The following is a 60,948-nucleotide window of genomic DNA, read 5'->3' as shown; positions in this document are numbered from 1 at the left end:
TGTGAAAAATAAAACTGTCCCATGTCCCTGTGTCTCATGTCCCATTGTAACAGAGGACGGTGTTGTCCACCTTAGTCACTCCCAAACTGATCATTTTATCGATAGAGCAGCAGGCACCTTAGGAACAACTCTGGACTCTACTGGTCACTAAAACAGAAAACTATGAATCTCTCCCACTTTAGCTTCTCTCCTTCCTGTAGGATCTAGAATCCACTTCAAAATCCTTCTGCTGACTCATCAGGCTCTCAATGATGAAGTTCCATCCTCTCTGAAAGAACTCATTAGTCCCTCCTGTCCTACCAGAGCACTCAGAATGCAGGTCTGTTCGTGATTCCCAGTATCTCTAAAACAGACTGGGAGGTAGAGCCTTCAGGTACCGGCTCCTCTACTGTGGAACCAGCATCTCTCCATGGGTCAGAGAGGCAGACACTCTGACTACTTTTAAGTCCAGGCTTAAGACTTTCCTCTATGACAGAGCCTTCAGTCAGGGCTGGTTCAGGTAGCTCTGAACCATTGATAGCTATGCTGCTACAGGCTTAGACTGCTGGGGGACACATCAGGTTACATGGAGCCCTTCCCTCCTCTCCTCTCCTCTCCTCTCACCCCTCTCTCCTCTCCTCTCCTCTCCTCCTCTCTTTTAACTCTCATTATCATTACCTGTTGCACTTCGTAGTTTGTCCTTGGTGTCTCTCAGTCTCTCTGTTTCCACAGACACACCAGAGCTCCATCTGTCTGCACCAACCGCCGCCTGCATCGCCCCCCCCCCCTTTTTCCCTACTGTTACACCGGCCTGCGTTCCCCTTCCATGAACCAGTCTGCCATCCAGTCCCCCATCAAGCTGGCTTGCTCTCCCTGCCTCCCCTTCCTACCAAAAGTCTACATTCTGTGTTATAAACTGTTTTCTTGTCTGTAACAACATCTGCTGCACATCTGTCCCTCCTGGGTGAGGGATCCTCCTCTGCTGCTCACCCTGAGGTTTCTCAGATTTTTCCCAGTTAAAGGTTATTATCAGGCCAGGTTAGGTTGTTATGATGCCATGTGAAGCCCTTGGAGACAAACTGTTGGTGAAAATGGGCTGCACAAAAAAATTTGCCTTGTCTTGCCATTGGACAATCAGCAAGCTGGATACCATTTTTCTTGAACTATTCTTGGATGGGTGAGCCTGGGACCTTTACTACAGCAGTGCATACTTGAGGGGTTTCCACTGCTTTGATCTGAAGTCTTTGCTTTGTGTGCCACACATTTTCTAGTGATATTCTCACAATGTTGCGCTGTGTCTTGTACAGCAGCAGTGGATCCAAAGACATGTATCTGCAGTCTCTTGTCTCACCACTGGTAATCTTAACACTTTCACCACAGCCTCATGAATGACGTTTCTCTGGCTGCCTCCATCCAACAGACAGTGCACAGTTTTTCTTCCTGCTGGGCCCTCTGTCCATACTGTGACTGTCTGGAGCAGTACTGCGCGTTGGACATTAGCTTTCAGTTTCACTGTGCTGGACACAGCAGATACCACAGTGCCTGCCACTGCCACTGTCCACGTCTGGCTTTGCTTCACTTTGTTCACAAACTGACTGGTGATGCCTGCGGCTACACGGGGCACATGAAACACTCTTAAGTCTGCAGAATTTGGCTCTGTGTTTTGGGCCTAAGCACATGTAGCATCTTCCCCTTTTTCTCAGTTTCTCTTTATGAGCAGCCACAGAGTTGTCTGGACAGTGTTCTGGTTTGTGGTTAGCACTGTCTCAATATACATATGTCTGAGGGCCAGTACTCACTGTGTGCAATGCAGCTGCTGTGGGCACAGTCCTTTTTTAGGTCTGCTTTCACTGAAGATTGCTGGCTTGCGGAATGACCTATTATTTGGCAGAATGTCCCTTTGAATATTACCTGGTCTGGTAAGCTGAAGTGCTCTCTATCTCTGCTTTGGACTTCATTTTGTAGGAACTAGACGAGTTCAAGCACCTTCCATTCATCCTTGGGGTCTGACTTACGAGTGTAGGCTAATGTAATGTCGTCGTTTGAGCTGCAGTAGTACTGTGCATAGCAGGCAGCCATATGTGTCACTGTGAACCCCTGAGGATTCCAGACTGCGGATCTGTATTTCAGGTGCCAAAGAGCCTTGATATCTGCAGGTCTTTTCACAGGTGTCAGGTTCAGTAGTTTGGACATGGGTGCACTAACTACAATGTCTTTTCTTCTAAAGTGGTGTTAAAGCAACTCCATGGCTGCATAATAGTTGCTCTCTGTCTTGGTAAATCCTGCTACAGCTCTTGCTGCTGCTCCAGTCACACAGAATTTCAGGTAAGTGAATTTCTCCTTCTTGCACTTCTTCCTTTCATTGTTAGGAATAGCCATTTCATATTGAGACCAAAATTCTTGCAGCTGGCTAATCTCTCCACCATATTTCTCTATCACTAACCTTGGCAGCTTAACAGTCTGTTGATTTGGTGATCTGACTGACTGCATACTTGCAGTGCTCACTCGCAAGCTCAATGACTCCTGCACCTTCTGAATCTGTCTGGTGGCACAAGATTTCCATGTGAGAATGCATTCTGATGTTCCTGTGCTGCTGCAATCTCCTCCAATGGCGTTTCATCCTTAATGCAAATTGTCCAAATCTATTAATATTTTGTCCTTTCTTGATAATAATGGAAGTATTTCACGGAGTTTCTCACAGTCTGGTGGATCTTTTCTCACCTCCTCTTCAAGGCGAGTTAACAGCTTTGTTGTTGCGGCACGTATTGCCCCCCACTTACAATTTAACTGTTCATCTTGTTTGGCAATTGCTTTTGTTAGAATTTGCGATAATTAGCTTCCAACTTTATCACATTCAAGATGTCTTTAGCTTGACCGTTTGACCTCCTGGCTTTCAGCACCAAAATGTTGTGTAGTGGAAGCTTCTTTTCAATTACAAGAACAGGAGTCTTTTAAATGCAACGTTTAATTCCTCAACACATGTAACAACCTCCAAAAAGAGAGTAAGTATCAGTGGAGCTTGACTCAACAAAGATCAAGCAAGCGACAGGCTCGTGACAAAACACACCCGACAACTTCCTTGAGACCTCAAAATAAAAGCATTACTTTTATAAGCGTAAATCATGGGTTTTCAGTATAATCTCTATTAGTCAAAGGATTATGTTTGACCACTGTCAAGTGGGGCTGTGTCCACCAAACATGCTTTTTGAACTCACAATATGGATTCTACGAGTCACCCAGCACCCCTTTTGGCAAAAATGCTCCCAGTGGTGACTATGTTCTGTTGCTGTGTAAGGAATGGAACCAGGGTAAAATAACTGCCCTTTCAGTGTGTTGGTCTGTTGTGATTCTTTGTTTTTCTCAATGTTTTACCTTTTTGATTTGGAAGGTTTGAAAAAGAGACCATGGTCTGAGGCGGTGCAATATTCCAGCCCACCAACAGGGGCGCTGTGTTGATACACAGATGATAAACAAAATTGGGTAAATATGGATAAAAGGGACTTTTGCTGAAAATTGGTATTTGGGGTTTCTAAGCCAATAGAAACACTTGCACTTTTAGAATTAGGTGGACACTGGCCCTGTCTTGTTAATCCAAAATGTCTCCCTAGTGCCGTGTTTATTCTGGTCAAATGTCCACTTAATACACAAACACACACATGCACACACACACACACACACACACAGACACACACACAGAGTAGTGAAAAACCAATCCCAGTGGAGGACAGAACACAGACGAAAAAGGGGGGCGAGGGTAATACCAGCACCACCAGCACCACCAGCGACCCTCAGTGACTGAAAAAGGGAGGGGGATAAAACAGTTGGTGCAGTCACACCAAGTGAAGCAGGACAATGAAAATAAATAAGGAGAATCAGAAATTAATAAACAAATCAATTCAAAAGAACAGAACTAGGTAAATGAAACCAAGTAAAACAACTTGAAAACACAACAAAATGAAACAGAGACAAATAACTAAAAATTGGAGATCAGGGGCCTCATGTATCAACGAGGTTTACGCAAGAGAAACTTGCGTACGCCAGGATCGACGCTCACATTCAGATGTATCAACGTGAAGAGTTCGTTGATTCTTGCGTTGTTTCACGCCATTTCTGGAGTTGCCATAAAAGTTGGAGGAGAGCCGATTCTTGCGTTAACTGCACTTTGGTCCGTTGGCGACACCCTGTGGCGAAGTTTAGTAACTGACATTATTTGATAACCGCACATACATCGGGTCCAAAAAGCCTTCCAGCGGGAGATGGCGGACCGTTCCGGGGTGAGTCAGTTGACCCTCAGCCGGGCCAGGTCCTGGGTGGTGGACCTGATCATTGAACAGGCCAAAATTAATTTGCAGCAACAGCCGGATTCTCAACTGTCTAATTCTCTAATGACTGCACTCATGTTGCCATACACTCTAAAAAGTGTTACATGGAGCTGTTTATTCAAACTAATAACTAGGAATAAAAACGGCCGAAAGTTATTGATTTTATTGAGGAAAACATTTATTTTGAATTTACAGACATGAAGTTTGATTTGTACTGAACTAAATTTACGTCAAAAGAACCCAAATCAAAAATTTTGATTTAGTTCAAATTATTATTATTTTCTTCATATCCTGTAAGTAACATATTTGTTTTGAGTCGTTTAGGACTTGCGCATGCGCATTGTGAACTACAAGGTCACTACATGCCGCCATTTCACATCGTGGACATCATAGACTTCACATACGGTGGACATCGTCTACAAAGGAAGTAAGTAAAGCAGTCGCTACGAATTAAAGTTTTAGTGGTCTGCGTTGTTAAAATTGCAAAGAAGAGCATGTGTCTAGTTTTCCAGCCCAGCTATAAATGGGACAATAGCCGTCATGAATTTAGTTAGCAGTGGCTAGAATTTACCAGTAATGTTATGCCCAATACTGTTTATAACGTTTTTATGAGTATCGGCAACGTAAGCCGGTCAAAAGCCATTGCTAGCCACATTATTACTATCCAAGCATTTCGATAGTAATAATAAAAGTTAGTCTGGATTTTTTTTCTTGGCAGTTTTTAAATGTTCTCTCGGCCCCTAGGCCCCTGGCCTTTAAAGCGGCAATTGTTAGAACCGGAAAGGAAATACATTCCATTTGAAGCGCCGTGGGCCAATATCAACCTCATTTATAGTCTATGATATCAACGACAGCCTCCTGTGCTTTGCTGTAAGTTACCGAACAGAAAAACCTGTGAGCAGGGGAGCGGGGGTTAGTGGTTAGCATCATGGTTAGCATCCGCGGCTAGCGTAAGCGCCGCTAATGCTAGCCACAGTTAGCATGGAGGTGGCTCTCTATTACAGCTCGCAAACTTGTTACCACTCGATGCTTTAGTGTCCGCCCGCAGCTCCAGCGCTTCACTGTGACTTTTTTCGGTTCCTTTGCGGTGATACTTAGAGAGAGAAAGATAAGTGAGGACGCACTTCCACTGGCTAACATCTGAGACAGCTAGTGAGGCCTATACTGGCCTACATCGCAAAAAACAGTTAACCAGTGCAGAACTGACAGACAAAGAAAAAAAAAATCTCTAATCCAGCAAGAGTAGGTGTAGGTAGATTATTGGACATGTGGCTGGTTTACTTCTTTATTTAATTTGATATTTTATACATATTTTGCAGCGACTATATTATCTTAATTTCTGTATTATGTGATCTTCAGAAAGTAGTAATTGCGTATTTCATTCTGTTTTCTTTCAGAACCACAAAATCTTTATGTTCCTTCAGTTGGCTGTAGCCTGTGTCCATCTATCATCCAACCCAAAAAGGTAATATTCTGCATTGACACTGCACATGACTTCTTTAACCATTTCATCACCCTGTATACTAGACCCTCACTCATTTATACTTTTTAATAGCAGCAGATGGGCTACTTAAAAAATTAAAAAAATATTATTTTAATTTTTTTAGTTCTGTTAATTGAATCATCTGCAAACAATTTTCAATTGTTTCCCTTGTTTTCACAGTTATCGAATGTGGAAATGCAAAGACTGTACTCTGTCATTTTCAGAACAATCCGAGCTACTAAAACATTATCGCATTGACCACCGATTTCATAGTAGGCGCCACCCTTATCCATGCATCCATGCTAATTGCCCCTGTTCATCCACGGCATGGAATGGTCTACAAAAACAACAAATCATAACTAAAACACAGCTAAATGGGAAATCATTGTTTCATAATTGTTATAGACCATACACTCTAATGGGACCTAGCTTGTGACATACATCAACTAGTGATGCAACCTGGACACATCATCAGTGATGTTTCCTGGGCTCAATGAGTGTTTCGGGTCTCACAACATCATACACTCTCACCCAGGTGACCCAGCCGGGGATGATCAATCCCCCAACTTGTGTCCAGGTAGCGCTACCCTACCCACGGATCTCCTCTCCTGATCCACAGCCAACGTGAGGCAACCTCTGCTGCCTCCGTGGCCTCCCTGATGGCCCTTCGCTTACTGGCCCCCGTAATGCCCAGCATGTTGTAAACCCTGCAGAGGGACTGGCCTGCAAACCCTCTGCATCCCACCTCAATGGGCTCACATCTCGCTCGCCACCCATTGCGCCGACACTCCTCCACCAGCTCCTGGTACTTAGCCCTCTTTCGCTCGTTGGCCTCCTCGATGCGGTCTTCCCAAGGGACCGTGAGTTCCAGGAGCACGACCTGCTTGGAGGTTGCTGAGGTCAGCACCACGTCTGGCCTTAGCGATGTTGTGGCCACGATCTCTGGGAAATTTAATTGCTTCCCCAGATCAACTCTCAGCTCCCAGTCTTGTGCCATTGCCAGCAGGCCAGAGGAACAGGTCTTGGCCGGTCCTGTTGGTTCTTCCCCAGCTCTGATAAAGGCGATGGTCTTCTTCACTGGGCGGAGGCGCTTGCGGTGTGCAATTCCACTGCAGATGGAGTTCGCTATTGCCGTCAAGACCTGGTCATGGCGCCAGCGATAGCGCCCCTCACTCAGGCCTCTCGGGCAGCAGCTCAAGATGTGCTCCAGGGTCCCTCTCTTCTGGCACAGAGCGCAAGTTGGAGAGTCCACCTTCCCCCAACAGAACAGGTTAGATGGGCTTGGCAGTACATCATAGACGGCCTGGATCAGAAACTTTATACGCTGGGGCTCGGCTTTCCACAGCTCAGTCCACGTGACTTTACGCTCTGCTGCCTGCTCCCAATGCATCCAGGCTCCCTGCTGCCGCATCCCAACCATCCTGCTGGCTCGCTCTTCTTCCACTGCTGCTCGCAAATGACTTTTAGGGGTATTAATAGTGTTTTAAGAATTCTAACTTTTGATATTGTTCTTTTGAATGCTTGTGCCAAGTTTGTCTTGTCAATTAAAAAAATGCTTCCTCACTTACAGATCAATGCAGAGTTTCTGCGGGTTACTGCAGTTCCCTTGCTAGCGAGATTCATGGCCCAGCTGGACAAGCACTCCACGCAGCTACTGCAGATTATCAGAAAGAAGGGAGGATCAACCAAAGCAAAAACGGCCACCATCCTGGAGTTTCTTGATCAGGTATGATGTACAGAATTAACTACTGACAAGTTTTTATAGCCCTTGTCTGATGCAGATAGGTCTCCTTACCGTACTTGGCAAATGCTGTGTCATTTTAACCTCTTAATAACAAATTTTTCAGCCTCCTGTTGAAAAATGGTATACCCTAAATAAATGGGGTATATCTTCACAATTACAAGGGTTGTATGAATAGCTTGTTACCTGTGACAAATATACGTGAGTTTGCTACAAGTGTCAGAATCCATGTGTTAGTGTTTCAGAGAAAATGAATCTGAAATGCAGCAGAAAATATGAATTTCAGTTCTAACCTAGAAAAAAATTAAGTGTAAATAATCCTTAAATCATGGTTAGGGATGAGACAATTACAGATTTTGATGGTGTGATTATTTTACGATTAATTAATCGCAACGTTTTTAATTGTGATTAATCGCAAGTACGATTAATCGTCTCATCCCTAATCATGATAGAGTAGCCTAAATTAAAAAGAAATTGTTCATGTAAAATCAGTTCAGTGTAAAAGTAGATGGTTAAAATGTGAAGCTGAGCATTTTTAAAAACAAGTACAGCTATGCCTAAGCCAACTAAATGTGCCATTTTGGCATATTTTTGTACATACCAGTGGTACCGGGTACCAGTGCGAAAAATTAATTGTGTTTTATTGAGAGAGATATATATAGATATAGATATATCTATAGATAGATATAGATATATCTATAGATAGATATAGATATATCTATAGATAGATATAGATATATCTATAGATATATCTATAGATAGATATAGATATATCTATAGATATATCTATAGATAGATATAGATATATCTATAGATATATAGATCTATAGATAGATATCTATAGATATATAGATCTATAGATAGATATAGATATATATCTATTGATATATATCTATAGATATCTATAGATTATATATCTATAGATATCTATAGATTATATATCTATAGATATCTATAGATTATATATCTATAGATATCTATAGATTATATATCTATAGATATCTATAGATTATATATCTATAGATATCTATAGATTATATATCTATAGATATCTATAGATTATATATCTATAGATATCTATAGATTATATATCTATAGATATCTATAGATTATATATCTATAGATATCTATAGATTATATATCTATAGATATCTATAGATTATATATCTATAGATATCTATAGATTATATATCTATAGATATCTATAGATTATATATCTATAGATATCTATAGATTATATATCTATAGATATCTATAGATTATATATCTATAGATATCTATAGATTATATATCTATAGATATCTATAGATTATATATCTATAGATATCTATAGATTATATATCTATAGATATCTATAGATTATATATCTATAGATATCTATAGATTATATATCTATAGATATCTATAGATTATATATCTATAGATATCTATAGATCTATAGGTATCTATAGATCTATAGGTATCTATAGATATATATCTATAGATCTATAGATATCTATAGATAGATATCTATAGATCTATAGGTATGTATAGATATATATCTATAGATATCTAGATATCTATAGATATCTAGATATCTAGATATATATAGATATCTATAGATATCTAGATATCTATAGATATCTAGATATATCTATAGATATCTATAGATATCTAGATATATCTATAGATATCTATAGATATCTACCTATAGATAGATAGATATCTATAGATATCTATCTATAGATAGATAGATATCTATCTATAGATAGATATCTATAGATAGATAGATAGCAAAAAAATTAAGGTTGGTTCAAATAAAGAATTATTGTTTACATCAACATAAAATAATCGGGTCAGTGGAAGTCTTAAAGTTTAGTTTCTGTGAAGTCAAATAATTTAGATGTGATATTTGGACATCATTCTTTTTATTTTAAGGGGGGGTTATACTTTTTTCAGTGTAAAAGCGCCGTCCCATGAGGAACACGCTTACGTTCATCGTAAGGGTTTCCACTCTATCAATGTGCCCATCATCAACGCGCAGAGGCTGGAGGGATGGACGCTGATCCCTGCCGGGCAGCAGTCATTGCACGCCAGAATTTCATTTCCACAATGTGAATGAGTAAGAAGCTACTACAAGATTCATGAAGCCAGATTAATTTATTTTGTCCATTAAACGTTTCAGAACATTTATCAGGCGGTCAAACCGCTCACTGATCCCCGTTATTCCCCTTATAATGTCCTCCTGACTGCAGGACCACCTGTGTGAGGACCCTCCCTCTGGATCCATGTGGGCCAGAGGATGCGCCGCTGGGTCCAGGTGGGCAAGAGGACCGTCCGCCACTTGTCGGCATGGTGCTTGTGCTGGGGCCGGGGGACGGGCTGGCCCCAATGCCGCTGGTCCTGGCGGATGACTCTGAGCCGGCGGACGGGCTGGAGCCGGCGGGGGTGCTGCACGTCGGCGGCATGACTGACGGATCAATTTCTATTAAACATGTTGGTTTATTTAATGTCTGATTCTGTGTATTTGTTGCCTTCACGTCTGTGGTAAAGCAGGTGGAAATGTTGTGTAAGAGAGTTATTACTGACCCTCCAGGCTCTCGGAGTCAGCGTGGGTGGTGGCGACAATCCCCCCCCACAGAGGTGCTGCCAGTGACTGCTGCCACCCGCTGCTCAAACTCCGTCAGGTGCCCCTCTCCCTGACCCCCACCTGTCTGGCCGGCACTCCTCTGGAGGGCAGCTGTACGCCGCTTGACCTCCACCTTGAGGTCCTGTTAGTGCCATTTTCCATGTTGTTATTTAAATTTAGATTGAAGCCAGTTGATGGTTGCAGTTGTTCATCTAGTGATTGTGCAGTGTTGAACTTGAGCCAATAACAGGTCCCACCACTGTTTTCATCTCGTGGGGGTGCGTTGCTCTGAACCCACCTCGTTCACCTTCTCACTTTTTATCCACTCTCAACGTTCATTGTTCATCCTGACACCACTGGACAGGCTGACCAACAGAATCTGCTGTCTCTCCTCCACCTCTCCTACCAGCACCTCCAGCTCCACGCCGTGAACCTCTTTTTCTTTGACATTATTTTGCAATCGCCGACAGCGGAGACCCTATTTAAATAAATTTGAGTATTTATAGGTGGGCGTAACGGGGGCGGGCCAAGTCACTCCGACATCTGCGCTCAATTCCACGTTGGTTTTTTTGCATACGCAACTCTCTCTATTCTTGCGACCGCAAGTTTTTAGTATGAGATCCACACAAGTATTGATACATGAGGCCCCTGGTCCGCTCACTGGACAACAAGGTGGACTTGCTTCGTCTGTGGCTGAGTGTTTCTGTAGATATGGGGAACTGTACTGCTCTCCGCCTCACGGAAACTTGGCTCAACAGAAACATGGCGGACTCAGTCTTCCAGATCGACGGGCTACAGCTCTTGTACGTGAATGAATGTTGGTGTACAAACTGTGGACTGGTAAAAAGCCACTGCTCTGAGGCGATAGAACTAATGACTTTGAAATGTCGGCCATACTGTCTGCCACGAGAGTTCACCGCGGGGTTCGTCACCATTGTTTACATCCCGCTGGGTGCTAATTCTAACTAAGCATTGAGAGAGCTTCATGACACCATCAACTCGCTTCGAGCAAAACATCTGGAGGCGTTCTACGTTGTTGCCTGAGATGGTGGATGGTGGATAGTCTTTGGTCGTCGAGAAATTTACCTTTTCCCAACCAGGAAATGTGACGTGGAAGTGACACTGCCCTTTAAAGTTACTGAGGTATATGTTGCAGGACCGCTATATGTCAAGTCTAGTGGTCAGTCTAAGGCATATATTGCACTATGTGGACCTGCAAAATCTACCCCAGCTAAGGTGCCGGAAGAGGATCCTGGGGAAAGCTTCCCTAACCCTTAAGGAGTTGACAACCACGCTCGCTGGAGTAGAGGCTTTGTTCAACTCAAGGCCTCTCATGTGGACAGTGATGACACAGAGCCCCAGTCACTTACACCTCACATGTCCTGGTTGGGACAAAACAAATTTCTCTACCACCAAAGACGATGCTTCCACCATCTCTGGCAACCAATTTGAGTCGAGAGGACACGGGTTGGAGATGGAGGCACTGGCAGAGACTGTTAACCAGCTTCTTGAACAGCTGGAGAAAGGACTATCCAATGGACTTGAGATCAGCTCATGAGTGTGAGTCAGCTGTACCCACAGTGACATGGGTGTAGAATTAGGCAGGGACGCTAGGGACATGTCCCTACCAATATTCAGCTGCAAGCGTGTAGTAACTATCAATACAACCGCTGTCCATAGTGTTTAGTCAATGATTATGGCACACAAAGAGTTAAATGTTTAAAGAGTCTCTCCTAGAAGTCCCGCCTCCTCCCTGATCGGCTGCCAGTTTCTTGCTAACTTACATGAGATTGGCTGTTGCCGCTGTCACTCCGTCTGCTCAGAAAAGCTACGCGCAACCTGCTGGTTGGATCGGATGAGAGGCCGCGCTTGTTATTATGTTGTCAACATGTTTGGCACACAGTAAAAATGAGGGAGTAATTTTTTCAGAGTGACCATCGATTTTCCTCTATAAGAGTAATTTTTACTCATTTCGGATTCTAATTACCTCCAGTAGCCACCAGAGTCGGAGGAAAAAAAATAGAGTAAACCCGAGTACATCCTATTGGAGTAATATCAAGAACACGCCCACTTTGCTTCCAGTTTTTAAGTTTCGTTTCGGCCGCCATTTTCTCTTCCCGCATTGCAAGGTCGAGGTGAACGGCAACGGCAGACGGCGGTAAGCCAGGTAAGTCAGCAAAATACAAAAACCGATTTTATTAAAAGCTCAACGGAATTTTTGTTGGCTTACTTAAACGATAATGCCTACAGCTGGAATTTGTGGGTCACACGGCATAACTGCTAATGTCGATGCTAACGTTAGCTTCAGCTCAAACTGTGATGACGGATGTAAATTCTAAACTGAGCCTCATTCTTATAGACGGGTTTCTTGTGTACAAACAATACGAGGCGCGCGCGCAGCCCGCGGGCAAAAGACCGTACTGGAGTGAACCGTTATCATATTATTATTATTATTATTATTATTATTATTATTATTATTATTATTATCGAATTTTTATAGACCATTCTGTTATGTATGGTCTGTTTTCTCTGCCGTTCGGCTAGCGAGCACCTGTGTTCCACTCTGAGTGGAGCCACTTTCACTATAGCCGCATCGCTGCAGCTCTTCCGCTCAGAAAGAATCAGACATCGTCGAGTTCCCGGTAATTTCGGAATTAGTATATTGTTGCTAAATTTACATGGTGGTTTATTCCTAAGGAAACTGATCCACCTGGAGAGAGCAGCAGTAATCGGGAGGATATTCTGGACAAGCCCAACCAGCCTGACCCAAGTAACACTCCACCTCAAACCTTCTATGGAGTTTCTCCTCAGTCCATGTGAGGCTCTGAGGGCAGAGGATGTTGTTATGATGCCATGTGAAGCCCTGGAGACAAAACTGTTAGTGAAAACCGGCTACAAATAAAACTGCCTTACCTCAACAGCTATCAAACAGGATCCTCCATTTCCAAGCTAGTTGGGACAAGCAGTATCCATGGCTGCACTATAGTGCCTCCAAGTGTATTCTGTGTTTTCACTGTGTTTAAACATACACCATAAAGAAAAGGCAGACCCTGCCTTTTCATCAGAGGGATTCAGTAATTGGAAGAATGCACTTGCCAGTTTTCAGCTGCGTCAAAATAGCGAATCCCACCATCATGCCATGACAGTTAGTGCTCAAGACAGAGGCCCAATGGATACACAACTCTCAAGTGCATGGGCACAACAACAAGAGGATGCTAAGCACTGCCTGCAAAATATTGTGGGATCAATACAGTACGTTGCCAGGCAGAGCATAGAACTGAGAGGCCATGAGACACAAGATAGCATCTATTTCAGCTTTTGAAATTCAAAGCCAAGGATGATGCACGTCTCCGTGCTTGGCTAGCTCGCTGTCATGGCTATACCTCTCCTCAGGTGCAAAGTAAGATTTTGCAAATACTAGGAAACTGTGTTGTCAGGAGTATTGCACAGTCCATCCAGTTGCTACCAGTTTTGCAGTACTCACTCATATTAATGGCACACCAGATGTCACAGGAACAGAGCAAGAGCCTATTTGTGTAAGATATGTGGACCATGACCTGGCACCACTTGAGGTTTTTATCTGTTTGTATGAGGTCCCTGGTACCACTGGAGTTGAGATTGCAAAAATGGCTGAGAATGTCTACTTGAGGCTCAATATTCCCATTTCTGGTTTAAGAGCCCAGACATATGACGGTGCTGTGAATATGTCAGGCAGATATTCTGGAGCACAAGCAGAACTGAAGAGACAGCAACCATTGGCATTCTTTGGACATTGTGGGGCACACTGTCTTAACTTGACCACACAGTCTGCGTGCAGAGCCAGTCCTTTGATAAATGAGTCCTTGCAGCGGGTGCATGAGCGAGGGACATTAAAAGATCTGGAAATTCAAGAACATATTTTCTGCAGCACTGAGTTCAGAAGGACCAGTAAAGTCACTCAGACCATTTTGTCTAACACAGGCATGAGAGCAATTGGTGTGCGAGAGAGGTCGGAGAAAGGGAAAACTGTACTTGGACTTTGTTAAGCATTAGAAGTGACGGAGGAGCTGGAGTGTCTGAGCACATCCCTGCAAAAAAGGACTGAAACTTTTGCAGGGATGAGAAGTACCATAGAGTGTGTCAGATCTACTGTACATGGGAAAAGAAGTGAGGAGAGCTTTTGTGAGGTTTTTGAGAAAGCAATGGCAATGGTCAACTCCCTTGGGATTGAACCCATCCAGATTCCTCACCAAAGAAAGCCACCAAAACTATACACCAGTGAGGTGAGCCAGCACACTCAGCTGAGGAGCGTGAAAGAACAGAGTTCTATAACATATTACATACATATTCAGTTTGAGGAGAGGTTCAACCAGATCTAGATGTCTTGCAGAAGCTGGACACTCTCCTTACTGGAGAAGTAAAGGACACTGTGGATCAATACCCAGAGCTGAACAGGGACAGATTAAAAGGTCCAACTAGTCATGTTTAGGTCCAAATACACTTTCAAATCTAGTGTTGAAGTGGCTGACAGGTCAGACAGTTGGTCTGACAGTTGAAGTGAGAGACTCCGGCCACTGACCTCCCCCAAAAGTCGCGCCCTGCTTGACCGGAAGTTTGCACACAGCGCTGCCATTGACCTAGAGCCAGTACGTCCCACAGGAAGTGACATCACTGGCCTGACCAGATAAAATGCCTAGTCAAGACAAATCTGACCTCTTTGGTGCTCTTTGCACCTTGGCCTGGCAGCACAGTGACGGCGAGAACTCTGCAAGCAGACACCTCTCCCCACCCTGTCCGTTCATCCATACAAGACACCGTTGAGCCACAGTACCCGCATGAACCGGTACCCTGGTGAAGCTCGGCCAAGCTTGTTCACCCCTCCACCAGTCGACTTCAGCAGATCCTGCAGGCTGCCCGCCACTGTTTCTGCTAACCTCCGAACCCAGCCGGACCCGCGACCCAGACCAGCAGAGATTGAATTCCTTACCGACCAAGTAAGGATTCCCCTAACTAGGCATTTTCGGGACAGAGAAATAGCTTAGTTGTGTTTATATAGTGTCTATGAATGCACTGTCTTTGTGACGGAAGTCCTGCAAACAGCAGATGCTATTATACAGCATTACGCTGTATCTCCTAATGTTGGTTGTTAATTACTAACATTTCAAGAAGGTGCTACATGTTATTGATTCTGCACAATCCTGCACAAGTGTGTTAACACTTTCTCTCGGCTTACTAACTGACCGCTCCATGTTTTATACCTCCACAGTGCTAACTAGCAGCTAGTTAGCCTCAGCTGTTAGCCTCCGTTGCTGACGCTAACTGGTTGCTAGGCAACCAGGTTCCACCCTCCCCTCCTCCTTCTATCTTTCACACACACACGTTATCACTTCGTATCTTTTGGTTAGATAAACCGTCATACCAACGTGTTGCTGATCGATTGATGCATTGTGTTTAATAAATACCTTTATTTATAGGAGAGAAGTCGAAGTGTCTTTTGTGTACAAAACTGTGGTCACGTGTCCAAGTGATAGCCAGCGCTCGGATCTCACCCTTCTAAGATCAGAGTCATCCCTATTTAGTTGATATGACTGAATATTGACTGTTTAGTGGATAAACTCTGTTTGAGACGGATAACTTTTCCCAAACTTGGTCAACATTTTAGTTTCCCTGAACTCATCAGGGTGGTGCCCCAAATAATTAATATTTAATTATAATTAGTAATTTTATTTAACAACCAATAATTATATTCCTAATTATTGATCATTATCATTTTGACCAAATTGCTCCTCAATGCACAACACAGGCGTAAGTATGTGTTTGGCTCTTTCACATAGGAACAACCAGTGGACACGGATCTGCTTGTATTTGAGTATTAGTGGCAAAAACATTTGCATTTAAATTATGTTTATTTACAATGTTGTATTGTTTTTATATATTTCCAGTTTTGTTGATGGACAGTATGTTAATTGACAGTATGATGCACAGTTGCACTACAGCCCTGCACTACAGAGTAAAGATGACAACTCTTTGAAGTTGCCTCCTTGTCTTTCATTAGTTGCTTTAACCTGTAACATCTGCATGACATGAAATTATGATTGCTAATCCAAAACACTTCAACTTTCAGAGTGCTGCCTTGGAGCGCTTTTGTGTCCCCACCAATCTTAAAATCAAACCTACTGCCTTGCACTGTGCTGAAGGTTTGAGATGTAGTCCTGATTGGAGAGGACAACATACCCAGGACCTGGAAAATAGGCAGGATAGTAGAGTTGTTTCCAGGGAGAGATGGACTCATTCGTTCCCATGCTGTTCGTACCATGATGAGCAGTGTGTTGGAGAGACCTGTGCAATTAATGTATCCTTTAGACTTTAGATGAACAGATGGACTGAGTAGTGATGAACAGCTGTTCATTGGGCGGGACTGTTGTGAATTGTTTAACATGTTTATGTGATTAAAGTAGGGGCGGCCCGGTGGAGTAGTGGACCTCACTGTGGCCCCCAGCAAGAAGGTTGTGGGCTGGAGCAGGTCTTTCTGGGTGAGTCTCCATGTTCTCCCTGCTCCTGCGTGGGTTCTCTCTGGTACTCCAGCTTCCTCCACAGTCCAAAGACATCAAGAGGGACCAGGTTAATCCATACTCTAAATTGACCGTAGGCGTGGCTGGGAGAGCCAATGGTTGTCTGTCTCTATGTGTTGGCCCTGCCATGGACTGGTGACCTGTCCAGGGGGAAGGCTGCTGGGATAGGCTCCACCCCCGTGACCCTTTACATGAAAAGCAGTAGAAGATGGATGGATGGAATTCTTTCACTTCCCCAGGATAGGCTCCACCCCCACCAGGATAAGCAGAAGAAAATAGATGGAATATGTTTTAGATTTGTTTGTTTTTTTAAATAAGTGCACTGCAAACACTGTTGTGTATGATATTCTCTCATTTGTTGAAAACTTTTGTGGGCAAGCACTTGGTGGCTGGGGCTTCACCAATGGTGTCCGGCCGGGCCCAGCACAAAAGGTTACATGGACTCCTCCCCCTATGGGCCCACCACCCGCAGGTGGAACCAGAAGGGTCCGATGCAATGTGGTTTGGGCAGCAGACATTAGAATTCTTATCCCCAGACACAGAAGCTCACTTTTGGGATATGGAATGTCACCTCTCTGGCGGGGAAGGAGCCAGTGGATTGCTTCCCTGCGCCTTCGGGTTGGGGAACTGTGCTTATGTGCCGAACAACAGTTCAGAACAACCACCATATTTGGATTGCCTGGGAAGGTGCTGGATCGTGCCCTGACTGGGGACTCCATTGACCTACTGGGGGAATTCAACGCTCATGTAGGCAATGACAGCCTGACCTGGAGGGGTGTGATTGAGAGGAACAGAAGGCCCGACCTGAACCTGAGTGGTGTTCAGTTATTGGACTTCTGTGCAATCGCAGTTTGTCCATAACTAACACCATGTTTGAACATAAGAATGTCTATCAGTGCATTGGCACCAGGACATCCGATGTTGCGGGTCTATGAGCGATTTTATAGTCGTATCATCTGATCTGTGACCATATGTTCTGGACACTCGGGTGAAGAGAGGAGTTGCACTGTCAATTCATCACCAGGTGGTGATCAGTTGGATTAGATGACAGGGGAAGATGCCATGGAGACCTGGTTGGCCCAAATGAGTAGTGAGTGTTTGCTGGGAACGCCTGGCTGAAGAACCTGCCAAGATGATTTTTAACTCCAGACTCTGGCAAATGGTGACACTGAGTTAGAATGGACCATATTCTGCTCTGCCATTGTCAAAGCGGCTGATGTGAGCTGCGGCCGCAACACTGCTGGAAGCCGCTGGGGAACACCAGAGGTAAGGAGAGCCGCCAGGCTGGAGAAGGAGGCCTTCAGGGCATGGCTGGTCTGTGGCTCTCCAGAGGCAGCCGACTGGCACTGGTAGTGGTGCGCAGCCATGGTGGTTGCTGAGGCAAAAACTCGGGCATGGTATGAGTTCGGTGAGGCTATAGGGAATGACTATCAGTTGGCTCCAAAAAGGTTCTGGTAAACCATCTGTCGAAAGAGGCAACTTGCCCACACTGTTTACAGTGGGGACGGGAGGCTGCTGACATCAACTGGGGAGATAATTGGACGGTTGAAGGAATATTTTGAGGAACTCCTCAATCCCACCATCACGTATTCCGTGGAGGAAACAGAGTGGGGGGGGGGGGGTCCGCCCTGGGTATCTCAAGGCTCTGGATGCTCTGGGGCTGTCTTGGTTGACATGTCTCTGCAGCATCGCAAGGACATTGGGGGCGGTGCCTTTGGCGTGGTAGACTGGGGTGGTGGTCCCCATCTTGAAGAAAGGGGACCAGAGGGTTTGTTCCAAATATCGAGGGATCACACTCCTCATCCTGCCTGGAAAGGTCTATGCCAGGGCACTGGAGAGAAGGGTCAGGTCGATAGTTGAACCTCAGATTGAGGAGGAGCAGTGTGGTTTTCGTTCCAGCTGTGGAACTGTGGATCAGCTCTTTACCCTTGCAAGGGTGCTGGAGGGGGCATGAGAGTTTGCCCAACCAGTTCACATGCGTTTTGTGGATTTGGAGAAGGCTTATGATCGTGTTGCCGGGGTTACCCTGTGGGGGGTACTCTGGGATGATGGGGTGGATGGCCCCTTACAAAGGGGTGAATGTGCCCATGAAGTAGTCTGTTTTAGAATGCCAGAGGTTAAAATTGAACAGCTTACTGAGCAGAGAAGATTCAGCATATGTGGCTCTGATAATTAATAATGAAATCTGCATTGCACTTCAGTCTTGTAGGAAACTGAAACTCCGTGTCAACATCCATCCCCATCTGTAAAGTGTCCATGTGATCAGATCTGAGGACATGAATGAGAGCTTTTTTGTTCCCTGTACACACAAACAACGGTTCTATAGAGAATGGGTTCATAGGTGACAGAGAAAGAGCAACCCTATTTCACAGCAACTGTGGCACGAGTCTCCCTCCAGGTATTGTACCAGTCAACGCTGAATACGCTGCACTTGGAGCTCCAGCGGTGCCCCGGGGCCAAACACAGACAGATATCAGGCTGACAGAGGTGAGAAGCGACGACTGATCAGACGACTGAGGAGGGAACAGACATGGAGAGCAAAGTGGAAAAGAGGCAACACTGGAGCAAGAAGAGGGAGTATATTCTGGCAGCAGCAGGCAATGTGGTGGGCCTGGGGAACGTGTGGAGGTTCCCCTACCTGTGCTATAAGAACGGAGGAGGTGAGCTGCAGCACACACGGAACTCACTAATGAGACGATTTCATGAAAACCCACATGAGCTGACTACAGGTAAAATTTACCTTATGTTGTTAGTTTCTCTGTTACATCTTTAACGTTTAGGGACCCAAGCTGATTTTGGGGTAATTTTACATCCTTTGTTTTTGGACAACTGTCTTGGTCATTATGAGGTCAGTCTGTATACAGTATGTAATATCTTGTTTTTTTCAGCACAGTCTACACCATCCAGATGTGCCATCTGTTTACTGACTACTACTTACATATATTTTATTAAAAAAAAATTAAACAAAAAAAATTGGATTACAATTGTTTTGGGTTTTCTATATTACTCCTCATAGGTTTCCAGCACACATATCTTTGCATATTGAGGTCAGCTGCAGTTTATTTCTTTGGTAGTATTTTTTCCTGACAGTGTAGACTGCCTTACTAAGTGCGTCTTTTCAGAGCCTGACACTGACCTGTAGTGACCTAAACCTAAACTGGTCTGTACATGCGCATGTCCAATAGCCCTCGTCCACAAAATGTGTGTACCTGTGCTCTTTTGTTTACTTGGACAAAGTTTGGAGTAGGATTTGAGAAGCAAAACTTTAGTATCATTCAGAAAAAAAAATGCAATGTCGTGCTTTTACTGGACACTGTAGGAATTTGCAGTTTATCAAAACTGGATTATGGACATAGTCATAGAGGGAAAACATGATAACCCAGGAATCAGTGCGATATGTTGTTCTTCTCTATAATGCGATTGACAAGTTTGAGTGAAATACTAAAGTAAACAAATAAGGCAACTTATTATTTTGCAGTCTTATCAATCTAGTTGTAAAAACATAAATTCGATGTGCATGTATGTGCCTTATATTATTGCAAAGTTCCATTTCTTTTGTTTCATGTAATATGCGTGCCGTATCTGTCCAGTGACGGGTTCGTGAGTTATTTCGATGAGAGTAAAAAGAGTGCACATCAACGCACACATTTTTGCAAACCATACTCATGATTACATTCAGCCAAATTCAAAAATTATTTTCTAACAAATACTTAAAAGCAAAAATAACTGATCAGTATCATTGTCAAGGAGCAGCTATGTAGTTTCACGGAATATGAGTGTGATCAAGCTCAGATGAACCATTCCAGAAATATCCGAATGGAAAGAATGCGCATCTAAAGTCACGCACTTTGCATGAATGGATTCCTAATGGTTAATAAGCAGTTTTACATTCATTAGAAGGGAAGGATTTGACCCCTGCAGCAGTTGGAGTGTGTTCATGGTCAACATGGTGCCCATGTGTACTCAGTATATACAGGAGATGGGCTTCATGTCTGCAGCAGCGTCTCTGGCTAAATCCTGGATTCATCAAGTCTCACATGTCCTTAGCAGCACTTTGATGTGTTCCATCATTCACTCGCTGATGGGGGACGCTGCCATGCTAGTGGCCAACCAGCTCACCAGGAGCAGCCTGGAGTTCAGAGTCTTCCTCACCATACTGGGACTCTGTCTCTGGAACCAGTAACATCACCATTACTGGATCATCACTCTGTTCAAATAGTGGATGCTAACACCCTCACTGTTCTATCCCGATGGCTACTGGAGACCTCACATGTTCTGTTTATTGATTGAGATATTGATTAATCTTAAAAGTAAACAGCTTTAGGAAATATTCTATGATCGCATTTAATTCTGAGCCAGTTAAGTATCAATGTCAATATGTACTTAGAATTTAAATGCTATTTGTGAAAGCAAATTATGCAAAAATGGATGGATGGATATTTGTTTCAAACGATTACCAAGTTATTCCTGGCTTTTGCACTGAATGGGAAGACAGTGATGAGTTGGTCTGTTCAGGTAGCTTGTTCTGTTCTGACAGTTGTGGTCCCGTTTATCTTCCGAAGCTGTGGGTTGGCCCAGATTGTTTCCCACCACCGAGTTCCCTGCGCTGCTGCTGCTGTCTCACTTCTTCAGGTCCTCTGCTTCCCTGGATCCACCTGCCCCACCACAAACCATACATCCATTATTGATCCATCAGTAATGCACATTTTTAAGCGATCACTTCACCGAGGGCCACAATGATCCTGGACCAGGTGACCTCACTGAGAGTCATCCTTTAACCTGGGAGCAGGACACCACTCTCACCCACAACTACCAGGAAAACAAACAGAACAACTATCGCCATTTTTACATCATTGGTATTTAGTGCTAATTACTGTAACAAATGGTAACATTGTACATGAGGGGAAACGTATTTACCTCATCACTCTGTACTCTGTGACAATATCAAAAATTGTTGTCAATCTTCGTCCTCCTGTTAATCTGGTTGGTCCAGGTCAGGGGGCAGCAGCCTCAGCAAGGAAACCCAGACTGTCCTCTCCCAGCCACGTCCACCAGCTCTCCCAGGGGAATCCTGAGGCGTTCCTAGGCCAGCCGAGAGATGTCATCCCTCCAGTGTGTCCTGGGTCGGCCTCGGGGCCTCCTCACGGTTTGACATTTCTGGAAAACCTCCTGAGGGAGGCGTCCTCACCAGATGCCCGAACCACCTCCACTGACTCATGGAGGAGCAGCAGCTCTACTCTGAGTCCCTCCTGAGTGACTGAGCTTCTCGACCTGTCTCTAAGGGAGAGCCCAGCCTCCCTGAGGAGGAAACTCATTTCAGCCGCTTCTATTCAGGATCTTGTTCTTTCAGTCATTACCCAAAGCTCATGACCACAGGTGAGGGTTGGAAGGTAGATTGACCAGTAAATCGAGAGCCTCACCTTCTGGCTAAGCTCCCTCTTCACCACAGATTGGTTTAGCACCCGCATCACTGCGGATGCCACCCCAATCCGCCTGTCAATCTCCTGCTCCATCTTACCCTCACTCGTAAACAAGATCCCGAGATTCTTAAACTCCTCCACCTGAGGTAGGACATCCCCCCCCTGACCTGGAGTAGGCAGGCCACCCTTTTCCGGCTGAAGACCATGGCCTGATTCTCATCCCAGCTGCTTCACATTCGGCTTCAAACTGTCCCAGCAAGAGCTGGAGGTTGTGGCCTGATGGAGCTAAGAGGACCACATCATCTGAAAAAGCAGAGACGACACCCTCCCGTCACCAAACTCGACCCACTCCACCAACCGGCTGCAACTTGAAATTCTGTCCATAAAGGTTATGACCAGAACATGTGACAAAGGGATGCCTTGGCGGAGTCCAACCCTCACTGGGAACAAGTCCGACTTCCTGCCGGCAACACGGACCAGACTCTCACTCCTCCGGTAGAAAGACTGAACGGCCCTTTGTAAGGGGCCATCCACCTCATACTCCAGGAGTACCCCCACAGGGTGCTCCTGGGAACATGGTCGTGAGCCTTCTCCAGATCCACAAAACACACATGGACTGGTTGGGCAAACTCCCATGCCCCCTCCAGCACCCTAGAGAGGGTGAAGAGCTGATCCATGGCTCCACGGCTGGGACAAAAACCACACTGCTCGTCCTCAATCTGAGGTTTGACTATCGCCCTGACCCTCCTCTCCAGTACCCTGGTGTAGACCTGTTCAGGGAGGATGTTCAAAAATTTTATTATTTTTTAACAAAAGTATGACTACTTCAACTGTCATGAAGTGTTTGCATGCCATGTCTGTGCAGCAGTACTCAGTTGTGTGTTTGTGTGTGCAGGTGTCTTCCTGTTGCCTTACTGTTTCTTTGCTGTGCTGTGCGGTGTGCCAATGTTCCTGTTAGAGACTGTGATTGGTCAGCACACTCAGGAGGGCCCCATCACCTGCTGGAGGAAGCTCTGCCCTCTGGCGCAAGGTAACCCCTGGTGAAGATGACCGTATACTGTCTGTTTTTGTACCGTTCCAACTGAAGACACACTGAAGATGAGTCCAGTGCCACTAACCTCTGCTTCCAGTTTTAGACAAAAGCCTTTTGAAAACCTCCACGTCTTCTCCTGCACAGTGCTGGTTCTTTGTAGTTTTATCAGATAATCTATGACAGAGCCTCTGATATCACATCCATCCATCCATTCATCAACAAACATCTGTCTATAAAACTCTTTCTCAGAAAGAAAATGTATCAGTTTTGTGATACAAAAGATGTAATAAATAACACAAGATATGTTATACATGTATTTAAAAATTCTATTGCTACAGTTTGGATTAACCTTGACGAATCGCATTGTGTCTTCATGCAGTACTGGTCGTATCATCTAAGCTTTACATGTCATAAGTTAATCTGAGGTATTTTGAACCTTTTCTACCTCTAGGGGTTGGTTACTCCATGTTGATAACGCAGCTGTATGGAAGATCCTACATCATTATCCTGGCCTGGTCCCTCCTCTATCTTATTCACTGTTTCAGGGACCCTCTGCCCTGGGCCACCTGCAACAACCCCTGGAACACAGGTTAGTGTGACCACAGGTGGATGGATGGACAGTACATTCATCAGGATACAATGTAGAATGTTCATGTGAGACAAGGACAAAGTGTCAGGCAAGAAGGTTAAAGTTCTTTCTCATCTTTGCAATATTTTGACTTCATAACTTGCTCTTTGTGCAGTGTCCCTTCTTTGTTCTACAGTCTTAAGCAAAGAGCTCATGTTGTCAGAGAGCAGAGAATGGTGGAGATTTGAAACATCTGAAGTCTGCAATGCAACAGACACCAGCAGACCGTAGCAGAGCCTGCTGGGGGGGGGGGGGGGGGGGGGGGAGCCTTCCAGCCAGTGAGCAACATAGTGATTAATCTTGTTACCAACAGAAAGCTGTGTGGAGCTCACCTCTGCTAACTGGACTGCTCAACACAGCCTGACAGTCAACTGGACATCTGGAAATCTCACCGCGTCTTCTGTCTCTGAGTTCTGGGAGTAAGTCAGTGTTGTGTGAAGCTACTGATGTTTCAGCCAGACAGAAATGGCTCCATGCATGAAGTAAATTCTGTTGATCATCCGTCTGTCAGAGAAGCAGTACGCCAAATCTACCAGGCTAATTTGGATGACAGTTGGTGGGTGGGGTGGAGCAGGACCAGGAACCTTTATTTTTGTTGGTGAAGGTTCTCTGTCATCAAGGTCATGGTATCCCTTGGTGTTATGTTATGTCATCTGGACTGTTTCAATTTTTTTGAGGAGGATTCTTATCTCATTCAAGAAGCTTCTTTCGTTCTCAGTTTCAGGTGGGGCATTACAGACTTCAAACTCCATGTGGGTGTGACGCTCTACTGAGTTGGCAGGGCACATGTGAAGATTTTGCTGTATCTTGATGTCAATGACTTCTTCAATGGGGCAGCACAGTGGAGCAGTGGTCCTCACTGTGGCCCCTAGCAAGAAGGTTGTGGGTGGAGCCCCGGCTGGAGCACGGGGTCTTTCTGGGTGAGTCTCCATGTTCTCCCTGTTCCTGCTGGGTTCTCTCTGGTACTCCAGCTTCCTCCCACAGTCCAAAGACATCAAGAGGGGACCAGGTTAATCCAGACTCTAAATTGACCGTAGGCGTGGCTGGGAGAGCCAATGGTTGTTTGTCTCTATGTGTTGGCCCTGCCATGGACTGGTGACCTGTCCAGGGGGAAGGCTGCTGGGAAAGGCTCCAACCCCATGACCCATAACATGAAAAGCAGCAGAAGATGGATGGATGGATAGAAGGAATTCTTTAACTTCCCTTTCATACCATCTGTCTTCTCTGGTCAAGATGTGTACCTCGCTGTCCTCAAAGGAATATCCCATCATCAAAAAAAAAAAAAACACAGCCCAGTTCAATGGCAGGAGCCTCAGAGTGTTACTGGGAGGATGTTTTCATTTTGGGACGGAACAGATGGGAGTGAAAGGGCTGCACGGTACTCCAGTGGTTAGCACTGTGGCCTCACAGCAAGAAGGTTCTGGGTTCGAGTCCCGGCTTGGTCACAGGATCTTTCTGTGTGGAGTCTGCATGTTCTCCCCGTACCTGCCTGGGTTCTCTCCGGGTACTCTGGCTTCTTCCCACCGTCCAAAGACATGCAATTGGGGACTAGGCTGATTGATACTCTAAATTGACCGTAGGTATGAATATGAGTGTCAATGGTTGTTTGTGTCTATGTGTAGTCCCTGCAATGGACTGGCGACCTGTCCAAGGTGAACCCCGCCTCTCGCCCGTAGACGTCCACCCTGAGGACAAAGGCCCAGACACAAGCAAAGCAACATAGTTTGTACAGTCCAGTGCAGATCTACACATGTGAAAACAAATCAACCACGACACAACTGGAGCCCCCGTGAATAAAGATGGGATCAATATCCCCCAAACTACACCACAAATACCAGCCGGCCAATGACTCTCATATGACCTCAGTTACTCCGAAACTCAAGTCAAGTCAATTTTATTTGTATAGCGCCAAATCACAACAAAAGTTATCTCATGACACTTTACAGGTAGAGCAGGTCTGGTACCACACTCCTTCAATGAATCTACACCCAACAATTCTCCATCAGCAAGCACATCCTGCAACAGTGGTGACGAAAACCTTCCTTTTACCAGGCAGGAACGTTTAGCAGATCAAGGCTCAATGGAGACGGCCTTCTGCTTTGACCAGTTGGGGGGAAGAGAGCAGGAGAGTGGGGCAGAGACAAAGACAGATAATGAAGGTAGATATGCAGAAGGAAAGAGTGGGACAGAGATAAAGAGAGAGAGAAAGGAGGAGGGACTGATGGACAGACGGGGACGTGAGCAGGTGGAGCTACGGGTGGCAGCTGGAGCCTCTTAAGGTCTGGAGCCTTCTCCAGGGATGAGGGGAGAAGAAGAGGAGTTAGTAATATGTATGAGTATGATTCATGTATGACAAATATAGGAGGACAGAGAGGAATCGAGAGAAGCCCAGTGCACAATGGGAGATCCCCAGCAGTCTAAGCCTATAGCAGCAGATCGAAAGGGCCAGCCTAAGCAGCCCAACTGTAAGCCTGGTCAAAAAGGAAGGTCTTAAGTCTGCTCTTAAAGGTTGAGAGGGTGTCTGCATCTCGGACCGAAACTGGGAGACGGTTCCACAGGAGGGGAGCCTGATAGCTGAAAGCTCTGGCTCCCATTCTACTGTTAGAACTCTCGTAACCAGCAGGAACCCTGCTTCCTGGGAGCGAAGGGTTCAAGCTGGATCATAGAGGACTAGGAGCTCTGTCAGGGATGAAGGAGCCTGATGGTTGAGGACTTTGTATGTTAGAAGGAGAATTTTGAATTGTATTCTAAATTTGACAGGGAGCCATGCAGAGAAGCCAGTCCAGGAGAGACCTGGTCTCTGCTACCAGTTCAAGTCAACACGCGGCAGCAGCGTTCTGGACCAGCTGGAGAGTCTGTAGGGACTTATTCGTCCAGCCTGGGAGGAGGGAGGTCCAGTAATCCAGCCTGGAAGTGACAAAGGCATGGACTAGTTTTTTTGCATCCTTTTGAGACAGGATGTGTCTGATCTTAACGATGTTACGTAGATCGAAGAAAGCAGTCCTAGAAATTTGCTTAATGTGGGCATTAAAGGACAGATCCTGATCAAAGAGAACTCCTAGGTTCCTTATGGTCGTGCTGGGGACCAGGGTGGTGCCTTCCAGGGTACCTGTCTCATTAGATAGGGTGTCTCTAAGATGTTTTGGGCCCAGGACAATGACTTCAGTTTTATCTGAGTTTAATAAAAGGAAATTATGGGTCATCCAAGTTTTTATCTCCTTTCGACAGGCCTCCAGTTTAGTCAGCTGGTTTATTTCATGTGGATCATTGATGAGTTCAGCTGAGTGTCGTCAGCATAGCAGTGAAAATTAATTGTGTTTCCTAATAATGTGACCTAGAGGAAGCAGATAAAGGGTGAAGAGGATTGGTCCAAGCACAGAGCCTTGAGGAACACCACAAGTGACTACAGTGGTTTCCGAGGATTTATCATTAGTTAGTACAAACTGAGATCGACCTATTAAATATGACCTGAACCAGTTTAGTCCAATTCCTTTAATATCAGCGACAGGTTCCAGTCTCTGCAGAAGGATATGGTGATCAATGGTATCAAAAGCTGCACTAAGATCTAATAAGACCAGCACAGAGACCAGTCCCTCATCTGGTACCAGTAGGTGGTCACTGGTACCTTTGACTAGTTCTGTTTCTGTGCTAGGATGAACCTGGAACCTGATTGAATCCTCCAATCAGCTGTTGCTGTGGAGAAGTCACACCGCTGTTTAGCAACTGCTTTCTCCAGAACCTTGGAGACAAAAGGAAGATGTGATGTTGGTCTGTAGTTGGTAGAACTTCTGGATCCAGGCTTGTTTTTTGAAGAGGGTTTAATTCCTGCTACTTTAAAGGACTGAGGGATGGAACCAGATACCAGCGCCACATTGATCATATCTAAGAGGGAGGGGCTAACGAGGGGAGAGAGTCTTGGAGCAGCTTAGTTGGGATGGGGTCTAGGAGACAGGTGGAGGTTTAGAGAAGGACATTATTGAACTGAGCACATGAAGGCTGATGGGAGAAAAACTATCCAAGTGTATGTCTGGTCCTCCAGCTGCCTCTAAGGTTCTGGGTTCTAGGGGCCATGTTGTCAGCTGATGGCAGCAGGAGAAGAAGTTTCTGTCGAATCAGGAGAATTGTGTCATTAAAGAAGTCCATGAAATCTTTGCTGCCCAGGGAAACAGGACTACTTGGTTCAGTAGAGCTGTGGTTCTCTGTCAGTCTGGCTCCAGGACTGAAGAGGAACCTGGGTTGTTCTTGTGTTCCTCTATTAGTGCTGAGTAGTCGGCTGCTCTGGTTCTACCAAGGGCTTTCTTATAACTTTTAAGGCTGTCTTGCCAGATGATGTGAGACTCCTCCAGTTTGGAGCAGCGCCATATTCTCTCTAACTCCTGGGTTTTTTGTTTAAGCTGTCTGGTTTCTGAATTGTACCAAGGTGCTTGTTTCCTTGGATTTATAGATTTAGTTTTTAGTGGGGCAAATGAGTCCAAAGTTGATCCTAAGGTCTGTTGCTCTATTGATAAAATTGTCAATTTGGGAGGGACTAAGTTGGACAACAACGTCCTCTGTAACAATGGGACACGACACTGAATTAAGCGCCACTGGAACCACTTCCTTAAATCCAGGTGTGGCCTGATCAGACAAACATCTGGAAACCTCTGTTTTCCTGAGTGGAATGTAGCTGATTAGAATAAATTCAAATGTGATTGATTGGTGGTCTGACAAAAGCATTCTGTGGAAACACAACCAGATGTTCAGCTTCAGTTACACATGTTAGGAGGAGGTGAAGGTGTGGTTGTGACAGTGAGGGGGTTCATGGACGGACTGATGGACACCAGTTGAGTCTAGAAGAGAGAGAAATGCAGCAGCAGACTGTGGTTATCAACATCCTCATGAATATTGAGGTCTCCTCCAATCATGACTTGATCTGATTTAGAACTAAACTGATAGAAACTCTGAGGATTCAGATCAGAATCCAGAATCAGGACCAGGAGGGCGGTACTCAATAATCAATCAGAGAGGCTGGAGAGTTTCCAGGCTGGAGGAGACAAACTGAGAATCAGGCTTTCAGATGAATTGAAACTTGTTTTGGGTTTGGGATTTATTACCAAACTTTTGTCAAAAATGGCAGCAACTCCACCTCCTGGGCCAGAGCCTGGAGGAATGTGAGTGTTAATGTGACTGGAGGAGTGGATTCATTCAGACGAGCATCCTCATCCTCACCAGCCAGGCTTCAGTGAGACTCAGCAGGTCAACACAACTGTCAGATATCAATTCACCCAGAGTTCCCATGTGACCTAATGACCCTGTCGATAGATGGATAGATAGATAGATACTTTATTAATCCCCAAGGGGAAATTCCATTCCACACTCAATTGCCTGATACAGCTCTCACAAACAGTCACAATTACTACAGGTTGATCGTAATAATGGTACACCTCAGAATTAACAACAGCACCTGTACATTTGTTGTGTATGTACGCGAAACTTGAACAGTCCGTTGTACCAATGGAGGCAAGTGAGAGGGAGGCCTTAAGCTAGACTACGAGGTCGGCGCTGCCACCCCAAGGGAGGTGGAGAGGGCAGAGGCGGGGGTCAGGAACAAACGGGCAAGTGGAAGTGGTAAGTGGGGAGTGGGAAGTACGTGCCATTTGCGTCACCAAGGCAGATGGAGTTCTCCTGGAGGATAAACAATGGGGCGGCCGACCTTCAGCAGCCGATAAGGAAGCTGTGTTTGGGTTTGGGCAGAGGAGCACACATTCCAATCTGTCTTCTCTTTCAGTCCAATCCAAATTTTAAAGTTAAACTTCTGGTCTTCAACATCACTCTCCTCTTCGCAGAGTGGCCAACTGCTCCGAGATCGTTTCCATCTTGCATTTCAGTTCAAGTTTCAGTTCAAGAATCTGTTGTTGCACCACTCTGCCGGCCTCAATAATTGCGTTGTAAATGACGGTCAGTAGTGGAGATCCAGATCTGGTGGCAGCAGTCGTCTTGCCAATTCTGCGGTATGTGAGGGCACCTCCAAGTCCAAGGAGGAGAAGCCCCACAACCATGAATCCAAATAAGTAGAGATCCTCGATGTCCTCCACAGAGAGTGGCATCAAGCACACGACACGCCATCTCCCCCAGGAATCGAAGACATAGCCCACAGGGTGGATTCCATGCGGACAGGCAGGCTCCTCCGGTCCTGATTTCCTTGTCGAAAATATGGTGTCAATAGCGTTGAGAGACCAGCTGATCAATTCCATGATAGAGAGGTCTGTAGAGGGTCACACCCACACAGAGTTTATATACTATTGACTTAGAACTGAAGAAGCCTGATGATGAGAGGAAAAAAACTTCAAGGAAACTGAAACAGTCCAGTTGACTACAACAAAGAACTGAGGAAGGATAATTTTTTATATCAACTTTATAAAAATGCACTACATTGGCCTGGACTGAGGAAAGCAATTTACCTGGAAGTCCTCATGTTGAATCTCTGATCAGAAACTGTTTTCCTTTGATTTTGAAGCAAATCCCAGGTGTTCATGGACCTTGGTGGAGGTCAGTGCTCCCAGGATGTATTTCTAGTTTTGCATGTGACTATTATTGTCTATCTGATGTCCCATAAAGGAGAGAATTGTTGTCCATCTCCGGAGGAATAGAGGAGGTGGGGATGGTGAAGTGGGAGCTGGTCTTGTGTCTCCTGGTTTGCTGGCTGACCTGCTACTTCAGTATCTGGAAAGGAGTCCACTCCACTGGAAAGGTCTGTGAACATCCTGGTCTAAGGATTTTGGCGTAGAACCTGTATGCAGGAACATACATGTTACTGGCTTTGCCACTTATAAAGCACTCGGGTGCTTCTCAGGTATTGTTAACTTTATCCCATTATAGTTATTATTGGTTTTATTGTCCAATATTTGTCAGTTTTTTTCAAGTCAGTTTTACCAAGTGATACCAAACCCCAACCAAAGTTCTCTCCTGACTCTTTCCAAGTAGAGCAGGTCCAGCACCTCCCTCCTTCAATGAACCTCCACCCAACAATTCTCCATCAGCAGGCACATCCTAGAACAGGAGTCACCAGAACCTTCCTTTACCAGGCAGGAAGGTGGAGCAGATCCCTGGTAGAGAGTCTTTGAGCAGCTTCGTAGGGATGGGTTCTAAGAGAGGGTTTAGAGGAGGAAATTATTCATTATTTATAAGTTCATGAAGGTGAATGGGAGAAAAGCCATCCAGTTGTGTGTCTGGGCCTAAAGCTGCTGCTAAGGTTCCTGAGTTTGAGAATAATGTGGTGTTAGTGGATGGTAGGAGGAAAAAAACTTCATCTCTACTAAGTAGAATATGGACAAACATTTCACTGGTCCGATAAGGCGAGCATCCAGAGAACACTGTAGTGTCCAACATTGTCTTTCCAAATGTAGACACTGCCTCAATATTTATTTTAGTTAGCTCCAACTGGTGTCGTCAGATGTCATTAACGCCAACATGAACAATTTTACCGTATTTACAGTTCCTTTTAGCCAACAGTTTTAGGTTAGACTCAACGTTGTCCACTCTTGCCCCAGAGATATATTTAACTATGGTCACCGGTGTCACGAATTTCAGGTACCTTCAAATGGAACTTCCAATGACCAGAGTTGTTTTCTTGGCAGGTGTGTCACCAAGTGGGGAAAACTTATTTGAGATGGAAAACGGGTGGTTGGTCACTAACAGTAGGCTTCTGTTTAGTACTATGCTTCCTCCAGATGGTCACTCAGATGCGTTGGTTTCCCGGCTGCTCAGTAGCTGCCAGGGGAAGCGAGTCGGAGCGAAGATAGGAGCTAAGCTAGGGCAGTCCATGGCAGCTGATGGGGGCTGGCAAGCTCTGGTGGCTAATTGTTTGGATCAATCCATACGGAGCCATCGCAGGTCTAATTCACTTCACCAAACCGAGCCTTGTCTCCAGTGCTACAAACTATACACCTAGCAAGTGTCACACCTCGCAAGACAGAAGAGAGGGACAGCAAGAAAGAGAAGCACTTGCTAGCTGACAGTTGAGAGTGATGAAGGCTAAACAATGGTGAAAAGAGGCAGAAAGACTGTCACTAAACGACAGATGGTCTTCTTATGCTCCAGCAGTGTGATGTATTTAACTATGTATTTTTCACAGGTAGATTAGCCTGTGTCATAAAGAATCAACAGTGACGATGAGACTTTAAGTTGCGCAACACAGGAACAGTAACAGGAAGTGAAGTAACATGCTCACTGCAGCTTGTCCAATCGTAATATTACTTTATTAGATCACAGGAATATTCTTTGATCCAGCAAAGATCTCTGTTCTGCTCCTTCTGGAAGATTTGCTCCTGGATGACCAAATGCTCCTTTGGAAGGACACACCTACACACAAATAATTCAATAATTTGTTTAAGATGTCACTGCAAATTAACAACAATATTTCACAAAACTTATAAAATAAAAACAATAATAACTACATAGAAAGGCTTGAACGGCAGTGAAAACTGTCCCCAAGTGATCCCAGAGTCTTCATTGAAGGATTAGATGAACCAATGAATAATCTCTTGTGTCATTCACACCACAGCTGGGCTTCACGTCCCATCTTAGAATCTCTAAGTATGAACAGTAAAGTGGGTGAAACCACTCGTGAACTCAAGCCAGAGGAAGGCGTTGCAGAAGCATCCTCTAACATACGGAGCAGTTCAAGACACAACCATCACCTGGGATTGTGCTGCATGTGGCCAACGTGCTGAATGAGAGCTGACATTTCAGGTGGTGTACTTCACGGCGCTGTTCCCCTATGTGATGCTGGCCATCCTGCTGGTCAGGGGGCTGACGCTGCCAGGAGCCTGGCAAGGCATGGTCTACTACCTGTATCCAGATCCCTCTCGCCTGGCAGACCTTCAGGTGACACACTGCTGACGAATCATTTCATGTTGTTTTCATGACTTACTCACTAAGTCAGGTCAGTTTTATTTCTTCAGCCCCAAACCCCAACCAAAGTTCTGTCCTGACTCTGTCCAAGTAGAGCAGGTCCAGCACCTCCCTCCTTCAATGAACCTCCACCTAAAAATTCTCCATCAGCAAGCACATCCTGCAACAGCAGCCACCAGAACCTTCCTTTACCAGCAGGAAGGTGGAGCAGATCCAGGATCAGTGGGGACGGAGAGAGAGCAGAAGAGCAGGACAGAGACAAAGACAGAGAATGGAGGAAGACAGAGAGACAGAAGGAAAGAGAGGGACAGAGATAAAGAGAGAGAAAGGAGGAGAGACTGATGGACAGAGACAAAGACAGAGAATGGAAGAAGACAGAAATACAGAAGGAAAGAGAGGGACAGAGATAAAGAGCGAGAAAGGAGGAGAGACTGATGGACAGAGACAAAGACAGAGAATGGAGGAAGACAGAGAGACAAAAGGAAAGAGAGGGACAGAGATAAAGAAAGAGAGAAAGGAGGAGAAACAGATGGACAGAGACAAAGACAGAGAATGGAAGAAGACAGAAATACAGAAGGAAAGAGAGGGACAGAGATAAAGAGAGAGAGAAAGGAGGAGAGACTGATGGACAGACGGGGACGTGAGCAGGTGGAGCTACGGGTGGCAGCTGGAGCCTCTTCAGGTCTGGAGCCTCCTCCAGCAGCACCAGGATCTGGGATGAGGGGAGAAGAAGAGGAGTTGGTAAGACCTATGAGACAGGAGGAGGAGAGAGAAGCCCAGTGCATCATGGGAGATCCCAGAAGTCTGAGCCTGTAGCAGCAGATCTAAGGGCCAGCCTAAGCAGTCCTGACTATAAGCCTGATCAACAAGGAAGGTCTTAAGTCTGCTCTTAAACCTAGAGAGGGGGTCTGGGTCCTGGACTGAAACTGGGAGACGGTTCCACAGGAGAAGAGCCTGATAGCTGACGGTTCTGGCTCCATTCTACTGTTAGAACTCTAGGAACCAGCAGGAACCCTGCATCCTTGGAGTGAAGGGTTCTAGCTGGATCATAGGGGACTAGGAGTCCAGTTCTAGTCAACACTGGAGAGTCTTTAGGGGCTTATTAGTCCAGCCTGGGAGGAGGGAGGTGCAGTAATCCAGGCTGGAAGTGACAAAAGCAGGGACTAGTTTTTCTGCATCTTCTTGAGCCAGGATGTGTCTGATCTTAGCGATGTTACGGAGATGGAAGAAGGCGTCCTGGAGATTTGTTGAATGTGGGAGTTGAAGGGTCCTGGTCAAGACTGGCCTTTAGTTTAGTCAACTGGTTTGTTCCATGTGGATCATTGATGAGTTCAGCTGTGTGTCGTCTTTTAACAGTGAACATTAATTGAGTGTTTCCTTATCATGTGACCTCGAGGAAGCAGGTACAGGGTGAAGAAATTGTTCCTCAGGGGCCTGCTGCTCCATCGATACATGATGAGTGCAGCTGATTGGAATAAATTCCAAAGCGATTGATTGGTGGTCTGATAAAAGCGTTCTGTGGAAACACAACTAGATGTTCAGCTTCAGTTCCACATGCTAGGCGGAGGTGGAGGTGTGGTTGTGACAGTGAGTGGGTTCATGGACAGACTGATGGACACCAGTTGAGTCTAGAAGAGAGAGAAATGCAGCACCAGACTGTGGTTATCAACATCCTAATGAATACTGAAGTCACCTCCAATCATGACTTGATCTGATTTAGAACTAAACTGATAGAAACTCTGAGGATTCAGATCAGAATCCAGAGTCAGGACCAGGAGGACGGTCCTCAATAATCAATCAGAGGCTGGAGAGTTTCCAGGCTGGAGGAGACAAACTGAGAATCAGGCTCTCAAATGAATCGAAACTTGTTTTGGGTTTGGGATTTATTACTAAACTGGTGTCAACAATGGCAGCAGCGCCACCTCCTGGGCCAGAGCCTGGAGGAATGTGAGTGTTAATGTGACTGGAGGAGTGGATTCATTCAGACGAGCATCCTCATCCTCACCAGCCAGGTTTCAGTGAGACTCAGCAGGTCAACACAACTGTCAGATATCAATTCATTAACCAATTAAGTTTTTGACATCAGAGATCTGATATTTAAAAGTCCACATCTAATTTTGATATTCTTTTGAGTTAATTTAGTGTTTGTGTTAATTTTGATCAGGTTTTTCTGATTGACTCCTCTACAGTAGAACTGGAGTGAGTAAACTGACGTGGTCAGGGGACAGACACAGTCTCTATGGGGGTGTGGGTGAGTAACTGCCCCCTAATGGACATGTAGAGAAGTGAGTAACACTGCAGCTCTGCCTCCTGGTCTGAACTCTGGGTTGTCATTAATTAAATGTCCTGTCGCTTAAAGTATTTCTACCACACTGTTACTGTCTCAAGAGAAACAAATGACTCTTTTTGAGACCAGCAACATTACAAGAGGACACCACCTCAGAGTCATTTTCACACCAGATGTACTTTTACTGAGCAAAAAGTTAGATCATACGGAACTCAAGCAAAATAAGGGAGTTTGGAGATCTGGCCTAAAACAACAGAAGAAGCTGCAGAAGTCTGGGGTACCCAACCTATGGGCCATCAGAACTAGAACCCCCTCCTTACTAACATAGAGCACAAAAGAACTGAACCAAAAATACAGTGCACTACTTGCCCATGTTTTGTCACTTTTGTTTGCTGTTGTCTTTCACAGGTGTGGATAGAAGCTTGTGCTCAGGTTCTGTACTCCTACAGTATTGGAACAGGATCTGTAATCACTCTGAGTAGCTTCAATAAAAGCAAAAACAACTGTTACAGGTAAGACTGTGACCATGAATTCCTTAAATGACATCTGCATTTTGCTTTTCCTTCAGGACAATTAAGTTATAGTTCATATACACACCATTTTGTTTTTCATGAATTTACAATGATGTTGGTGACAGGCAGCATGGCAGTTCAGTGGTTAGCACTCTTGCATTACAACAAAAAGGTTCCGGGTTCGAGGGCATGGGTGAGTCTCCATGTTCTCCCTGTTCCTGCTGGGTTCTCTCTGGTACTCCAGCTTCCTCCACAGTCCAAAGACATCAAGAGGGGACCAGGTTAATCCAGACTCTAAATTGACCGTAGGCGTGGCTGGGAGAGCCAATGGTTGTCTGTCTCTATGTGTTGGCCCTGCCATGGACTGGTGACCCGTCCAGGGGGAAGGCTGCTGGGATAGGCTCCACCCCCACCACCCTGAACAGGAGAAGAGGGAGAACATGGATAGATGGATGGAGGGATGGATGATGGATGGGTGGATGGGTGGGTGGATGGAGGGATGGAGGGATGGATGGGGGGATGATGTTGGTGACAGTTCTCAGTTATCCAGGTCATGGTGTTGCTTCGGTGCTGTGTCTTAGGCAACTGGGCTATTTCGGTTCCCTTGAAGTTGTTTCATCTCTCTTCCCAGGGGTTTCTTGAGTTCTGCGTCACTGTTGGGATTCTGGAGGCTATCGAGACTCCGTGTTGGCGTGACACTCTAACCAAGTCAGTGTCATACGTGAGGTCTTGGTTTCAGAGTCGCTGACATTGGATGAGAGATGAAATTTCTTCAAAAAAGTTAAAACAGTATAGTTGCCAATGCGTTAAAATGATGTATGGAAATGTATACAGCCTGGTATACATGGCTATTTAAGCTAACCACACAACTGGTTGGGTCAGGAGTTTCTCTTTCAAACTTTTTAAGCCTGTCATTGGTGGAATCACTGGTGAGAGGCTGCAACTCTTTGACAAGATACTTCCTTGAGCCTCCCCACTTCTCAGCACTTTCGCGTTTTCACAGCAGATCCAGAGAAATCCAAAGCTTGCTCACCTCTCATTTGTTGCTGAGACTGCACTGTAAAGTAGCAGAAGCATTTCAGTTGTCAAAACACACGTGAAACAAATTAAAATGGATTTAATGCAAATTAAATTCAGCTGAATTTAATGATTATTTTTCATGTTTCTTTCATTATTTTTGAAAATCTAAATTCTTACATTAATACCCTGATGCACCACATAATTGGGGCCACCTTGATCCATGGTACTGTTGTATGTTTTAAGGTTTACTTGGGTAAAGCAGTTCTACTCATTAGTCATTACTGTTTCTCTTACAAAGTGATGACTCAGGGGAAAGAATGGTGTTAGTGCCTGAGTGAGGACACACTGGAGTCCATTGTCTGTGTGTGTCTGCAGGGACAGTCTCTGGTTGTGTCTGCTCAACAGTGCCACCAGCTTTGTTGCCGGCTTTGTGGTCTTCTCAGTTCTGGGCTTCATGGCCCACAAACAGGGGATTCCTATCCACTTGGTGGTTGACTCAGGTACCATTGAGACACCAAAGCTGTCTGTGGAATCTGACTGACTGCATTCAGCAACCCAACACTGGAATGCTCCTCTTTGTCCTCTCAGGTCCTGGTCTGGCCTTCATTGCGTTTCCTCAGGCTGTCGCCATGATGCCGCTGCCTCAGCTGTGGGCTGCCTGTTTCTTCATCATGCTCCTTCTGCTGGGACTGGACACAGTGGTAAGACCAGTTCTGATAATCTCATTCAACTTTTCTCTGTTCTGGTTCCACCGCCACCAGCGTCATGGAAACAGGAAGGGGGAGGAGTTAGAAAGTTGGAAACTTATCTCTCTCTGATTATGAGCGTTGATTGTGACAGACATTTAGATAACAGACATTAGCAGGTGAAATAGGTTTGTGTGTGTGTGTGTGTGTGTGTGTGTGTGTGTGTGTGTGTGTGTGTGTGTGTGTGTCTGTCTAACAGTTTGCAGGTCTGGAGACTATCACAGCATCAGTGATGGACATGTTTCCCAGACAAATGCGCAGACCCTGGCGCAGAGAAATCTTCCTCCTCCTCTTCTGTTCCGCCTGCTTTACTGCAGAGATTTCTCTCACCACTCAGGTACTCGACAAGCAAGCGTACACTTCGCCATCATCATCAGCTTACCCAAAGCCACCAGTTTACCAGCAAAACTTTACTTTCTTTCTCTTAAAATTCCCTTCAAAGTTGGATTCAAAGTTGTGGGTTGGGTCTAAGTCATAGAAGAATCACATGACGAACATGTAGATGAACATTTACCATCCTGCAGTGGTCTGGCGGGGTCACGCTGTCAATTATACCTCAGAATCGCTGCTGTATTGAGTTTATTTGTGTGCTTTCAACTATGGAGCCTGAAATGAAGCACGTTGTATTTAATTGGAGCCAACAATCAGGGGTTGAGCATGTGGAAACACACAGGAATCGTAATGTTAACAGGCCGATCAGTCGCAGCTGCACACCCGCCTCCGGTGAGGAGTATGTGGTGGCATGTACCTACTCTGGAGGTTCCAGCGTTTATTTTGACACACAACTGCAAACCTCAACAATTAGTCAAGTCAAGTTTTATTTCTACAGCGCCAAATCACAACAAAAGTTATCTCATGACACTTTACAGGTAGAGCAGGTCCAGCACCTCCCTCCTTCAATGAATTTACACCCAACAATTCTCCATCAGCAGCACATCCTGCAACAGCGGCAACGAAAAGCTTCCTTTTAACAGGCAGGAACGTGGAGCAGATCCAGGCTCAATGGGGCAGAGGATGTTGTTAACATGCCATGTGAAGCCCCTTGAGTTAAACTGGTGGTGAAAATGGGTTGTACAAATAAAATTGCCTTGCCTTGCCTAACTTTTGTGTGTTTTTCCAGGGTGGACTGTACCAGTTCCAACTAGTTGACCATTATGGAGTCAATGGAGCATGTTTGCTCTTTATTTGTCTGGTCCAGTGTGTTGCAGTTGGCTGGGCCTTTGGTAAGTGATATTTAATGGAGTTTAGCTTGTCATTTTGATTATTTAGCCATTTAGATGTTTCATTAAAGATGGATGAATACATTGACAGATGGATGTAGATGAGTATGTAGTGACTTGACAAGCTGATGATGATGGCGTATCTTTAGAATGTTCTATACAGTTACTCAGGGCACCGCGCGTCACACTTCTGTTTTGTACAAGAGGAAATGATCAGTCTCAGATTGTTGCTTATCTATGAGTTCTTTTCGGATCAGTGGCTTACATGCAAATATATAAACGAGTTGGAACACTTCTTGGAAATTTAAGAGGATTTAATACAATTAAGAAAACACATAAAACAGAGTAATAAATCCAGCAAAGTAATTAAGGCACATGTGGAGTAACAGATATGAATTAGCCTAGATTTATCTGAGTTTCAAGTAAACGGCAAAGGGGCAGGTATAAAGGTGTGCAGGATGACCAGTTGTGACCTACAGACACTACTGAATGGAGGTTGACCAAACTCGATAAAGCCAGACTGAGTTTGGCAGTGACAGAGGAGTTGAGGCCTGAATAGATGCAGCACTGATCTTTGTCATTGCAGCAGTGCGAAAACCAGTGTAACCAGCTTACCTTCTCAGCTGGATTGCTCCCATCGGCCTCCAAAGCCTCCACCTCATCGACTGTGGCTCCCGCTCAGATTCACTCAATGGAGAAGGGAAGTGCGTTGATTCGGTACCTTTTGGTCTCAGGCTGCTGGCTGGCTCAACAAAGCTGCTCTTCTCAGATGCACGGTGGCTTCTCTCCGCTGGTCAGGATGGAGATTCAAGGCTCACGGGAGGTCAATAGTTTTGCAACCGTGAGCAACAATCGATAACGAGTTACAAAAAAAGAAAATCAAGAATTTAGTTGCTATGCAGAATGATGCCCTCATGAATTTAAAAACGAGAGGCACGTTCAACTCTTTGTACCAAAAAACTTTGTTAAAGGGAAAGTTGTGACAAGGAAAGACAAGAAGTTCCATCTAAAGTTAAAGAACAAAGAAATAAAAATTAGTGGAATAGAAAGGAAGGGGAAGAAACGCTCTAGGAGTTAATGCAAAAAAGGGAAGCAAGAAGCACAGAGGAGAGCCCGATCAGCGGATGGGGTCATGACTGTTATAGTAAACTGGTCCGCCTTGGAGGAGTGACCTTTGACCTGTGTGGGGTTGTTAGCCAATCAGCTCACTTTGCCAACTTCAGAGCTTGTCAGACATCAGCATATTAAACAGGCAGCAGTCATACATCACACATAGATCACCTAGAGAACCAGATGGCTCAGACTTACAACAATGACAGTGAAGAGGCAAGGAAAGCTTGACAACGACAGACAGAGAAACATTCTAAACATCATGTTTATACACGAGTGTGTGTGTGTGTGTGTGTGTGTGTGTGTGTGTGTGTGTATATGTATGTGTGTATTTGGTGTATTTGGTTGTGAACGTGGATGAAATTAAGTGAGAATTTCTGTGACAGAGACTTAAGTTACCAGGTGACATCACTTAATACACAGAGTCCATGGACGTTGATAAATTCCTACACTTGTACTTTATTGAGCAGTGAAAGAACTCTTCAATCACATGAACATTCTTATTGATGGGAACAGTTGGAATATTGGAATGTTTAAGCACACATACACCCAGAGCAAAAGAGAGAGGGTCCTCACATGATCAGACAATGCATCCTCTGTCCATAATCTCGGGTCTCTTCCGCAAGGTGAAAGTGTATTACACCCTACGGGGGTACAGGTCGCAGAGAGGTGAGAGACCGCCTTTGGCTTGCACTCCTGACTGGAATTAAAAGTTCCTGGGTCAGGGTGAACAGGAGACAATGACTGGATGTCTTGATAAAGAGGGAAGTGGATGGTCTTGGCTCATGTAAGGGTTAACTATCATTAGAATGTCAAGAGGAAACTGTTCTGCTCCTCTTTCTGAATGAGGTTTTCTGAGTGGGTTACTCCAGACATCCTGAGGAATGTGAGGAAGGAATAGGGGGCTAGTACACTACAGGTATATTGGTTTTAATACCATTAATTTGTTTGGATGTTAATAGTCTGGACAGGCAGCATCAGTGGTGGATGTCCTTTTCCTTGAAGCCTGTCCACCACAACCTTACATGGACTTCTAGGATTGCTTTAAATTATCTTTTTAATAACAAAAAAAAATTGTACAAGATTATCAGATGAGCCCAAAATATAGTTATGCATTCCATCCTTCCATCCATGTGGGTTTTCTTCTGCTTATTCCCGTCAAGGGTCGTGGGGGGGTGGAGCCTATCCCAGCGGCTATGGGCGAGAGGCGGGGTTCACCCTGGACAGGTCACCAGTCCATCACAGGACCAACACATAGAGACAGACAACCATTCACACTCACAGCCACACCTATAGTCAATTTAGAGTATCAATCAGCCTCGTCCCCTCTTGATGTCTTTGGACTGTGGAGGAAGCTGGAGTACCAGAGAGAACCCACACAGGCACGGGGAGAACATGGAGACTCACACAGAAAGACCCCGTGCCCGAGCCAGGACTCAAACCTGGAACCTTCTTGCTGGGAGGTGACAGTGCTGATCACTGCACCACCGTGCCACCCCCAAAATATAGTTATGTTTTTTTAATTAATTTACAAGCAGACTTGCATGGGTGGCACGGTGGCCTCACAGCGAAGGAGTTTTGCGTTCTAATCCAATAACCAGCATGATCCTTTCTTTGTTGAGTTTGTATATTCTCCTTATGTCTGTGTGGGTCCTCTCTGAGTATAAATAAATCACATACTAATTGTCAGTTGCTGTGAATATTTGACTGTCTCTCTATGTTGGCCCTTTGATTGACTGGTGTCTTGTTTAGCCTGCTAACTAGTTGTGGTTTTACTGCAGGAGCTGAACAGATGTGTGATGCAGTTGAAGAAATGACTGGACACAGACCGTGGTTTCTTTTCAGCCTGTGCTGGCGTTATTTCACCCCGCTGATCTGCATGGTGAGTTCACCATCACTCATGATGTCATCTTTGACTGTTTTCTCATACAAACCCTGCAGTAAAGGACACCGCAAGTGTTTATTGCAGCTAAGCTAACTATGATGGTCTGGAGCTCTCTGGAGGGAGGAGATACTCCACATAGGGTTTCATCTGATCCCTGACTGGGGACACAGCTTGTGTGGTGGTTGTTGTGTTGTTGTGTCACCCAGTAACACCCTTTTCAAACTGAAAAACGTGTGTCAACACGGGTTTTTGGACTGAGATCCCGCTGTGAGGGCTGATTGCTTGTGCTTTTCTCTCTCGCACGTCATTGCGCGGACAATGTCATCATTTCACATAAACGTGCACTGGAACACAGAGGTAAACAAACGACAACGTGGTCATTGCAGAGTCAAACGTTAGTGGTCATTGCGTGCATTGCAATGTTGTCTATTTTGCAAAGCTTACAAAGTCGGTGCTGATTGGAAAATGTCTGAGCGCTAATGCAGCGAAGGAAGATGGAGTTTCTTACTCGTCTGGAAGGGAGCTGAAGAAGCTACAGGCAAAGCTTGACAGGCGGCACAGAGACAAAATCAGGATGCGACAGGAAGGTCTCGTGAAACCTGAGACGATGTAGGTTGCCTTTTTCACACTGCAGCCGAGCTGAGCCGCTAAAAATCGGTCAATGCGTGTCAAAATGCCGAGTGGACCCTTTCAGACTGCCGAAAAACCCATGTTGACCCGCATTTTTGGTGCAGTGTGAAAGGGGCTTCAGTTTTGTATTGCACACCGCCTTGTAAACACTGTGTACAGCAACTTCCTTTCACCGTTTTTGAAAAAATTGGCAAAATAAATTTGATCTGTTTCTGGTAATCTCCTCTTTGCTCGTCCTTTCTGTTGGGGATCTGTAAGCTTGTTTGGGCACTAAATATCTGACAATTAGCAAATGTCCCAAACGGTTGGTGAGTTCCATTAAATTTGGAGACTTACCGGTGCTCATGTAACCTGTCTGTCCTCAGGACTGACAATTTGCTTTCTGTTTTCTCTTTCAAGATTTGTTTTATCTGCTCCTTTCTGGATCACAAGGCCCTCACAACCAGAGGGGGACATGTGTTCCCAGACTGGGTCCATTATCTAGGCTGGGCCATAGCTCTGTCCTCTGTTATTGCGGCACCTACTTGGGCGATTGGAAAGATCTGGCTGACTGAGGGCAGCCTCAGGGAGGTATGAGGACCCTGTTTGATTTGCTTTATTCTGACTCACTCGTGATCTTTCATCAAAACATTCATGGTATATAAAACATGGTACATAATGCTTCTGTAATACTTGTTTATTATGTCCTCAACAGCGTGTGTTTGTCCTCTGGCATCCTGTTAGACACCCCATTGGCCCTGAATCAAATGAAGAACACCTCAATGAAACAGAGATGAATCTAATGCCAGCCTCTGACCCTGCAGGTGCATGAGTCAATAGTCCAGTTTGTCTACCTGGAAACAGCAAAAAAGAGCAGTGTGGTCTTTTTCAATTGTATTGTTTTAATTATCCATGTGACTTCTCTCTAGTTACATGTATCATTTACACATGGGAAGAGTGGTTATGTGATGTTCATGTGGTGCACTGTGTGGAGCCCAAGTAAAGCTTATAGAAGTATCATTGTGAATCATTGTGCAGCTCAGCTTAAAGCATCAATGTCTTAATATATACATATTATTGAGGAATCATCCATAATAAAATGCTGTCTTAAAGATTTACATTATACTGAGTGTCTTTTTGAGGCCAGTTTTGTTGTGATTTGGAGAACTGGTAAATGTGATTGTTACCACTTTAAGGGTTTGTCTCTCACCTGAGGAAAAACAACCTGTACTTTATCTACTGTACTCCAAATACTTTCTAGTAATCCTGTACTGAAACAGCTTTAGAGGTCTCTGGAAATGCTCCCAGTGTCAATCTGTCTTGATTTCCTTCTCATCACGTTTGAACATATTTGATCAGATTTTGGTCTTCGATCATGTGTCATTGGTGTCATAGTACTTTCTTGCACACTGCATCCACTCATGAGGCTTTCCTCCTCTTCATCCTTGGTAACACCATCAAGATCATTCAGTTTGTTTTTTTAGATTCATAAATGGCACTTGAGGAGAGAACCGGATGTTCTTTGTGGCCAATGCTACGAATTAGTTATTAGGTCAGCGCAATCCATGATCATTTGTTCCACAGAAACTCACTAATCCTCTTACCAACAAAGTGATAGAATGAGACAAGACTTTGGGCCTAAATATTCCAGAAAAAGATGAATTCTTTGTCTAATCAAACACAATCAGGGACAACAAAGCTGGGTGAGAATGAAGAGACCTCCACATTGCCTTGGTCCAGGTGAGCTCTATGCTCTTCCAGGGGAATCCCGAGGCGTTCCCAGGCCAGCCAAGAGATATAATCCCTCCAGCGTATCCTGTGTTGGCCCAGAGGCCTCGAGTTAACCCTAACTCTAACCCTCGGCTGTGAGGGGGTAGTGGCCTGATGAAGCTAAGAGGACCACATCATCAAAAAGCAGAGAAGACATCCTCCCGCCACTAAACTCGACCCTAGAAATTCTTTCCATAAAAGTTATGAACAGAACCAGTGAAAAAGGGCAGCCATGGCGGAGTCCAACCCTCACCGGGAACAGGTCCGACTTACTGCCGGCAACACGAAGCAGACTCTCACTCCTCCAGCAGAAAGACTGAACATCCCTTTGTAAGGGGCCATCCACCCCATACTCCAGGAGTACCCCCACAGGGTGACCCTGGGAACACGGTCATAAGCCTTCTCCAAATCCACAAAGCACATGTGGAATGGTTGGGCAAACTCCCATGCCCCCTCCAGCGTCCTAGCAAGGGTGAAGAGCTGATCCATGGTTCCACTACTGGGATGAAAACCACACTGCTCCTCCTCAATCTGAGGTTCAACTATCGACCTGACCCCTCTTTCCAGTGCCCTGGCGTAGACCTTTCCAGGGAGGCTGGGGAGTTTGATCCCACGATAATTAGAACACACACTCTGGTCCCCTTTCTTAAAGATGTGGACCACCACCCCAGTCTGCCATGCCAAAGGCACCGCCCCCAATGTCCATGCAATGTTGCAGAGACATGTCAACCAAGACAACCCTACATCATCCAGAGCCTCGACATACCCAGGGCGGATTGCATCCACCCCTCAAACTCTGCCACCGCCGAGTTGCTTCACTGCTTTGGCAACTTCTGCCTGGGAGATTGGATGACCCCCCCCCCCCCCAACCAAGTATTCCCCAACTCTGTCCCCTCCATGGAATACGTGTTGGTGGGATTGAGGAGTTTCTCAAATTATTCCCTAGACCGTCCTATTGTCTCCCAAATTGACGTCAGCAGCCCCACTGTAAACAGTGTGAGCAAGTTGCCGCCTTCCCCCCCATGGGCAACGGACGGTTTGCCAGAACCTTTCGGTGCAGACCTCCATGGCCTCACCATACTCCTCCCACACCTGAATTTTGCCTTGGTGACTGCCATGGCTTCACACCGCTCAGCCTGCTGGTACCAGTCGGCTGCCTCACGAGACCCACAGACCAGCCATGCCCTGTAAGCCTCCTTCTTCAGCCTGACGGCTCCCCTCACCTCTGATGTCCACCAGCAGTTTCGAGGATTACCGCTGTGACCGGCCCCAGCAGTCTTTGGGCCACAGCTTGCAACAGCCGCCTCGAAAATGGCAGAGTGGAACATGGTCTATTCAGACTCAATGTCTCCCACTGCCCCCGTGATGCGGTCAAAGCTCTGCCGGACGTGGGAGTTGAAGATCATCCTGACAAGTTCTTCCGCCAGGAGTTCCCAGCAAACCCTCACTACTGGTTTGAGCCTTCCCCTACCACCTGATCCTACTCACCACCAGATGTTTATCAGTTGACAGTGGAACTACTCTCTTCAGCTGATTGTCCAGAACATACAGCCACAGGGTGTTAATTATGGTCAAACTGTGACTTGCAAAGAACTCCAATAACTGCACATCACTCAGGTTCAGGTTGGGCCTGCCGTTCCTCCCAATCACACACTTCCAGGTCAGGCTGCCATTGCCCATGTGAGCATTGAATTCCCCCAGTAGGACAATGGAGTCCCCAGTAGGGGCGCCATGCAGCCCCCTTCCCAGGGACTCCAAAAAGGGTGTGTGTTCTGAACTGCTGTTAAGCTCATAAGAACAGACAACAGTCAGGACCCGTTCTCCAACCCAAAGGCGCAGGGAAACAACCCTTTCGTCCACCGGGGTAAACCCCAGGGTACAGGCAGAGAGTCTGTGAGCAATAAGAAAGCTCATCCCAGCCGTCCGCCTCTCACCCGGAGCAACTCCAGCAAGGGCACAAGTCCAACCCCTCTCAAGGACCTGGATTCCAGAACCGCAGATATATGTCGCGGTGAGGTCAACTTTATAAAGTAGGGAACACTAAACCTCTTCCATCTGCTCCAGCTCCTTCCCTGCCAGAGAGGTGACATTCCATGTCCCAAAAGCCAGCTTCTATGTTTGGGGATCAGATAGCCAAACCCCCCGCCTTGGTCTGCTGTCCACACCACAATGCAGGGGACCCTTCTGGATCCTCCTGCAGGTGGTAGTCCCACAGGTGAACAATCACCTTCACCAAAAACCCTGTGAGCAGGCAGAGATGCAAACACATGGATATCAAATATCACTTTTTACGGTCCATTGTAAATGAGGGGAAAGTGACTCTGGTATACTGCAGTACTGAAGAGATGGTGGCAGACGTCATGAGCAAACCTGTCAATAAATTAAAACTGAAAAGGTTTGCTGGTGTTATGTTTGGTGTCTGAAAGCGAGGAAGAGGTCCACATCTGTCTTTTATTGTGTCATTTCTGTTTGGATGACTGCAACCTGATCACAAGTAGAAGTGCTAAGACATTCTTTTATATTGTGTACTCAGTTGCTATATATAATTGTACTGCTGTTTACTGAGGTGCAGTATTGTTTTTTCACCACAGTGAGGCGCAAGTTTACAGACATGCTGCGTCATTACATTTTGATTCGGCCATGCCCAGTCATGTTTAGCGGTGTCAAAATTAATCGCTTTTAAGATGCATCACAAGTTGGACATGGACGATTCTGCATTGATGCAGTGACAGCACATAATCGAAGAGACGTGCCTTCTTAATTTTCCGGCAGCAGCTGGACGATAAAGTTCTAAAATTCAAAATAACTTCCAGCTCGCAACGAGGACTGTAGCAACCAGCACTGGAGCAACGTTGTATTGAAATGTGTGAGAGAGTGGAAAGTGCAACATTGCAGAGGGAGGCGAAAATTGAGAGTAAGTGATAAAAGACGCACCATCTGGGCACATTTTGGATTCTACGAACTTACTGGGAAGCACGAACAGGACAAGACGCACGCTGTGTAAGGTTTTTCACATAAAAATCAAACACCTTGGAAATACCACCAACTTGAGGAACCATGTTAGCCGATAACATCCTGAGAAGCTAGCGGCAGCTGTTGAAGATGCTGAAGCCACAGTACAAGCTCCCATCATGTAACCGCTATACTGAAAAGCTCATACCTGCACTCTACAATGAAACTAAAGCACAGGTAATGGTGTGAATGCAGCGAAGGAGGATGGAGTGTTTGGTTCGTCTGGGAGGGAGCCGAAGAAGCTACAGGTGAAGCCTGACAGGCGGCACAGTGACAAAATTAGGATGCGACAGGAAGGTCGCGTGAAACATGAGACGATGCGGGTTGCTTTTTTCAAACTGCAGGCAAGCCGAGCCGCTAAATACCCAGGTCGCTTGACGAGTTTGTCGACATGGGTCCAAATGCTGAGTCAACCCTTTCAGAGTGCCCAAAAACCCGTGTTGGCCCACGTTTTTTGTGCAGTGTGAAAGGAGCTTTAGAGATTAAATCCTCCAACTCTGCCCCTGCTTACACTGACGCCATTCCACAACACGAAGAGCAGGTTAATGCTGATTGGTTAGCTTGACCTGTCCACAAGCAGCATGCGGCCTCTGATTGGTGAGCTTGATGGGATGGTAGAGAGACTGCGTTAATGTGTAAACAGTGGGCACAACAGATCCTGGGTCAGTCAGAAATGTTGCTAAAAACCGAGGCTTTGACGCTCACATGATTGCGTTTTCTAAAATCACAATTTTGATCTGAAAACGATAAATCGTTCAGCCCTGGGAAGAACATATCAGACTCAGACTCAGTTTATTGTCACCCAAGGGATGAGCCCAGGATGAAATGGAATTACACAGTCAATTGCCTGACACAGCTCTCACAAACAGTCACAATTATTACAGGTTGATCGTAATAATGGCACACATCAGAATTAAAAGAAAAAGCACATATACATTTTTTTGTGTATGTACCCTCGACTTGAGCAGTCCGTTGTCCCAATGGAGGCAAGTGAAAATGAGGCATCGCAGCATGCACTGCGCCGCCAAGCCTGGGGTGGTAGGCTGCAGCCAAGGTCTTGGCGCTGCCACCCCAAGGGAGGTGGAGAGGGCAGAGGCGGGAGTGCGACCGCTCTCTCCAAGTCCCAACCCAGTGTGGCGCCACTTACCTCTCAGTATTCCAGCGCACGTTTATGTGAAGTGATGACGTTGTCAGCGTAAAGACGTACGAGAGAGAAAAACACCGGCTCGCATCCTCACAGCGGGAGTTCAGACCCAGGTCTTGTGGAAGCTCGAATGCACCCTGATGTCAAGCAAACGCGGGTTTACGTGTTTTTCAGTGTGAAAAGTGCATAAGAAAAGCGGTATGGCGGTCATGTATTTCAGGTACGAGGCAGCAGACGTGCACCAGAAACAGGTACTGTGCAAAGCCTGTCATGCTAAGTTGCAACATCAGGCGGAAACACAACCAACTTATACTGACACTTGAAAAATCACCACCGGCATTTCATGAGAGCCATTGACTGAAGAACTCCTTCATCGCCCGAGCCATTAAACTGTAAAACTCCTCACTGGAGGGGGGGAGGGCCAACAGAAGGACTATAGGAGAGGGCTGAGCACCAATAACCTGCCCCGATAACAACCGGATACATGTGCAATATAAGAGACTGCATATTATTATTATTATTATTATTATTATTATTATTATTATTGTTACTACTTCTGCTATTATTATTATTATTATAACTATTGTTATATTTGTATTATATCATATCATATTATATCATCATTATAATTATTGTTATAATAATAACAATTTAGAACAATTAATATTATTATTATTCCTGTTACTATGCACATATACATAAACATCCAGGTACACACAGGCACACACACATGTATATATGCATATATATATATATATATATATATATATATATATATATATATATATATATATATACATACATATATATTCATACATATATATATGTATATATAGTCTTTGTTTTCTCTTCTTTGCTATTTTTGATAAGGTTTCATTTATGTCTATTTATGGTAACAGTGCTGTGAAAGTTTAGGTTTTAGGAGAGTGCAATTTCCCTGGCGGAACGTCCAAAAGGGATTAATAAAGTAGTCTGTCTGTCTGTCTGTCTGTCATAGCGAAAAAGTCAACCAGTGAAAAGTCGAGTGAAAATGACTTGAGATTGACAGAGAGACTGTTTAGTGCCGATGTTGTGGCGATGTTGTCACATGTCAGGGCTCATGTCTGAAACCACCAAAGGTTGACATGCTGGTTTTCTTGACAAAAAATGTGTAGAGTTACGTAGAGAGGATTTCAGGAAGGCAAATGTTGTAATTTCCTGTCATGTTTGTAAATGTTACTGTTCACAAAGTGAAGATCGTTCAGCCCTGGTTCTTCCTCCAGCTCCAAATCCAGCCTTATTAGTCAACACTGAATTCTGTGGTGGCCCGGGGCCAAACACAGACAGACATCAGGCTGACAGAGGTGAGAAGCGACGACTGATCAGAGGACGGAGGAGGGAACAGACATGGAGAGCAAAGTGGAAAAGAGGCAACACTGGAGCAAGAAGAGGGAGTATATTCTGGCAGCAGCAGGCAATGTGGTGGGCCTGGGGAACGTGTGGAGGTTCCCCTACCTGTGCTATAAGAACGGAGGAGGTGAGCTGCAGCACACACGGAACTCACTAATGAGACGATTTCATGAAATCCCACATGAGCTGACTACAGGTAAAAGTTACCATCTGTTCTTAGTTTCTCTGTTACGTCTGTTACAAACAGTTTTACATTCATTAGAAGGGAGGGATTTGACCCCTGCAGCAGTTGGAGTGTGTTCATGGTCAACATGGTGCCTGTGTGGACTCAGTATATACAGGAATCAGGTCAAGTCAGGTTGGTTGGAATTGTGTGTCACCAAACCCCAACCAAAGTTCTGTCCTGACTCTTTCCAAGTAGAGCAGGTCCAGCACCTCCCTCCTTCATTGAACCTCCACCCAACAATTCTCCATCAGCAAGCACATCCTGCAACAGCAGCCACCAGAACCTTCCTTTACCAGCAGGAAGGTGGAGCAGATCCAGGATCAGTGGGGACACAGAGAGAGCAGGAGAGCAGGACAGAGACAAAGACAGAGAATGGAGGAGGACAGAGAGACAGAAGGAAAGAGTGGGACAGAGATAAAGAGGGAGAGAAAGGAGGAGAGACTGATGGACAGAGACAAAGACAGAGAATGGAGGAGGACAGAGAGACAGAAGGAAAGAGTGGGACAGAGATAAAGAGGGAGAGAAAGGAGGAGAGACTGATGGACAGAGACAAAGACAGAGAATGGAGGAGGACAGAGAGACAGAAGGAAAGAGTGGGACAGAGATAAAGAGAGAGAGAAAGGAGGAGAGACTGATGGACAGAGACAAAGACAAAGAATGGAGGAAGACAGAGAGACAGAAGGAAAGAGAGGGACAGAGATAAAGAGAGAGAGAAAGGAGACTGATAGCTGAAGGCTCTAGCTCCCACTCTACTTTTAGAACTCTAGGAACACAAGTATCAGTTTATTTTTGATTTTATACCTTATTTCTATAGATATAATTCAATCCCTATTCAATTACTTTACTCTGTCTTATTATTGTATCTCTTGCTAACCCGGGACCGGAATTTCGTACCACTAACATGAAAATGTGAAGACCTTTGAATCCTTGATTCCTGGGAGCGAAGGGTTCTAGCTGGATAAGAGGGATGGGCTTCATGTCTGCAGCAGCGTCTGTGTCTCTGGAGACCTCACATGTTCTGTTTATTGATTGAGATATTTAATTATCTTAAAAGTAAACAGCTTTGGGAAATATTCTACCATTGGATTTAATTCTGAGCCAATTAGGAATCAAGGTCAATATGTACTTAAAGTTTGAATACAATTAGTAAAAACAAATTCAACAAAAATGCTGCATGAATGTACCAGCAGCAGTTTCTTTCAGGTGAAGTGAGTGTGAAACAGGAAGTGCAGGTTTTACCCATTTAGTGATGGCAAAATGTCCCAGTACAACATTGATGAAGGTTCTGAGTTTACTCTCCATGAGCATTGCTTCAGTGGTTCTAGCATGTTCCTCCAAGCTGTCCTACACTGGAGAGAAAGGTTACAAATCAAATGTCTGTGCTCGTGTGTAGAAGTACTGATTATAACTGAAGCAAAGGAGGACATTTTGGCGGGACTGCAGCCTGCTCTCACCAAACGGTGTAATAGTCATAATCTTCATCATCATCATCAATTTTACTTGAGGATACCTGTCTTGACACGTGTGTGTGTGTGATGAGTTGTGTGTGGTGAGTTGTGGTTTCTACCAAGGAAGAACCCAATACTTGATGGGGCAGAGCCGTCACAGCGCCACCTGGGGGCAAAATGACATGGTTTTTATTACATCTGGATGCACTCCCGCCAAGGGTTAAACCAGATCCTTCAAAATAGGTCAGGAATGCTATAAGAACCTGCTGACGGTTGATGATCGTTACTGTGAAAACTGAGTTGTTGTTAACTGGGTTGCTGTGGAATAACAGAGTTTTGGTATTTCACCAGAACAAAGGGAACTTTTGTCAGTAGGGATGTTCTGATCTGACCTCAAAGAGCAGAATCTGATCTGTTGATCTGTTCAGGTAGCTTGTTCTGTACTGACAGTTGTGGTCCTGTTTATCTTCCTAAGCTGTGGGTTGGCCCAGGTTGTTTCCCACCACTGAGTTCCCTGTGCTGCTGCTGCTGTCTCACTTCTTCAGGTCCTCTGCTTCCCTGGATCCACCTGCCCCACCACGAACCATACGTCCATTACTGATCCATCAGTGATGCACATTTTTTAGCGATCACTTCACCGAGGGCCACAATGATCCCGGAGCAGGTGACCTCACCGAGGTTCACCCTTTAACCTGGGAGCAGGACACCACCCTCACCCACAACTACCAGGAAAACAGAACAACTATCACCATTCTTACATCATTGGTATTTAGTGCTAATTACTGTAACAAATGCTAACATTGTACATGAGGGGAAACGTATTTACCTCATCACTTTGTGTTAATGTCAAAAATTGTATTATTTGTAATAAAAGTATGACTACTTCAACTGTCATGAAGTGTTTGCATGTCATGTCTGTGCTGCAGTACTCAGGTGTGTGTTTGTGTGTGCAGGTGTCTTCCTGTTGCCTTACTGTTTCTTTGCTGTGCTGTGCGGTGTGCCGATGTTCCTGTTAGAGACTGTGATTGGTCAGCACACTCAGGAGGGCCCCATCACCTGCTGGAGGAAGCTCTGCCCTCTGGCGCAAGGTAACCCCTGGTGAAGATGACCGTATACTGTCTGTTTTTGTTCCATTCCAACTGAAGACACACTGAAGATGAGTCCAGTGCCACTAACCTCTGCTTCCAGTTTTAGACAAAAGCCTTTTGAAAACCTCCACGTCTTCTCCTGCACAGTGCTGGTTCTTTGTAGTTTTACCAGATAATCTATGACAGAGCCTCTTACAATATAACAGTGATATCACATCCATCCATTCATCAACAAACATCTGTCTATAAACTTGTTTTTAAGAGGAAAAATATGTCTGTGATACAAAAGATGGAAAAAGCACAAACAGAAACCAAAACATTGCCATCAGCATTGGCCATGTTTTCCTATTGTATGTCATATAGCTGGATAGTACAGTGGTTTATCAACTGATTTTATACGTAAAAATAAATCTCCCTCTCTGCCTTGTAGGGTGGTTCTGCATCCTCCTCCAAATCAGGTCCTCTACCAGAGGCCTAGGAGTTTGAGGGTTCTATGCAGTATCTTAGCTTTTCCTAGAACCGTGCTCTTCTGGGCTGAGGTTTCAGATGATGGTCCTGGAATCTGCTGGAGCTGGTCTCCCAGTTTGGGGGGGGGGGGTACTGTTCTGGAGGCCTGTCTAAAGGACATAAAAACATGGAGGACCCATCATTTCCTTTTATTAATAACATCGCTAAGATCAGACACATCCTGGCTCAAGAAGATGCAGAAAAACTAGTCCCTGCTTTTGTCACTTCCAGGCTGCATTACTGCAACTCCCTCCTACCAGGCTGGACTAATAAGTCCCTAAAGACTCTCCAGCTGGTCCAGAACGCTGCTGCCCACATGTTGACTAGAACTGGTAGCAGAGACCAGGTCTCTCCTGGACTGTACTGAATTGTTGGGTGTACATTCATTTGAAGGATTTTGGTGCTGGATCTGCTCTACTTGTAAAGAGTCATGAGGTAACTTGTTGTGATTTGGTGCTGTACAAATAAAACTGACTTGACTTCATTTGAAGTTATCTCAGTAGTTTTGGTTAGTGACGTTGAAACACTGGGCTAACAGTCGTATCACAGCATTCCTACAATTCTGTATATTCCGCCCTCGTCTGCAGGTGTCTTGTTCCAGTATCCCATTTCTTATCAGATTGCCCTGTTTTGCCAGCAACTGACATGGACCTTTTTGACCCAGGAGACGTTCGAGCCAGTATAACTCTACAATTAGTGTCTCTCATGCCCTGAGGTACCTTTAGGTGTCTTGCCTCAGAACCCTGACTGGCTGTCCCCTTGCCATGGCGAGGATTCAAACCCCTGAGCGCCAATGTTTAAGTCAGTTGACTTCACTGTACTATCCGGCTGCTATTCTACTAACTCTGTGTCTTCACATAGTACTGGTAGTATCATCTCAGCTTTATATGTCATGGTGGAAGTTAATCTGAGGTATTTTGAACCTTTTCTACCTCTAGGGGTTGGTTACTCCATGTTTACAATCCAGTTGTATGGAAGATCCTACATCATTATCCTGGCCTGGTCCCTCCTCTATCTTATTCACTGTTTCAGGGACCCTCTGCCCTGGGCCACCTGCAGCAACCCCTGGAACACAGGTTAGTGTGACCACAGGTGGACGGATGGACAGTACATTCATCAGGATACAATGTAGAATGTTCATGTGAGACAAGGACAAAGTGTCAGGCAAGGAGATTAAAGTCAACAGATAGTTTGCCAGAACTTCTTAAGAGCCGATCTATAGTCATCCTACATGGCCTCACATAAGTCCTCCCACACCCAAGATTTTGCCTCAACGACCGCCACAGCTGCACACTGCTTGGCCCACCAGTACTGGTCAGCTGCCTCTGGAGACCCACAGACCAACCACTCCCTGTAGGCCTCCTTCTTAAGCCTGACTGCTCTCCTCACCTCTGGTGTCCACCGGCAGCTTCTGGTGTACTGCTGTGACTAGCACCAGCAGCCTTGCGGCCGCAGCTCACAACACCTACCTCGACGGCAGAGCGAAACTTGGTTCATTTGGATTCAATGTCCCCCACTGCCCCCCGGATGCGGTCAAAGCTCTGCTGGAGGTGGGAATTGAAGATCATCTTGACAGGTTCTTCTGTCAGGCGTTCTCAGCAGACCCTTACTACTTGCTTAGGGCAACCAGGTCTGCGCAGTGCCTTCCTCTGCCACCTGTTCCAACTCTCCACCAGGTGGTGATCAGTTGACAACTCAACTCCTCTCTTCACCCAAGTGTCCAGAACATACAGCCACAGTTCAGATGGTACAACTTTAAATTGATCATAGACCTATGACCTCGGATGCCCTGGTGCTACATGCACTAATGGACATCCTTAAGTTCAAACATGGTGTTAGCAATGGACAAACTGCAACTCGCACATAAGTCCAATAACTGAATGTGGGTTAGGATTGGGCCAGCTGTTCCTCCTTATCACACCCCTCCAAGTCATGCTGTCATTGCCCGTGTGTGCGTTTAAGTCCCCCAGAAGGACAAGGGAGTCCCCAGTTAAGGCGCCATCCAGCATCCTTCCCAGGGACTCCAAAAAGATGGGTGCTCTGAACTGACAGACAACAGTCAGGACCTGTTCCCTGACACAAAGGCGTAGGGAAGCAACCCTTTCAGCCACCGGGGTAAACCCCAATGTACAGGCAGAGAGACTGTGGTCAATCAGAAAGCCAACCCCGGCTGTCCACCTCTCACCTGGAGCAACTCCAGCAAAGGCGAGAATCCAACCCCTTTCAAGGACCTGGGTTTTGGAACCACAGCTATGTGTCGAGGTGAGATCGACTGAATCTAGCCAGTAACATTCAACCTCTTCCACCAGCTGTGGCTCCTTCCCTGCCAGAGGAGTGACATCCCATGTCCCAAGACCCCTGCCTTGGTCTGCTGCCCAATCCACACTGCGCAGGACCCTTTCAGTTCCTTCTGTGGGTGGTTGGCCCACAGGCAGGATGAGCCCATGTATCCAATTCGGCACCAGGCGCTTGCGCACAAGCCCCTAATTGTACCCTCTTGACTGGGTACACAGACTATTTTCCCTTATTCTCCATGACGGGTCTCTGACCTGTTCTTTGTCTGGCCCTTCGCCTAGAACCAGCCTGGTTCTAGGGAGACCCTACCAGGAGAGCTTGTGGACGTCCTCCCAGCCAGTGAACAACATACTGATTAATCTTGTTATCAACAGAAAGCTGTGTGGAGCTCACCTCTGCTAACTGGACTGCTCAACACAGCCTGACAGCCAACTGGACATCTGGAAATCTCACCACGTCTTCTGTCTCTGAGTTCTGGGAGTAAGTCAGTGTTGTGTGAAGCTACTGATGTTTCAGCCAGATGGAAATGGCTCCATGCATGAAGTAAATTCTGTTGATCATCCGTCTGTCAGAGCAGCAGTACGCCAAATCTACCAGGCTAATTTGGATGACAGTTGGTGGGTGGGGTGGAGCAGGACCAGGAACCTTTACTTTTACAACATCTCGATAAAAATGCACTTCACTGGCCCTCGCAGAAAAAAGTTCTCTACCTGGAGGTCCTCTGGTTGAAGTATCTGATAAGAAACTTGTAGCGCCCTTAATCTCGAGAAAAGGAGCAGGCCACATCATCCAAGTTCAAAGTTGGACCCTTGAGTTTCAGTTGAGCAGTGGTCATTTATTTGAGCACAACAAATATTGAGTTCAGCTGAGAAAAACAGAAAAAATCAAAAATAAGGCCATTCAGTATTTAAATAAATGAAATGAAATAAACAGAGTGCAAAACACAGACAGAAAAAAAGTAGTGTCCTTGTTGTGTGTGGGAGCATGTGCGTGTATCATCCAGCTACTCTAGAAGGGTGTAGTGGGACATGTCTTATCTCTCTCTTGTGAATGGTGGAGTCAATCAGCGTTGGAGTGGATCCGTCTCCATCGATCAAGTTCCCTGGCTTGCCACGGAACCACAAGGGCTCAAAATCATCTGATTCAATTTCTAATTCTGTTGGGGGAAAAAAAAAACAGTCTGCATATATGATGCAGAAAAAAAAATCAATCAATTGCTGATTAACACTCTCGAATCTAACTATCTCTGCATATGATTCTCAGATACAGAACATATAGTACACCAAAATTTTACACAATTAGTCGTCATGAATTATTTTTACACATACATCTCTCATTTATTTTTAATAAGTATTTCTCTTTTTACAAGTAAATCAACTGTCTGGATTCACCTTTCCTTTAAATAACACAATATCATGTTTGATGACAATAAAATGACCTGACGATACGCACAATAAACATTATTGTCATCTCCAATGGAACGGCAGCAACATGGCGTCCTGGCATTAGCATTCACATGTAACCGCTAGCTAAACAGCGTTACTCGCAGTTAGCCGTAGCTCGTTGCTAGCGATCTTTTTTTAATGTATTTCACTCGACTTCTCACAACGTAAACAAGAATACGACGGTTCAACAATTCCGACTGGTTTAATAGGCATGCCGAGGCACTCGCTTACCAGAACCGAACGAGGTCTAGAACCACTCCCCGCGCTGTTCTGCTCAGTCTCATCTCCGTGTCTTCTCACTCGGTCGGTGTGCGAACGACAGCACGATGGGCTCTGGTGATGAGGCGCCCCCATGTGGTGGGAGAGGGTACAACCCCTTAAATCACTTGAATGGGCTTAATACCCATGAGGGTTCCAAACTGTTTTCCATTGATTTTGAAGCAAATCCCATGAGTTCATAGACCTTGGTGGAGGTCAGTGCTCTCAGGATGTAATTTGTCTGGCTAGACCACAGGACCTCGCTCAACCTCAGCAGCCTTTCTTCACAGCAAGATGGCGGCACACAGAGGTGCAGCAATTTCTCAAGCTCCTGGGATTAACCGTTTTTCTTCATCCCTTCCATTTTCTTCATCCGTCAAATACAGCCCAGCCAAACTGATGGCCATCAGACAGTTCAGCTATCACTATTTCACCGAAGCTGAAATCAACTGACGCTTCTAAGGTCAACGCAGTGGCGCAGCAGAGCTGGCAAGAGGAAGCGGTGTTCCTGACAACAAAAGAGAGGGAAGCGGGCAGGCGCGCAAGCCCAACTAAAGGCTAGCAGACCAGACCACCAATACCTACTTTTTCTGGCCAATGTCCGCTCACTGGACAACAAGGTGGACTTCCTTCGCCTGAGGCTGAGTGTTTCTGTAGATATGGAGAACTGTGCTGTTCTCTGCCTCATGGAAATTTAGCTCAACAAAAACATGCCGGACTCAGCCTTCCAGATCGACGGGCTACAGCTCTTTCAAGTGGACCGCGACCACCGATCCAGGAAAAAAATGGGAGGAGGGCTCTGTGTGTACGTGAATGAACATTAATGTACAAACTGTGGACTGGTAAAAAGCCACTGCTCCGAGGCGATCGAACTAATGACGGTGAAATGTCGGCCATACTACCTGCCACGAGAGTTCAGCATGGTGTTCGTCACGATTGTTTACATCTCGCCGGGTGCTAATGCAAATGAAACACTGAAAGAGCTTCCAGGACTGTTTTCAGTGCACAGACTGGCAGGTCTTCAGAGAGGCAGCCACCTACGAGGGAGAGGTGGATCTGGAGGAATACACCACCTCTGTCCTCGGCTACATCTCCAAGTGTGCTGATGATGTCACCACCACCAGGACAATAACCTACAACCCGAGCCAGAAACCCTGGCTGAATGCGGAAATGAGAGTGCTGTTGAAAGCCAGGGATGCTGCGTTCAAGGCAGGTGAGGCGTCAACACTCAAAGAAGCGAGGAAAGAATTGAAGGCCGGCATCGCGAGGGCTAAAGCCACATACGCCCAGAAAAATCCAGCGTCACTTCAACACAAATGACCCTCGGTGCATGTGGAAGGGCATCAAGTGCATCACAGACGACAACACCACCAATGCACAATGCCCAGGGGACCCCTCCTTACGAGATGCACTCAACGTCTTTTATGCTCGCTTCGAGGACCCTGATACCCCCCCCCCCCCGTACCAGACTCACACCACCACCTGACGACACACCCCTCAGTGTGACCACAGCAGATGTGAGGAAGACCCTTCAGGGAATCAACCTTCGCAAAGCTGCAGGCCCTGACAACATCCAGGGGTGAGTACTGAAGGACTGTGCACAACATCTGTCCGAGTTGCTGGCGGACATCTTCAACACCTCACTGGCGCTGTCATCTGTCCCCACCTGCCTAAAGACTGTCACTATTGTTCCTGTCCCCAAGTGCTCCACAGTGACAGGCCTAAATGACTACTGACCCATTGCACTCACCCCGGTAGTCATGAAGTGCTTAAAGAGGCTGGTCAAGGCCCACATTAAGAACTCCATCGATGTCATTTTGGATCCTCACCAGTACGCCTACAAGCAAAACCGCTCCACTGATGATGCCATTTCATCAGTGGTCCACACAGCCCTCACCCATCTGGAGAGCAGAACGTCCGCCTGCTCTTCCTGCACTTCTCCTCCGCCTTCAACATCATCATCCCACAGACCCTGGTACAGAAGCTCTCCTTCCTTGGATTGAGTCCCACATTGGGGAATTGGGTCCTAGACTTCCTGACCAACAGACCCTGTATGACTATTATGCGAGACACTCCAGTTGCCACATAGTCAAGTTTGCAGATGACGCTGCAGTAGTAGGACGCATCACTAACAACGAGTCTGAATACAGAGAGGAGGTGGAACACCTGGTGCAGTGGTGCAGAGCAAACAACCTCTGCATCAACGTCCAGAAGACTAAGGAGATGGTGGTGGACTTTCGGAAGGACATGAACCCTCCCCCTCCCCTGCACATTGGTGGCGCAGCTGTGGAAGTGATCTCCAGCTACAGGTACCTGGGTATGCACATATCCAAAGACCTCACTTGGAGTGCCAACACTTCCTATCTGGTCAGGAAGGCCCACCAGCGTCTCTACTTCCTTAGGAAGTGGAGAGCTGACTTCTACTGCTGTGTGGTGGAGAGCGTCCTCTGCACCTGCATCACCGTGTGGCGCGGCAGCTACATGGCTGCAGAACAGAAGGCTCTGCAGAGGGTGGTTAAGGCTGCACAGAGAACTGTGGGGAGCAGTCTTCCCACCATCTCAGACCTCTACATCTCACAATGCAAGGGGAGGGCCCTCCTCATCATGAAGGACTCCACCCATCCCGCCCACAGTCTGTTTCGTCCTCTCCCCTCTGGCAGGCGATTGAGGAGCATTCAGAGCAAGACTACCAGACTCAGGAACAGTTTCTTCCTTGCAGCTGTCAGACTGCTGAACTCGAGCCATGCTCTGTAGTCTCCCACTCCATCCACAGTGCAATAGCTCCCCCTCTAAGTGCAATATCCCTCAACTTGAACTTGTACATATACACTCTGTCTTATGAATATATTTAAATTCATATATATAAATATTAGACCTGTCAGTCGATTAAAAAATTAATCCAATTCATCGTATGGTTGTCCATAGTTAACTCACGATTAATCACATATTTTTTATCTGCTCTAAATCTACCTTAAACTGATATTTTTCATGTTTTTAATGAATTATACCAACATGAGAGTAGGCAAATGGTTGCTTTCTGCAAATGCAGCATGTTTATTAGTGTTGGAGCAATGTACTGTCCAGAAGTACAAATAAAACAAAAGATCCATCCATCCATCCATCCATCCATCCATCCCTCCATGTTCTCCCTCTTCTCCTGTTCAGGGTGGTGGGGGTGGAGCCTATCCCAGCAGCCTCCACCCTGGACAGGTCGCCAGTCCATTGCAGGGCCAACACATATAGACAGACAAACATTCACACTCACAGTCATACCTACGGTCAATTTAGAGTATCCAATCAGCCTCGCCTTCAATAGCATGTCTTTGGACAGTGGGAAGAATCCGGAGTACCGAAGAGAACCCACTCAGGCACAGGGAGAACATGCAATAAAAACAATGAATAAAGTGCGCATTAAACAGGGGGCAGTGCAACACAGAACACGACTCAAATGATATAGTGGGGATATTGCGGGTGGTGGACGCCTCCAATGGTGTCCGTTGTGCCAAACAATCCAGCGTGGTTTGTTTTACATCAGAAGGGAGAGGAGGGCTCTCTGCATCAGCTGTATGCTTTGCGGACAAGTGATACTTCAGACTACTCATACTCTGGTGGAAACTAAATTCAGCTTTACAGTGTATACATATCACTTTTTCCTGTCTGCCATCTGGCAAGATTTTGAAGTTGAACTTTACATTTAAAACTGACGTATTCTTTTCCATGTTAGTCCTACATTAATGCTCATCTGCTCTGTTTTTTTTTTGTTTTTTTTGTTTACAAGCTACAACGGGCTGCATCTCGCGTGTGTGTCGAGTGGTGCATTCACTTCTGGTTTTCCCCTAACTACGGCATGGCCAAAGTGTCAAAAAGCTCCGTACACGTTAATCACGATAAAAAAATATCGGCGTAAAGGTATGTTGGGTTAACTAGTTAATAAAGCATAAACACTGACACATAAACATTATATATATATATATATATATACACATTATATATATATTATATATATATATATATTATATATAATGTATATGTGTCAGTGTTTATGCTTTATTAACTAGTTAACCCAACATCCCTAACTAGTTAACCCAACATCCCTTTACGCCAATATTTTTTTCTATTCTGTTCTTTACTCTCTTTATTATGCTATCTCTTGCTATCCCGGGACCTGAGTTCAATTTTCGTACCACCAATGAAATGTGAGTGGTATGGCAATAAAGATCCTTGAATGCTTGAATCCTTGAAACCTCAGCCTGGCGTGTTCGTTAAGGGTTGGAGCTGGGAACCACAAACAGGCAGAAGACCAATGAGTACAATCAAGTG

The 60,948-nt window shown here is 45.5% G+C and overlaps 2 protein-coding genes and 1 long non-coding RNA gene across 3 annotated transcripts in view; all 3 read left to right on the top strand.

The window, feature by feature from the left end:
• The first annotated feature begins 4,648 nt into the window (after positions 1–4,648).
• On the top strand, positions 4,649–18,274 carry LOC147245620 (uncharacterized). The gene is made up of 4 exons (XR_015110250.1): positions 4,649–4,728; positions 5,699–5,766; positions 7,355–7,510; positions 16,237–18,274. It is a non-coding gene; the product is annotated as an uncharacterized LOC147245620 (long non-coding RNA).
• Positions 18,275–18,343: 69 nt separating this feature from the next.
• On the top strand, positions 18,344–43,135 carry LOC147245619 (sodium- and chloride-dependent GABA transporter 3-like). The gene is made up of 14 exons (XM_086186344.1): positions 18,344–19,344; positions 23,000–23,134; positions 23,589–23,726; positions 24,079–24,184; positions 30,363–30,495; positions 32,496–32,630; positions 35,353–35,456; positions 36,852–36,976; positions 37,065–37,177; positions 37,422–37,559; positions 38,343–38,445; positions 41,334–41,434; positions 42,467–42,637; positions 42,762–43,135. The coding sequence occupies exons 1-14, from the start codon at positions 19,215–19,217 to the stop codon at positions 42,876–42,878; spliced, it is 1,749 nt and encodes a 582-aa protein (XP_086042470.1). The 5' UTR covers positions 18,344–19,214; the 3' UTR covers positions 42,879–43,135.
• Positions 43,136–49,316: 6,181 nt separating this feature from the next.
• LOC147245618 (sodium- and chloride-dependent betaine transporter-like) overlaps positions 49,317–60,948 on the top strand; it is a 34,195-nt gene continuing 22,563 nt past the window's right edge. Inside the window, exons 1-4 of the mRNA XM_086183827.1 lie at positions 49,317–49,488; positions 51,989–52,123; positions 53,569–53,706; positions 55,300–55,405. Coding sequence (XP_086039953.1) covers positions 49,359–49,488; positions 51,989–52,123; positions 53,569–53,706; positions 55,300–55,405 — 509 coding nt within the window. The 5' untranslated portion in view covers positions 49,317–49,358. The remainder of the gene's footprint in view (positions 49,489–51,988; positions 52,124–53,568; positions 53,707–55,299; positions 55,406–60,948) is intronic.

Source organism: Aulostomus chinensis, chromosome 18 (genome assembly GCF_037954235.1).
Source record: "Aulostomus chinensis isolate RoL2024-O1b breed Wild chromosome 18, RoL_Achi_v1.0, whole genome shotgun sequence".
NCBI lineage: Eukaryota > Metazoa > Chordata > Actinopteri > Syngnathiformes > Aulostomidae > Aulostomus > Aulostomus chinensis.
Note: the sequence above shows the minus strand (reverse complement) of the source record. Positions and strands in the feature narration are given on the sequence as shown.

Bases quoted from the DNA above. Each gene is read 5' to 3' on its own strand.
- LOC147245619 (XM_086186344.1), top strand. From the start codon at position 19,215: ATGGAGAGCAAAGTGGAAAAGAGGCAACACTGGAGCAAGAAGAGGGAG. The intron at 23,135-23,588 runs GTAACCCCTGGT...TTCTACCTCTAG, and splicing joins GCTCTGCCCTCTGGCGCAAG to GGGTTGGTTACTCCATGTTG. The intron at 38,446-41,333 runs GTAAGTGATATT...GTTTTACTGCAG, and splicing joins TGCAGTTGGCTGGGCCTTTG to GAGCTGAACAGATGTGTGAT.